Source organism: Nicotiana sylvestris, chromosome 4 (genome assembly GCF_000393655.2).
Source record: "Nicotiana sylvestris chromosome 4, ASM39365v2, whole genome shotgun sequence".
Lineage (NCBI taxonomy): Eukaryota > Viridiplantae > Streptophyta > Magnoliopsida > Solanales > Solanaceae > Nicotiana > Nicotiana sylvestris.
This window is the reverse complement of record NC_091060.1, coordinates 103716960-103789048: the sequence shown is the minus strand read 5'-3', so window position 1 is coordinate 103789048 and position 72089 is coordinate 103716960. Positions and strand designations below refer to the sequence as shown.

General features: G+C 38.9%; 4 protein-coding genes across 8 annotated transcripts; 1 reads left to right on the top strand and 3 right to left on the bottom strand.

Annotated features, from left to right (window-relative positions):
• Nucleotides 1-25411: 25411 nt before the first annotated feature.
• On the bottom strand, nucleotides 25412-25888 carry LOC138889938 (uncharacterized). Its single transcript, XM_070173285.1, has one exon. The coding sequence runs from the start codon at nucleotides 25886-25888 to the stop codon at nucleotides 25412-25414; it is 477 nt and encodes a 158-aa protein (XP_070029386.1).
• A 3331-nt stretch (nucleotides 25889-29219) lies between these two features.
• Nucleotides 29220-31167, top strand: LOC138889937 (uncharacterized). Its single transcript, XM_070173284.1, has 4 exons — nucleotides 29220-29396; nucleotides 30001-30207; nucleotides 30406-30505; nucleotides 30599-31167. Exons 1-4 carry the CDS (start codon nucleotides 29220-29222, stop codon nucleotides 31165-31167), a joined length of 1053 nt encoding a protein of 350 aa, XP_070029385.1.
• A 1588-nt stretch (nucleotides 31168-32755) lies between these two features.
• Nucleotides 32756-38658, bottom strand: LOC104222439 (uncharacterized). Of its 4 annotated transcripts, none has more exons than XM_070171610.1 (10): nucleotides 37898-38658; nucleotides 37445-37787; nucleotides 36196-37023; nucleotides 35463-35849; nucleotides 35179-35367; nucleotides 34368-34647; nucleotides 34122-34263; nucleotides 33908-34040; nucleotides 33165-33692; nucleotides 32756-33085 (listed from the first exon to the last, which is right to left on the bottom strand). In XM_070171610.1, the coding sequence occupies exons 3-8, from the start codon at nucleotides 36400-36402 to the stop codon at nucleotides 33950-33952; spliced, it is 1296 nt and encodes a 431-aa protein (XP_070027711.1). In that variant the 5' UTR covers nucleotides 36403-37023; nucleotides 37445-37787; nucleotides 37898-38658; the 3' UTR covers nucleotides 32756-33085; nucleotides 33165-33692; nucleotides 33908-33949. The 4 variants fall into 4 exon arrangements, with proteins under 4 accessions (XP_070027711.1, XP_070027712.1, XP_070027710.1 ...); XM_070171611.1 differs by having other exon boundaries at nucleotides 38579-38642; XM_070171609.1 differs by having other exon boundaries at nucleotides 37445-38658.
• Nucleotides 38659-38720: 62 nt separating this feature from the next.
• LOC138889157 (uncharacterized) lies at nucleotides 38721-49165 on the bottom strand. 2 transcript variants are annotated; one of them, XM_070172148.1, is made up of 7 exons: nucleotides 48771-49165; nucleotides 47910-48080; nucleotides 46548-46782; nucleotides 40089-40311; nucleotides 39808-39971; nucleotides 38971-39101; nucleotides 38721-38883 (listed from the first exon to the last, which is right to left on the bottom strand). In XM_070172148.1, exons 1-5 carry the CDS (start codon nucleotides 49137-49139, stop codon nucleotides 39830-39832), a joined length of 1140 nt encoding a protein of 379 aa, XP_070028249.1. In that variant the 5' UTR covers nucleotides 49140-49165; the 3' UTR covers nucleotides 38721-38883; nucleotides 38971-39101; nucleotides 39808-39829. The 2 variants fall into 2 exon arrangements, with proteins under 2 accessions (XP_070028249.1, XP_070028250.1); XM_070172149.1 differs by having other exon boundaries at nucleotides 46548-46789; nucleotides 48771-49079.
• Nucleotides 49166-72089: the final 22924 nt, after the last annotated feature.

Sequence of the window (72089 nt, the reverse complement as noted above, 5' to 3'; positions counted from 1 at the left end):
TAATAATAGCTACATTCAAAATATAACGAACCTAATCTGCACTCATCCTGAGTGACCCTATTTCACGAGACCATGTTGTCTTAGAACACATGAACCATCTCATACCCTCCTTGTGCGCACATTTGCATCTTCAACTAGTACATCCATTCCAAATATTCCTCTACGAATCCGAAGTTATTTCTCCCATTCCTCAAATGATATGTCGCAGATCGATGATACCATAGAACACTCCAAGTCCCTTTCATAATCCACTGCAAAAGCTCGATACTTAACTGCACCACGGGCTCGAAATCCTGAGGCACCTCACCTTAATTTTGTTGTTGAACCCACTATGACTATTGTTGATAGTCACCCACTCCGACTTGGTCCTGAACATAATTAACTCCAAGGCTCTGCTAGCAAAAGAACACCATCTCAAAGAAGCACCCGACTGAATTACTTTCTTTGTACATCACATCTACACGAAGCATAAACTCTGAGTCTTTCCAAAGCCTGAACATGAATTGATAATGCCAAATATAGCACAATCAACCCGCCAAATTTCTCGAAATCTTCCTGTTAAACATTTCATGAACACTCTGAATCACTAGCTATATTCACATATTCAACCTCTTGCTGGATAGCTAGTAGAATTCCTCGTAAAATCTTCATCAACACCACGCAACCACTAACCTGCCCACAGGAGATAACCCACCTATGGAAATTCCATGCCGACATCTTTCAATGACGTTTCACTATGTAAAATTACTATGAAATCAGTAAACCCTCCTGAGCCTGTGCTTATTCACCAGTTGTACAAGTCCGTTCAATACCCATTAACATCAGCTAAAAGTGTGACAATACATTCCATCCCGAAGTCATGTTGCATTCCTTTTCATATGAAGCAAACTCCTTTCTGTCGTATCCAATCTTCTCCAGTATAGTAGCCAACATTCCCAATTAAGCCCATGGACCTAGTCACTATCCATTTACGATTCCCAAATTGCCCTAAACTTCCCTCTATGCATGTGTCTATCCTACCAAAAAACCCATATGCTACTCTGCCACTCTCCCACTTTGGTCAGACCCTCTCCTTTAAGCAACTACTCGACTTCTGCTTCTCACACTTGGCCTTCTAGAAATTTAACCACTGCAAGACACCTTCCACATGTCCTTACTCAAATGTGCCTAGTTGTTGCCTTAAATCAAAATCCATCTATATAACACTTGAACCAATAGGTCGCTACCGACTCTAAACCTCTTCGAAGATCATCTTTCTTGATTCATCAACATTAGGAATACCAATTTGATTCTGAACCACTGCACACCGCGATATCTGACAGCCTCCTCACCGGCACCATTTCATAATACCCTGCCTCAAAGGCGAATTGAAGAAGACCATCACACCAACGAACTTAACACATTCAACAAGAACAATGATACCACATCACAGATAAAAATTCCACCATGCTCCAAAATACCAAGTTTCGTTACTCCATCAACCCAAACCCGAACATTCCTAGTCCGATTGCCTTTCCTCCACCGGAACTAAGGGATGAACCTCTAAGTCGTGAATTGGGAAATCCTTATATCAAGTCATTTACTGCCACGATCCATAAATAAGCACTCTAACATTACACCAACACGGTGTGATAACAACTTATGAACATCATGGAAATCCCGTGCATAGCCTCAAAACCATTAAAAATATAGTTGCTGAGCTTATATGACGAAACATCCTTCTACAAGAAGACGATAATAACTTGATCGAATGCGCAGTGAGAAACTTCCTGCTCCACGTCTCTAGTACCACTACAACTGCTCTATGCCCAATTGACACGAGTGCTCACATCGTACAAGAATAAATAGGAAAGAAATAAACGCATGAGCCTCGAAGGAATCAAATCGCACAATGAGGAATCAAGAAGAGAAGTGCTCCTAACAGCCATGTAGCCTCTCGAAGATAAGTACAAACGTCTCCGTATCGATCCGCAAGACTCTACTAGACTTGCTCATGACTCGAGAGACCTAAGTGAACCTAGTGCTCTGATACCAAGCTGTCACAACCCAAAATCCACTATAAGCCGTGATGGCTCCTAACGTCATCGTCAGGCAAGCCAACATTGATTGATCCACTTAATTACTCATTTTTATTACTTTTGAAATCATAATGTCCATTAATTAAATAATATGAAATAAAATCTACAAGGTGAAACAATGATAATTACGTGAACTACCATACTAAACATCTAGTAGGAACCCCCAAGACCCAGTGTCGCAAGTGCATGAGCGTCAACTAGGAAATATGATAACATACAACACCTATCTAGAATACAAATTAGACAGGAGAATGTAAATAACTCTGATAGGAACTCTGTATGCTACGGATTCATCCTTGGAATGCATCTCATCGTAAGTCCCCGCAATAGCCATGCCTCTGCACCCACAAGCCCACTAAACATATATGTACCCGTACAAAATATGCAACAAGGGTAGCATGAGCATGTAAATCAATGCGTACCGAGTAAGTATCTAGTCTAACCTCAAAAAAGTAGTGACGAGGGTCGACTTCGATACTTACTATGGGTAAACAATACAGTACCAAAATTATCATTAAGCATGAATTATATAAATATAGCTGAAAACTCGGTAACAAGAAATACATAAATAATTCTTTCACTAATGGTAAATCCCAAATTAATTTTCATCATTTAACAAATTAATCTCTCAAGTCAATGAAACAATATCAATTATAATTGGGCTTCAAGAATTCTTACGCACGAATAATGCCGAGGTCGTATGACTCGATCCAACATACAAATATATAAATTGTGTACTGCCGAGGGTCGAATGGCACGAACCATAGATGCATCTATACTTGCGACGCGAGTGAACATAGATTTCTCAAATTTATCATAATATTCCTCAATTCTTTTCAAAAATAAGAAATTCAAACTGAAAACTTTTAAATCCAAAATCCTCACTCAACTCTTTTCAAGGCAAATAATAAGCATAATCAAATAACGCTACCAACAAGGCATGGTCTAAACCTAAGACTACCTGGACATAAGCAAAATTAGTAGCTACGTACGGATTCTCGTCACCTCGTGCTTATGTAGGCCCCACAAATTGAAGCACATAATAATTCAATTCACCTACGGGGTTAAGTCTCTCTTACAAAGTTAGAAAAGAGACTTACCTCACTTCGAAGTTCCATAACCGGCTCCAAAGCTTTTTACCCAACAACTTAAACCGATGCTCATCGCTCCAAAACTAGTCAATCAATGTGCAAATCCATAAATATATACACAAATACTCATTATAATTCAATTTATAATAATTTCCAACTCCGCTCGAATAGTCGATAAAGTCACCCCCGGACCCACATGCCCGAATTTTAAAATTTTTTGAAGATAAACACTACCATAACATTACGAACTCAAATATATAATTTATTCCCAATTCCATGTCTAATTTCGTGGTCAAAATCCAAAAATACCAATTTCTAGGTTATTCTTCAAAATCCCAAATTTCTACAAATTTTCATGCTTGAATCCATATAAAATCCTTGTATTTAATTCACAATAGGTGGGGATAACTTAACTTGACATTGATGATGAAAACCTCCACTCGAAGCTCTCCAAGAATCGCCCCAAACCAAGAGAGAATGAAAGAAATAGGCCAAATCCCGTCTTAAAATAACTCACTGCCCAGCCCGGCCTTCGCACCTGCATCCTTTAGCCGCTTCTGTGCCTCCGCTTCTGTGGAGGATTCCTCGTAGGTGCGGCTCTCCCCCAAGGGAAGCTCCTTCGCTTCTGTGCCCATTCACCCGCAGGTGCACATCTGCTTATACGAAAAATCTTCCGCACCTGCGGATTCCTAGTCCCTCACTTCCTTTCCGCTTCAGCAACCACTAGGCCACTTCTGCGGGCTTGCACATGCGGCACTTTTCACGTAGGTATGATCTTATGTTGCCCAAATTCATACCACTGATTGGGATTGTGAAGCGGCCGATGCAATTATAATTACCCAATGTGAGTCGGGGTTAATTCCACGGAGAGCTTATATTGGATTAGGTATATATCTAGACTATGCATATGATGTGCCCAAAATGCACTTCCATATGTTTGGTTGTTTCTTTCTGCTTCTAATGATTAAGCTAGTATTTGCAAATGAAAAGCTAGAGAACGATATTTTTGGTGTTGTTGTTTTTCAAGTTTATAAAAGATCTAGGGTCGTGACTTCTACCTAGGTGGTTACCTATCGGATTGTGGGCTTTGGGTAAGTTTGATTGGTTGGGTGCGTAATATAGCAATCACACATAATTACCCACTCAATACCTCTCGGTAATTAGAGTGGTTTTGCCCAATTTAGTTTTCTCAAGTTCAAATGGGTAATTCATAAAATAAGTGATAGATGCTCAAGTCGAGTCTTACTATCTCTAGATTCAACCCTTTAATTGGGGCTATTAATTTCTTGAGTTCACCCCAATTCCTTGTTACCCAAGTTTTTCTAGACTTAGTCTCTTTTTCTCAAGTAGAGTCTGAGTCAATTAGGCATGAATCAATATTTGTAACCATTAATTCTTAAATTCAAGAAAGAACTAGCCTAAATATCACTCACCCAATCACAAACAAGCCCTAAATTAAACATCCACTAGGTACTCACAATAGGGTTGGGTTTCAACTCCAGCTAAGAAATTAGCTACTCATAGAGAAAATTGAAGAAACTAAAGATGAAAATAAGATTAAACTCATAATAGATGATAAAAGGAAGAAAATCCAACGTTTTTGATAAACTATTACAAAGTTACCTAAAGCAGTAAAGGAAAAATGGCTATCTATTTTCTGATGTTCAAACTTAACCTAATTTTGACAAAAAAGACTATTTATACACAATTGAAACTATCGGACAAAATTGCCCCTGCAGAGGTTCTGTGGCCACACAATTCTGTGTGTGGTCTGCACTTTGATGTTGGCTTGACAGGATAGACTTCTGCATCCGCACAATTCTAGGTTGCGGTCGCACTTCTTCAGATTCTGTGGACCACACATTTATGAGTGCGGCTGCATTCTTGAGCTCGAGCTTTGACATGAGAGACTTTTGCAGACCGCATATTTCTGAGTGCGTCCACACCTTTGATTCTGCAGCGGCACAATAATGGTGAGGTTCGCACTTCTTCATGGACCAAAATCACATCTCTCTGAACCTTATCTTATGCGGTCCGCACTTTGCAAAGAAAATCTATCAGAGGTCTCTTCATGCTCTGCGGCTGCACATAAAATTGTATGGTCCACATTTTGCTCTTTTTTGCTTTGTTTTAGTCCTTGTCCAAAATTACTCCTTTTTGAGTTGATTTTCATCTCTTTGGCTCATTTTCCAATAATCCTGCAAGTAAGCACATTTTATCAGTTCTCGGGAATACCTTTAAGCATTTTTGAGCTAAAACGAAAGTAAAAGGGTCAAATAAGTAGTCAAAATCCCTACTTATCAACTCCCCCAACTTAAGCTTTTGCTTGTCCTCAAGCAAATAAGGTAATTCCCACCTTAACAAGAAAAGATCTATTTCAGCTAGCCTAAGGTGAATCAAACACACATCAATTGGGACCAACAATTACCCACAATACTTATGAATTATCAACAAGGCAATGATTTGACTTTTCAAGTACAATAGTTCAAATATGACGCTAGAGCATCAATAGTTGACTTTACTCATCAAGGAAGCTTGCTCTTTTATGTAGGTCATTGTGAATCCCAAACTCCACCTGCTCTACTCTCCATTAGCATATCTCACTTAAGAATGTAGCACTCAATTCAAGAATTTGTGAAAAGTTTGCTCATCTCTCTAAAAAACAATGCCACAAGTACGGCTCTAAGTACTATATGCTTGCCCCTCATGTAAATCGCCACTAATGTAAGTTCACTCGGCTTGAAATCATGTAGGACTTTTTCGGAATGTAATGAAGGCTTATTGGACAGGGGTAGGGAATGTTGAAATAGAAACTGGTTGAAACTGGTTCATCTTTCCTTAAGTACTCTATTTTTCTCTTTTTGGCTCATGTTTTGCTGACTCTTTGAGTCATTATCTTTTTCCTCGGGGGAACTAGATAGACTTAACATCACTCTTTCTCGATCATGATGGTTATTTTTCTCCTTCTTTATTTTCTCCATGCTTTGTTTCATTGCTTTTCTTTGAATCCCTTCAACTCTTCACTTTATTCACTTTCTTTTTGTATTTTTCTTTTGTTCATTCTTTCTTTTTTTTGCCTTTCCTTTTTCTTCATTTCTCCTCTTTTTGTGCCTTTATACTACTTTTCAAACTCCTTGTCTCTCCCCCAAACTTATGTTTTAGCCAATTACTACTCAAGAGTGATAAGGAAAGCTAGGGTGCCAAGAGAGGGTCACTACAAAATGGGTAAAGGCTTGTAACGTGGCTATCAAATAAGAAAGGTCTTAGGCTCAAACGGGTGGACTAGGGATAGCAACATTGGTGGGACATGGACAATTTCAAGCGGGCCAAGGAGGGCCTACAATCACTTCTCAGGCCAAGCAAAACTTAGAATTTCCCCTAGAAACACATTCAGGACAAGTTCTAGATCATTCGCACGGGTACTTGGACTTGCAACAAAAATCTCACTTCTCGTACAATTGGATTGTTAAAGAGGATAGAGTCGAGGGCCCACAATAACCCTATTCAAGGTTGAAAATCACTAATGGTTCAACTAAACTACTCGATAACTGCTCAAGTCAATACAAGAGTCTAAAGGTCACTAATTATAGCTATTTCTTGCCAAGAACTTATTTTTAACCATAAGGTCGTAGTTAATTATGTTGGTACCAAGTGAAGCATACTTGACCCTTTTTATTCATTAATACTATTATTTTTACCTAAACATCAAAAATGGACTCAATCCCTTAAAAAGGTTGTCACATCATCCATCGTTGGGAAGAGCCACCGGTTCATACAAAAATCGCCTTTAGAAAGAACCGTGGCACTAAGAAAACCAAAGGCTTATTGCACACTTAAACATAAAAAGAATCTACCAAATCAAAAGGAAGCTATTAAAGTAAATATGAAGTTATACTACTAAGAAAAGAAAGCTGAAGAAGCTAATAAATAAACTACTGAAAGTAAGACAAATGAATATACAAACCGAGGGGAATAGAATATATACATCAAAAGAGAGGGAGGAATATATAAATAATGAAAGAGAGAATAAAAATAAAAGAAAAGGAGTATTAAAGTTATTACAGGACAATGTCATAACAAATCATCCAAAATAAACCACCCCCTGAATAAGAATAAGCATTGTCCTCTATGCTTAACAAAAATCAGAATAAGGAAGGGTAGAGAGTTAAGAGAACTCCCTATGTGGTCTCAATGTGTATGTGATCACCGGCATCCTCGAGCTCCGCCTACTGGATCTCATCATCCTCCGGTCGGGGAATAACAGGGTTAGTGAACATCTAAAGCATCTCCTCAGCAGTGTGGGCAGCAAGGTCTGGCTCCTCAGACTGGCCAACTACTGCCTCTGATGCCTCAGGTCCTGATGGTGCTGACTCCATCAGTAGATCAAGTGGTATATCTCCAGCGGATGCTATCTTGGCCACTTCTTTTCTCAATTTATTCACTGGCTTCTTTAAAGCCTGAGATTTTCGCATCTTCTTCACCTGTTTGCCCAACTCCTCAATGACTGTCCCATACGCCACCAATGTATCCATAATGTCCTTCTGATTATCCAAGATCTTTGACAATGTTTTCTCCATTAATAGAGGTACATGTGATGCTACTAGGGCATAAGACTGTGCTGCAGTAGCACTGGATATGTCAGACAGCTTTGAAGTAGCTGTCTGCATCCAGTTGTTGAGACTTACCAATGTCTGGGAGACTCGCAATGCAGTGAGTGAATATGTGGATGAGGCAGGCACCGGTACTGATGTAGATGGTCTAGAAGATGGCAGTGGTGGCATGTCAGCTGACTTGGTGGAAGGACCGACTATTGTGGAAGGCATAGAAGCTGTAGAAGGCTCAACAGGAGAATCTATAACCACCACTGTTGGCTCATCAAACTTGCCACCAATGGTAGTTGCTTTACCCTTGAATTTTGGGTTCCCCGGTCCTTGCAAAGAGTACTATGAGAAGGGCTTTTTGGCCCGCACCTGTATATCAAATCTCCTCGGCTCCACCCTGGCATCCTTAAAGTATTCAGTGAGGGTGTAAGGATATGGATATGAGCTTTCACTCTTTCGGACAACCACTAACATATTGACTGACATGATGACACCCACATTAATTGGTTACCCGACTATGATAGATGCCACCAGAACTGCTCAGGGAAGTGGAAGATTGTTCTTATTTTTGCTCGGGTTTATCCGGCTGCATACAAAGGTTTGCCACCCTTTTGCTTCAAAATTGAGGGTGTTCCGTGCAATGGGAACTTCCGCTGGGATCCACGGTGGTGGTGGTCCTAGAGCTGCTAAGATCTTTGTTACCCAAGTGCGAGATGCATCACCCATATCAAACTTCTCCATATACTGAACTACCTCTACCTCCTCAAATCCCATGTAGGTGTTCAGAGTGCAATGATCAAATTTTGCACCTTGGTCACTTTGGTACCTTTCTTGATGTGTGCCACATTGGCATAAAATTCACGTACTAAGTGCTCATTGGCATCCATAACACTTTGGGTGAACCACATCCACCCTTTGTGCTCCTTGAACTACCGGAGGACATTTGGATTGTATTTATCCAAATCCTTCAGTAAGAATTGCCGCTCAAGTGTGAGCGATCTCTGGGGCCACCATTCTCTATACCTCGTGAAGGTTGTCAAGATCAAAAATCTATCCTCCCATATCTCCTTCTTCTTGGACCTCTCTAGGCCACCCACTCTAGTGTCACCTACTCTACCATCATCCAGAACATTAACTTCATCATCAAGGGGGATAGGTGTTGCGGGGGAATGTGAGGAAAAGGGTTCAAAATCTTGGCTACCCTCTTTCGAACCCTCAGAAGAACTTGCAACGGAGGAGGATTCATCTCTCAATTGTAGTCTACACAGAACTTGTTTAGGTTGAGATAGGGCATCGGGTTGTGCTTGCACAACGTTGAACTCTGAGGTTTCCCTAGACGGGAGATATTCACTAGATTCTGAGGGTTCAGGGACTCTGTTGGCAGTTGCTTTCTTGTTTACTGCTCTTTGGACTGAGAGTGGGAGGTTGCCCTTAGCTCGGCCACAAGAGGGTTCACCCCTCCCTTTGGAAGTATTACCTTGACCTCATGATCGACCCATTGTCTTCAATACAAGGCATATAAGTCAGAGTTCCAATTAGTACAAACAGTTGCATTACGGTTGTAGAAAATAGTCTAGAGAAGAGACAGTGCGGACCGCACAATTTTGAGTGTGGCTGCAGGCTACCATGTGCGAACCGCACAATTTCAAAGTGCGGTCGCACATCTTAAAGTGCGGACCACACAATTTGAGTGCGGTCGCAAAATCCCAGATTGAGACTACTGGTTCTCTGATCTTTCAACAGTGCGGTCGCACATATTTTTTCGCGGACCGCACAATTATGAGTGTGGTCCGCACTTTTCATGCAACACATATTCCTTAATTTTAAGATTTGCGAATCGCATAAATTCGTGTACGGCCGCACTATTTGAAATCACGCACCACTGACTTTATGTTTTGAAATTTTTATACAATTGAGACATGGTTATTGCAATTAAACATGATTAATGATCAAGCCAGTCTCTAATGAACACATATGATATTGCCCACATAATTTTAAGAACACATAACTAACATTTGACATTTTAGGTCTAAAAATAACTCTTTCACAGAAGAACAAAAACTAATAGAAATTGAAAAATCTAAAGATGCGATGAACATACCAGTGATGAAGGATGTAGGTAAGAATCTATACTGATTGAAATGAATGAGGATTGTGAACTAATTGGATGTGCAATGTGCTTGCTTAGGGTTCAAGAACTCAGAGTGTGTAAAGTTGTGAATAGTGCAGAGGTTATATTTATAGGCTGACCAAGTCGCCCTAAACTTAAGTTGAGTGCAGCCGCACAATTTTGAGTGCGGTCCGCACTCTTTACATGGACTTTGTTGAAGCTTTGCGGTCCACACAAAAGTGAGTGCGACCGCAGAATTTGTGCGGACCTCATAGTTTTTTGTGCGACAATAGATTGGCTATGAATTTTGACAGACCAACTTCAAAGAGCTTGCAATTTTGTCCTCCATTTGTGCAACCACACACAGAATTGGGTGGCCGTAGAGTAATTTCTACTGTTGCAATCAGAATTGTGCGGTCCGCACAATTAATGTACGGTCCACACAATTAATGTACGGTCCACACAATTAATGTACGGTCCATACGTTTTCAACACTTAGCCAATTTTTATGACAGTCCCTGCAATGCACACCCATTCCTGCATACACTTCAAAACTAGTTAACATAAAACAAAGCCTATCTAATGAAAAAGAAAAGGAAAAAGGAAAATGCATATGGGTTGCCTCCCAAGAAGCGTCTGATTTAACGTCGTGACACGACGTAAATTACCAATCATTTGAAATGGAGAACCGCCATGACGTGGCTATCATCAATTTTTCCAAGATAGTACTTCACTCGGTGCCCATTGACTCTGGACGCTTCATCATTCTTATTTTTCAAGTCCAATGCACTGAATGGTGTCACACCAACCACTTCAAACAGGCCACTCCATTTTGACTTCAACTTGCTCGGAAACATCTGTAACTATGAATTTAACACTAACACACGATCACCTTTTTAAACTCCTTGTTTCAGATTTACTTTTCATGGAGGTACTTCATCTTCTCCTTTTATAGGGATGAACTTGTATATGCATGGTACCAGAATTCATCTAGCTCATTCAATTGTGTCATCCTTAAGTTGGCGGCGACATCCCATTCAAGATTAAGCTTCATCAATGCCCACACAGCCTTATGCTCAAGTTCCACCGAAAGATGACAAGCCTTCCCAAACACCAATCGATATGGAGACATCCCAATCGATGTTTTGTAAGCCATCCTATAAGCCCATAAAACATCATCAAGCTTTCTTGACCAATCCGTCCGGTTGGAATTCACTATCTTTGATAAAATACTATTGATCTCCCGGTCAGAAACTTCCACTTGCCCGCTTGCTTGAGGATGATAAGGAGTCAAAACTTTGTGAGTGAAACCATACTTTGTGGGTAAGGTATCGAAAGCCTTGTTGCAAAACTGCGAACCCAAATAACTTATGATAGCCCTTAGAGTACCAAATCTTGTGAAGATGTTCTTCTTCAAAAATGCCACCACATTTCGAGCTTCGTTGTCGGGTAAAGCCACGGCTTCAACCCATTTTGACACATAGTCCACAACTACCAAAATGTAAGTGTTCCCACAAGAGCTCACTGATAACTAGGGATTTTGATACATAGATACTCCTTCTTACTTATGCTTTGATTATAAATGCATACAAAATAGTGCCAAAAGGCTCATAAGTTGTGCTTGATTGCAGGTTTGATCAATAAAGTGACAAGATGTCAAAGAGTAGCTCAAAAGGAGTGAAACTTGCACAAGTACCAAAGACAAGACAAACTCAGGAAAAATAGGCCTAGTGCGGCCACACTACACTTTGTGCGGTCCGCACTAGGGAGGTTCAGAGAGCTGGTACTTTAGGCATTAAGGCAGTGCAACTACAGAAGGTTTTATGCAGTCCGCACTGAAGGTAATGCGGCCGCACTACCATTCTGTGTGGTCAGCAGAGCCAAGGTTCAGAAAGGATGAAGTTGTAGCTTTCAAGCCTGTGTGGTCCGCAGTCCAGTTTGTGCGGACCGCACTAGAAGCCTCCGTGGCCGCGGTCCATTCTGTGCGGTCTTCGGAGCCTGAGTTCAGAAAGCCAAGTTTTCAAGTTCAAGAGCCTAGTGCGACCGCATACCATTTTGTGCAGTCCGCACTAACCCCGCAGGGGCATTTTTTCAGCTTTTCTAGCTTAGTATAAATAGAATCTTTTTCCATTTTTAGGGCATCAGATATTTTAGAATAGCTGCTGCACTCGTGGGAACGTATCTTGTAGCCATTTTGGGCATTTTTACTTACTTTTTATCATTGAATCTTTGTATTTAGCTTAGCAATTAATTAATATGTGTTCATCTTCGTCTATTTCTCTATTTTTCTCTTCAAGTATGAGTAGTTATACCCATTAGCTAGGGTTGTGGCTCAACTCTAGTATGGGTAATTGATGGGTGTTGCAATTTAGGGCTAGATTTACTATGGGTATTTGCTATTTGGGTCAATTTCATGATTTAATTACTGAATTAGCGGTTGCAAATACTAGTTTGGGCTAACTTGACTTGGGCTCTTCTTGAGAAAGAGAGCCTAAGTCTCCAAAATTGATCCAACAAGGAATTGGGATAGACTCAAGAGAATTGATAGTCCCAATTGAAGGGTTAAACCTCGAGAGAGTAATACCCGACTTGAACCCTAGTTGCTTGAGCAAATATGCATACCCAATTGATCTTGAGAAAGTCAATTGGGCAAAATCATTCTTTCTGCCGAGAGGTGTTAGAGTGGGTAATATCGAGCAACGATTATAACATATTCCCAATCATGTCAATCGTGTCTTAGACGCAATTACCCGTCAATTGGCCACCTAGGTGAAAGTTACTACCCTCGTGCCTTTTAGAATATTTGAACAACTTGTAGCATTTTACTCTTAGCTTAATCTAGTTGCAATTTATAATTTGTAGTTTGATAATAGTAGAATTATAAAAGAAAACCCAAAAATGAATAGAAGTGCAATTTGGAACCAATACACAATCCCAACCTAATAGATACTCAACTCCATTTCTAGCTCTCTGTGGAAATTGATCCCGACCCAAAATCGGGTAAAAGCTATTGCGGCCCTCTCTCACTACTTTTTAGTGGTGCGGAGTAGGAAGCGATCATTTTTTTGCGCCGTTTCCGGGGAGTAACAGTTTTGGCTATCTATTTAGTTAGTTTTGTGTATTGTTCTTCTTTCCTTCTTTGTTACTTACTTGTTTGTGTCACTACTCAGGTACCAATATGGCTTTGAACAACGCTAATGACCTTCTTGGAAACGTGATTGCGGGGGAGGAGGTAGATGATGTTGAGCAAGATGAGGTGCCTCTTGTACCTCAAGGATAATGTAGAGGCCGCAATGCCAATACTAGTCTAAATGACAATATTCCAGACCCTCCTCTGCCATCCCAAAGAGTGGCTCCCAGAGTACTTCCGAACCAGGGTTATGCAAGTGCTATTGTCCCACCCAGAATCCAGGCGGGTAACTTTTAGATAACCAATGTGATGTTGACCTTACTTGAGCAGTGTGGGTACTTCACGGGCACTGTGGATCAAAATGCCTACAAACATCTCAAGGGATTCGTAGATACATGCTGGGGGAGCAAACAGACGAATGTGTCTGAGGATGCTCTTAGGTTGAGACTTTTCCCATTCTCACTTTGGGGGAAGGCATTAGATTGGCTCGATAGACTCCCCAACCATTCCACCACAACTTGGGATGAGTTGGAGGATAAATTCATTTCTAAATTCTTTCCACCAGGGCATATGGCGGCACTACAAGATGAGATATTGGCTTTCAAGCAAGAGCCCACGGAACCTTTGCATGAGATTTGGGAGAGATATAGAACGATGGTGAAGGAATGCGCCAATAATGATATGATCGACGTTATGATCCGACAAACTTTCTACCGGGGAATCAATGCAACAAATCAATGCATAGTGAACCAACTTGTCGGGGGCAACTTTATGAAGCTATCATATGATGAGGCATGTGATGTACTTGATGAGATGGTTGACACTTCTTCTGCATGGCAAAGTAGAGCCAATGTACCTCAAGGCGACCCTACGGTTATTCATTTGCACAAGGAATTACATGACCATGGGCAAGCTATAGCGGAGTTGACAACTACTATGAATCAATTGGCTAAGACACAGTTACAGCAAGTCCAAAATCCTCGCCAAGTGAATGCCATGGAGGGTGTTAATATGCTTTTCAACAAGAGAAGACAAAGAAGGCAACAAAACCAAGGGAATTCTGAGCAATTTGATGATGCATGTGATGGTTTTCAAAATGATGGTTATGATGACCAAAGTGAAGAGGTTCAATATGTAAACAACTATCAAGGCCAACGGGGCAACTCTTCCAACCAACAACAGTGGAGACCTCAAAGCAATTGGGGCAATCAACAACAAAACAATGGCAATTGGGGGAACAAAAACCAAAACAACAACTGAGGTAATCAGAACAACAATCAAGGAAACCAAGAGAATTGGAATGGTAATTACAATAATTGGGGTGGCAATAATAATCAAGGAGGATGAAACAATGGAAACCAAGGAAATCGGGAGCAAAGCTTTCAAAGGCCCCCAATGTACCAATAATCGAACAATCCACCACCATTTCCATCTCAAGGTCCTAGTTCTTCGGGTAATGATATGGGTAGAATTGAAATGATGTTCGAGCAGATGATGAAGAGCAATGCGGATTCTGATGCACAGTTAGCTTCTCACAACACCTCTATCCAAAACTTGGAGGTGCAATTAGGCCAAATCTCTCAGTCATTGAATACTCGCCCGAAGGGTGCTCTACCAAGTGATATGGTAGTGAACCCAAAGGGTGGGAACAATTATGTTATGGCAGTTACATTTAGTAGTGGAAGAAGCAGTGATGTGAATGCCTCTAAGAAAAAGCAAGTCGTGGATGATGATGTTGAGTTGCAAGATGACGAAGGCCCTTTGGTAGTTGAAGATGTGGTTGATGAAAATGTGAACTATGAAGTGAGGATTGATATTCAAGAAGTCGAGGTGGAAACTCAAAATGATGTGAACCCGTCTAGGGAACACATAATTGACATGCAGGAGCCGGTTGTGCCAAAAGCCAAGGCTCCTTTGCCAAGGCCACCTCCACCTTATCCTCAAAGGCTCGCAAAGCAGAAGAATGATAATTAGTTTAAAAAGTTCATTGATATGATGAAGAGCTTATCTATTAATGTGCCTTTGGTGGAGGCACTTGAACAAATGTCGGGCTATGCAAAATTCATGAAAGACTTGGTTACAAAGAAGTGTTCTATGGATTGTGAAACTATAAAGATGACTCACCAAGTTAGTGCTATAGTGCATTCAATGGCCCCAAAGCTTGAAGATCCCGGTGCTTTCACCATTCCTTGCACCATTGAGAGTGCGGATTTTGCCAAGGCTCTATGTGACTTGGAAGCTAGTATCAATTTGATTCTCTACTCGGTTTCAAAACTTTGGGTATCGGGCAACCTAGGCCAACCTCAATGAGACTTTAAATGGCAGATCGATCGATGAAGCGACCTTTGGGCATTATTGATGACATGCTTGTCCGAGTGGACAAATTCATATTGCCGGCCGACTTTGTGATTTTGGATTGTGAGGTGGACTATGAGGTTCCTATTATCTTGGGAAGGTCTTTCCTTGCAACGGGGAAGGCATTAGTTGATGTTGAAGCGGGTGAGCTTACTTTTCGAGTGGGAGATGAAAATGTCGTCTTTCATGTGTGCAAATCTATGAAGCAGCCCAATGGTACCGAGGTGTGCTCTTTTGTTGACCTCGTGACAGCAATGATAATTCCTGACACCAGTGCAATGATCAATGAGGAGGACCCATTGGAAGCCGTATTGTTAAATCTTGATGTCAATGAGGATGCAAGCCGAGTGGAGTGCGTGAATGCCTTACATGAAATGGGCTCTTATTCTTATGAGCCTAGAAAATTGTCTTTAAATCTTGAAAATTGGAAAACTCCACCAACAAAACCATCAATTGAGGAGCCATCGGTGTTGGAGTTGAAACCACTTCCTCCACACCTCAGGTATGAATACTTAGGCTCAAATTCTACTTTACCAGTTATTCTTTCTTCTTGACTAACTAACATGCAGGTTGAGGCCACTTTGGCGGTGCTTCAAAAGCGAAAAGGGGCAATTGGATGGACTTTGGCTGACATTCGGGGAATAAGCCCCGCATTCTGTATGCACAAAATTATCTTGGAGGATGATCCAAAGCCTTCATTGGAGCATCAAAAAAGATTGAACGAGGCAATGCAAGAAGTGGTGAAGAAAGAAGTGATCAAGTGGTTGGATGCCCGTGTTGTGTACCCCATTTCTGATAGCTCATGGACTTCTCCGGTGCAATGTGTACCGAAAAAGGGTGGTATGACTGTGGTAACAAATGACAACAATGAATTTATTCCCACTCAGACAGTTACTGGAAGGAGGGTATGTATGGACTATCGGAAGCTAAACAAGGTGACCCGAAAAGATCATTTCCCATTGCCATTCCTTGACCAAGTGCTGATCGTCTTGCGGGGAGTGCTTTTTATTGCTTTTTGGATGGATACTCGGGGTATAATCAAATCTTAATTTCCCTAGAGGACCAGGAGAAGACCACCTTTACCTGTCCATATGGAACCTTCGCTTTTTCTCGGATGCAGTTTGGGTTGTGTAATGCTCCGATGACCTTCCAACGATGCATGATGGCTATTTTTACCGACATGGTGGAAGATGTCTTGGAGGTCTTCATGGATAATTTCAGTATGGTTGGTGATTCCTTTGAAGAGTGTTTGAGAAATTTGGATAGAGTATTAGCCCAATGTGAAAACACCAATCTCGTGCTTAATTAGAAAAAATGTCACTTCATGGTGGAGGAAGGCATAGTGTTGGGCCACAAGATTTCAAAGCATATTGAAGTTGACAAATCCAAGATAGAGGTCATTTCGAGGCTTCCTCCCTCCATTTCCGTCAAGGGGGTGAGGAGATTTCTTGGGCACGCTGGGTTCTACCGGAGGTTTATAAAAGATTTTCAAAGGTGGTAAACCCCTTGTGCAAGCTACTAGAAAAGGATGCAAAGTTTATGTTCGATGAGGGATGTATGCAAGCATTTGAGCTTCTCAAGCTTAAGTTGACCACTACCCCATTCATTACCGCACCAAATTGGAGCTTGCCTTTCGAGCTCATGTGTGACACAAGTGATGTTGCGGTTGGGGCTGTCTTGTCTCAAAAGGTTAACAAGATGTTTCAACCGGTGTACTACACAAGCAAGACCATGAATGAGGCTCAAAGAAACTACACAGTTACCGAGAAAGAGTTGTTGGCTATAGTGTTTTCAATGGAAAAGTTTCGGCCATATCTTATGGGGGCCAAAGTCATAGTGCACACCAATCATGCAGCTCTTAGGTATTTGATGACAAAGAAAGACTCCAAGGCAAAATTGATGCGATGGGTGCTACTACTTCAAGAGTTTGATCTAGAAATTGTGGATCAGAAGGGTAATGAGAACCAAGTGGCGGATCACTTATCCCGTTTGGAGGAGGAGGGGAGGCCTTGTGATGGCCTTGATATCAATGATTCATTTCCCGACGAACAACTCCTTACGGTGTCAATGAATGATATGCCATGGTTTGCCGATGTTGCCAATTACCTTATGACCGGAGTAATCCCGTGTGAGCTCTCTTCTAACCAAAGGAAGAAGCTCAAGCGGGATAGTTTGGATTTCTATTGGTATGAGCCATACTTGTTCAAGATTTGCACGGATGGTGTGATTCGTAGATGTGTCCCGGAGGAAGAACAATTGAGTATCTTAGAGGCTTGCCCTTCTTCACCCTATGGTGGCCATCACGGTGGGGTGAGGACCGCCTCGAAAGTTCTTAGTTGTGGATTCTATTGGCCAACCATGTTCAAAGATGCGAGTGATTTTGTGAAGAGGTGTGACGAATGCCAAAGAGCGGGTGAAATTTCAAAAAGAGATGAGATGCCTCTTAATACCATTCTTGAAGTGGATATCTTTGATGTTTGAGGCATCGATTTCATGGGTCCATTTGTTAGCTCTTGTGGGAATACTTACATTCTCGTGGCAGTTGAATATGTCTCAAAATGGGTTGAAGCCGTGGCTTTGCCTAACAATGAAGCCCAGAGTGTTGTTGCATTTCTTAAGAAGAGCATTTTCACAAGGTTTGGCACTCCCCGTGCGATTATTAGTGATGAGGAATCTCATTTTTGCAATAAAGCTTTCGACACGTTGCTTTCTAAGTACGGTGTCAATCACAAAGTTTCTACCCCTATCACCCTCAAGCAAGTGGTCAAGTAGAAGTCTCCAACTGGGAAATCAAAAGCATATTGTCAAAGACGGTCAATGCAAATAGGACCGATTGGTCGAAGAAGTTGGATGACGCTCTATGGGCTTATCAGACGGCTTACAAAACTCTGATTGGTATGTCTCCGTATCGGTTGGTTTTTGGGAAAGCTTGCCATCTTCCGGTTGAGTTAGATCACAAGGCCATGTTGAGGAAGTTGAATCTTGAATGGGATGTTGCAGCCAATCTTTGTGTAGAGCAACTCAATGAACTCGATGAATTTAGATTCCATGCCTACTCCAGTTCGTCCTTGTATAAGGACAAGATGAAGTACCTTCATGGAAAATATGCTCGGGGAAAGGAGTTCAAAGTAGGTGATTTAGTTCTCTTGTTCAACTCCCGGTTACGTCTGTTTCCGGGAAAGCTCAAATCCAAATAGAGTGGACCGTTTGAAGTTGTGTTTGTGACCCCTTTTGGTGCTCTTGATTTGAAAAATAAAAATGGTGAAGTCTTCAGAGTTAACGGGCACCGGGTCAAGCATTATCTTGGCAAAATTAATGACAGCCACGTGGTGGCACTTCTTCACTTCAAATGATATGATGGTAACCTGCGTCGTGCCGTAACGTTAAATCAGGCGCTTCTTGGGAGGTAACTCGTGTTTTTCTTCTTGTTTTCTTTGATTTTCTTTGTAGTATAGGACTGATTTTTGGATTAACTAGTTGTGAGATGTTACAGGGTTGTGTTGATACAGTGTAAGACATGGTAGAAATATGCACAGGTCTCTAAAGTTGCTAGTGCGGCCGCACTAAATTTTGTGCGGTCCGCACTGGTGAAGGGTGAATCGAGACCTCTATAAAGTTTTCCAGTGCGGCCACACTACATTTTGTGCAGTCCGCATTAGACCTCTGTGGCCGCAGTCCATTCTGTGCGGACCGCAGAGCATTGCATTCTCAGGTTTGAACATAATTGTGCAGTGCGGACCACGGTCTATTTTATGCGGTCCACACTGGTTGGTGAGAATGGGCCCCAGGGGCTTTTCTATAAATAGACCCTGAGGGCTCTCTTTTACACTTTTCGCAAATTTGAATCTCAGAGAGTATAATTACTGTTCACTACCCTTACTTGCTCGTAATTACTTGTTAGAACTTATTTGCTTCAATTCATCTCATAATCTCGTACCATAATCCTCCTTTTACTTGTTTAATTTTGTCAATTTCATTTAATTTTCGTTTTTCTTAGCTTCTATTTCTTCTTCCTTTCATTTTTTCTTAACTGCTAAGTTAGGTTTGTTTAAATTTTGATTCATGTGGAAATAGTTAGCTTAATGGATTAGGTAATCACTTAGCAACACCTATTAGGTGCAAAAATTGGACTTAAAAGAAATATTTCATGAACCCTAGCTTAGCGCCACTTCTGGGCACTCTGTGCGGACCACAATCGTTTTTGTGCAGTTCGTTGTGCCCCAGTGCGGTCCGCAATACCATTTTGTGCGGACCGCACTAAAGAACTTTTGGTAAGCTGAACTTTGGGTAGTGCAGCCACACTACATTTTGTGCGGTCCGCACTGGCCCCTGTGCGGCCGCACTACCATTTTGCGTGGTCCGCACTGTCAAGATACAGTGGGTGGGTATTTTGAACCCTACCCTTGTGTAGACCGTGGTCAATTTTGTGTGGTCCGCACTGACCCCTGTGCGGCCGCACTCCATTTTGTGTGATCCGTACTAGGCTGTTTTCTACAACTGTCTACAATTCTTCATGCCTAATCTACAACTCATTTTGTAACACTGCTTTCAACTGCTGAAATGATATTAACGAGTTCACTTGATTGTACCTGCAGGCTATGGTTAAACAACGAGGAAAAGGCTCGAAACAACCCGGCAGAGGTGAATCCTCCCGGGGTGGAAAACAGAAAATGGTCAAACTCACTCCCCAAGTTAAGCAAAACATCAAGAGCATGAGGAAGGTCATAAAAGTGGATGACAGAGCCATTGACATGTCAGAGAGTAAGTACGAGCCTTCCCGGGAAGTCTCTTCGGATTCTCTACCTGAATACATCCCGTATCCGGAGAGGAATACATCCCGTATCCGGAGAGGGCCAGACACAGAGACATTCCTCCATCATCACCCACTGCCCAAGCACCAACTGATGTTTATTTAGGGTCATCTGAGGGCTTAGTAGCCAGTAGTGGGGAATACTCCACCTAAGTTTGGGAGGGTACAGAAGGAGGTGGGGAGGAAGTACAGGGAAATGAGGAGGTAGCTGAAGGAGGTGAGCCTTAGGTAGGAGGCACAGCTAGAACTAGGAAGCCCGAAGCTTGGGAGGATAGATTTGTGAGTGAGGTGGCATACCCTAAGTTTCGAGAGTGGTGGCCGGTGAGAAAATTGATTCCGGAGAGGAGCTTTATCGATAGAGACCTACTACCCCACAACCCCAACGTGCAGAGACAGTTTAGGACTAGAGTGGGTTGGGAGCATTTTATAGATAATTATGTGGACGCCAACGAACACTTGGTCATGGAATTTTATTGCAATGTAGCCCACATCAAAAAGGGCTCCAAAGTGACCAAGGTTCGAAACATGAAGGTGCTATTTGATGGGAAGTCGATAAATGAATATCTGGGCTTCAATGAGGAGGATGAGAGTCTGTATATGGCGAAGATGGAAATGGGTGAGGAGCTCTGTCAGTGGCTAGCACAATACCTGGCAATCCCAGGTACCGTCCCCGATTGGTTGACTGCTGGGGTCAAAATATTGAGAAGGACCTTAACTTTGAAGCGAGGGGATGGGAGACTTTTGTTTGCACCCAGTTGGACCCTACCACTCATGACAACACCCTTTCTCTCCACCAGGTTGTATTGGTTGCTTCGATTATGGCGGGGTACCCCATAAATATGGGGAATATGATGTCCCAGATTATCACTATTGTGGGCGCGGAGCATGACCGGAACTATCCTTTCCCAAGTTTCCTCACAATGTACTTCTGGGACCTGAATGTGGACAAAAGGCCCTATGACATCAAGCTCAAAGCGACAGCCCCATTTTCCTGGTATATCATAAAGGGGGATGACAACCCTAAGAGCAAGAACTACAAAGTACCAGCTACTGCTCCAACTGGCCAGTCCGAGGAGCCGGTTAAGGTAGTGGCTTCTGCTGAGCATACCTCCACATCTCCAGATATCCCTCCCGGTCAATCCACATCCTCAGCCATTCCTCCTGGCCCATCTATATCAGCAGGCCCGGAGATCCCATCTACCTGGGCACATCCTATTACTGCCCACCGTCTGAGTAAGGCACTTTTGAGTATCAACAACTGGATGCAGACTGCCTCATCCAAGTTGTCTATTTTGACTACCACTGTAGAGGCTCAGTCGGTTCTCCCCAACTTCACAGGTGCCATAGTCGATATAGGATGCGCTCAAGAAAATACTTGACAACCAAAATAAGATCCTCGATACTTAGGTTGCGCTCTCAAAGGCAGTCGATTCACATAGCAAGGCTCCTAAGGAGCTTGCTAAGGAGCATAAGAAGCTGCAAAAGACATGGGCCTCCAAGGAGTCCGTGAAGGTGCTGCGGGCAGATGTTGATAGACCGAAGGCAGACCAACTGCTTTTAGACTTGTTGCTTGATGACCCAGTGCCAGCAGCTCACTCACAGCCGGAGCAGACACAGAGGCTTCTGAAGAGGAGGAAGAGGCTTCCTAGAGCTGATTATGCTATCATCCAGTTGGCAGACCCACCCGAGACTTCCTCCAGTCAGCCACAAGATGTACCACTTCCAAAGCCTGTCGAGGTCCAGGCCCATGTCCCAGTAGTAGAGGAGCATACCACCGGAAACTAGTCTGAGGTTCCCGAGCACACAGAGGACCCAGGGACCACCCAAGATCCTATGCAGACAGATAGGGCTTAGGGAGTTTTCTATATCATTTTTCTCTATTTTTTTGGTACTTATTTAGACTAGTTGGCATTGGGAACAATGCCAACTTTCATTTGAGGAGGTAGGTCCTACTATTCATTTGATGGATGACTGTATATATATTGATACATTTTTATGCTTTCTTGACTTTTCATCTTTGGTATGTATATAATTTGATATTTAGTTACATTTATTGTACTTTTATTTTATTTTGGGTCTGTATATAAAGTTATATCACATTGTATATATTCATCCCATCCGTTGTATATTCAAATCCCCTCTTGTATATATTCATTCTATTTTCCGCAAAATGTTTTCGTTTTTAGCTTCTTTTTTATGTTCGTAGCTTTTTATTTTGTTTTAGACGTTTTCAACAAGCCTTTGGTTTTCTTAATGCCACGGTTCTTTCCAAAGGTGGAGTGTTGTATGAACCGGGTGGCTCTTTCCAATGATAGATGGCGTGACAACCTTCTTAAGGGTTTGAGTTCGTTTTTCTTTTTTGTTTTTAATAGATAGTAGTTAAGGGTGCCTCAAGCAAAGCTTCACTTGGGCCTAGCACATTTGCCTTTGATCTCATGGTCAAAAACAAATTGTTATGTTTAGGATGGTGAAAGTCGTGACCTTGAGACTCTTGTGTTGACCGATAATCATCAAGTGGTTTTTTGGGACCATTGTGTGATCAAATCATATCTAAGGTCGTTGTGGGCCCCCGACTCTATGTCTTTAGAAATCCCTTAGCTTGTGTGGTGAGTAATTAAATTGCAAGTCCAAGTCCCGAGCCATTGATCTAGAACTTGCCCTGAATGTTTGTTGAGGCAAAAATATAAGTGAATTTTGACTTGATGCATGATTATAGGCTTTCCCTGATCCAAATGATAGTTTGAACAATTCCATAGACTACCAATGATATGATCCCTAGTTAACCCTTTTGAGCCTTAGACCTTTTTTTTTCAAGAACCATGATACAAGCCTATACCCATTCTAAAAGATATCTTCTCTTGGCACCCGATCTCTCCTTTAACACATGGAAAAAGTATAAGTTTGGGGGGAGAGATGAGAATTGCAACAAAGTGGTAAAAGGGCACACAAATGAAGAAAAGAAAAGGCAATAAAAAAGAAAGAAAAGCAAAAAGACAAAAAAAAAAAAAGAATGTTCAAAGTGAAAAAGAATAAAAAGGATTCAAGAAAAAGCAAAGAATGAAAGGTGTGGAAAGTTGAGAAAGGAGAGAAAGGTTTGAAATGCGTAAGATAGAGTGACAGTATGTCTCTCTAACCCCTTAGAAAGAAGTGAAATGACTCAAAGAGTCAAGAGAAAGTGTGCCAAATGAATCAAATGAAGTGCTTAAGGGAAGATGGAACCTACTTAGACCAAAACATGTCCTACCCTGAACCAAAAGCCTTCACAATACCTCCACAAAAGCCCTATATGATCTTGAGTTGAATGAAGCTTACATTAGTGGATACTCACATAAGGGGAAAGCATATGGTACCTAGAGCCGAACTTGTGACTTTTTCTTGAGAGAGATGAGTGAATTTCCATCAGCCTCGTTTTGCGTTCCAATATTCTAAAGGTGAGCTTTGCTTAGGAAGAGTTGAGGATGTGTGAGTTTGGGTTCCACAATGACCAAAGTAATTGAGAGAGTTTTTTGATGTGTTGAGTCAACTCTTGAAGCTCTTGTGTCGCACTTGATCCATGGCTTTTCAAAGGTTAAATATTGTTAATGACTCATTTGTATTGAAGGCAATTGTTAGTCCCAATTGATGCTAGTGAGGTTGCTTTAGGACAGATGAAAATTTCTTGGATTTTCCCTTAAGGGGTGGGTCTTATTTTGTTTGCTTGAGGACAAGCAAAAACTTAAGTTTGGGGGAGTTGATAACTAGGGATTTTGACGCATTTTATACTTCTTCTTGCTTACGCTTTGATTATAAATTCATACAAAATAGTCCCAAAAGGCTCTTAAGTTGTTCTTGATTGCGGTTTAATAAATAAAGTGACAAGATTTCAAAGAACAGCTCAAAAGGAGTGAAACTTGCACAAGTACCAAAGACAAGACAAACTCAGGAAAAACAGGCCTAGTGCGGCCGCACTACAGTTTGTGCGGTCCGCACTAGGGAGGTTCAGAGATATGGTACTTTAGGCATTGAGGTAGTGCTGCCGCAGAATATTTTGTGCGGTTCGCACTGAAGACAATACGGCCGCACTACCATTTTGTGCAGTCCGTAGAGCCAAGGTTCAGAAAGGGTGAAGTTGGAGCTTTCTAGCTTGTACAGTCCGCGGTCCAGTTTGTGTGGACCGTACTAGAAGCCTCAGCGGCCACGGTCCATTCTGTGCGGTCCGCGGAGCCTGAGTTTAGAGAGCTAAGTTTTCAAGTTCAAGAGCCTAGTTCGGCCGCACACCATTTTGTGCGGTCCGCACTGACCCCGCAAGGGCATTTTTGTCTAGTTTTTCTAGCTTAGTTATAAATAGAATCTTTTTCCATTTTTAGGGCATCAGACATTTTAGAATAGTTGCTGCACTTGTGGGAACGTATCTTGTAGCCATTTTGGGCATTTTTACTTAACTTTTAACATTAAATCTTTGTATTTAGCTTAGCAATTAATTAATATGTATTCATCTTCGTCTATTTCTCTATTTTTCTCTTCAAACATGAGTAGCTACACACATTAGCTAGGGTTGTGGCTCAACCCTAATGTGGGTAATTGATGGGTGTTGCAATTTAGGGCTAGATTGACTATGGGTGTTTGCTATTTGGGTCAATTTCATGTTTTAATTACTGAATTAGTGGTTGCAAACACTAGTTGGTGCTAAGTTAACTTGGGCTCTTCTTAAGAAAGAGAGCCTAAGTCTCCGAAATTGATCCAACAAGGAATTGGGATGGACTCAAGAGAATTGATAGTCCCAATTGAAGGGTTAAACCTCGAGAGAGTAATACCCGACTTGAACCCTAGTTGCTTGAGCAAATATGCATACCCAATTGGTCTTGAGAAAGTCAATTGGGCAAAATCATTCTTTCTGCCGAGAGGTGTTAGAGTGGGTAAGATCGAGCAATGGTTATAACATATTCCCCAATCATTTCAATCGTGTCTTAGACGCAATTACCCGTCAATTGGCCACCTAGGTGAAAGTTACTCCCCTACTGCCTTTTAGAATATTTGAACAACTTGTAGCATTTTACTCTTAGCTTAATCTAGTTACAATTATAATTTGTAGTTTGATAATAGTAGAATTATAAAAGAAAACCCAAAAATGAATAGAAGTGCAATTTGGAACCAATACGCAATCCCAACCTAAATAGATACTCAACTCCCTTTCTAGCTCTCAGTGGAAATCGATCCCGACCCAAAATTGGGTAAAAGCTATTGCGACCCTCTCTCGCTACTTTTTAGTGGTGCAGAGTAGGCAGCGATCACTCTCAAACGGACCTATGAAATCAATATCCCACACATCAAAAATGTCAATCTCCAAGATGGTGGTGGGGGGCATCTCATTCTTCTTAGAAATCCCACCAGCCCTTTGACATTCATCACAGTGATTGACTAGATCACTAGCGTCCTTATAGAGAGTAGGCCAATAGAATCCATAACTCAACACTTTTGTTTCTATTCTAGCTCCACCATGGTGACCACCATACGGTGAAGAGTGGCAAGCCTCAAGAATTTCCACTTGTTCTTCATCCGGCACACATCGTCGAACCACATCATTGGTAAAAATCCTGAAAAGATATGGTTCATCCCAATAATAGTCAAGGTAATCCTTTTTGAGCTTCTTTCTTTGGTTTAAAGAGAACTCATTTTGTACAATGCCACTCATAAGATAATTTGCTAAGTCGGCGAACCATGGCATCCCGGTCATTGAAATAGCTAGAAGTTGCTCGCCAAGGAAGGAATCATTGATCTCTAGGCCATCATGTTGCCTCCCCTCCTCCTCCAATCAAGACAAGTGGTTCGCCACTTAATTTTCACTACTTTTGCGGTCTTGTATCTCTAGATCAAACTCTTGCAATAGAAGCACCAACCATATTAACCTTGCCTATGAATCTTTCTCGCTCATTAAGTACTGAAGCATCGCATGATCGGTGTGGACAATCACCTTTGTACCCATCAAGTACGGGCGGAACTTCTCCATAGAAAATACAATAGCAAGTTGATATTTTTTGGTCATTGTGTAATTGACTTGGGCATCAGATGGAAGATTTTGTTGATTCATTTCCCCAAAACTGCTCCAACCATTACATCACTTGTGTCACACATGATCTCAAAAGTCAAGCTCCAATCTGGTGCGGTGATAATATAAGTAGTTGTCAGTTTGAACTTGAGCAATTCAAATGCCTTCATACAATCCTTATTTAAATGGAATGGCGATAGAACCCCGCATGACCAAAGAAACGCCTTACCCTTTTCACGGATGCAGGGGAGGAAGTTTAGAAATCACCTCAATTTTGGCCTTGTCGACCTCAATACCATGCTTTGAAATTTTATGGCCAAGGACAATGCCTTCCTCGACCATGAAGTGACATTTATCCCAATTCAAAACCAAGTTCGTCTTTTTACATATTTTCAAGACCTTATCCAAATTGTTCAAGCAATCATCAAAAGAATTCACAACCATGAAAAATTCATCTATGAATACCTCAAGAATATCCTCCACCATGTCGGTGAAAATAGCCATCATACACCGTTGAAAAGTTGTCGGTACATTGCATAACCCAAATGGCATCCGCGAGAATGAAAAAGTACCATATGGACATGTGAAAGTGGTCTTTTCTTGATCCTCCGGGGCAATAAGAATTTGATTGTAGCCGTAATACCCATCGAGAAAACAATAGAATGTATTGCCAGCCAACCTATCAAGCATTTGATCAAGGAAGGGGGTGGGAAATGATCTTTCCATGTGACTTTGTTGATCTTGCGATAGTACATATACACTCTCCATCCGGTCACTGTTATTATAGTAATCAACTCGTTCTTGTCATTGGTAACCACAATCATGCCCCATTTCTTTGGGACACATTGCACCGGAGAAGTCCATAAACTATCAGAAATGGGGTAAACAACCTCGGCATCCAACCACTTTATGATATCCTTTTTTACCACCTCTTGTATTACTTCATTTATCCTCATTTGATGTTCAATGGAAGGCCTGTCACCCTCCTATCCATATCTGTAAAAAGATATTATGTTCCAACAACAACAACAACATTGAACCCAGCGTATTCCCATAAATGGGGTTTGGGGAGGGTAGTGTGTATGCAGACCTTACCCCTACCTTATAAAACTAGGGAGGCTATTTCCGATAAAAAAAATTCTGTTCCATATGATAGAATTTCACTATCTAAGAACACCCCTGCCTTACCTTATATATCGACTGCTCGGTATATTAAATGACACCCTCCCACGCCATATTTACTTAAATTAAACATTGATGGTGCCTTTAACTCCAGCACCAAAACTGCAGGTGTTGCGGGAGTGTTTCGAGACTATCAATGTCAATGGATCCGTGGTTTTACTACTCACCTCATTTTCTCATCCCCACTTGAAGAAGAACTCCGTGCTTTGTTGATAGGACAAATTGCTTTTCACTTCTATCCACTATAGATAGAAACAGATTCTCAGGTAAAACAAACGATGTTTGATACAAGTTCTGATCTCTACTTACCTCTTATTTTGGATTGCAGGTTTTTGATGACACAACTGCGACAACCGGAACTTAAGCATATATATCGCAAAGCAAACAATGTAGCAGATCTCCTAGCAAAACATGGCATGACCTTAGCTCCTTGTACTGTCCAACACCGTTGTCATCCACTACACTACGAAGAACCATCGCCTTATGCTTTATTTGCTTTCAATAAAGATTGTTGAAACACTTGTCTAAGAAGAACAGTCCCCTTATGTACAAACTCTATTACCTATCTTTTTTAGCTTTTAATAATATTTCCGATTTAGCAAAAAAAAGTGATATTTTTTCTTAAATAATTAGTTGAGTAAAAATCTCTTTAATTTTTTTTGTAATATTTGGTATCATAGAAAATTGATCAGCATTATTAGTATCACATTTAGCCCATAAAAATATAACTCTTCAAACTTGAGCAAATTGCGATATATTTAAAGACGGGTCGTTTTTTATAATATCGTAATTAGTCCAATAAAAATTGGGCTAATATATAAATGAACCCTCAAAATATTATAAGATATAGAATGATAAGTTTCTTTATTTTCTTATTTGATATTATCATAATACATAATAAAACTATTAGTTTAATTTGATAACTAAACAAATATTTTTTATAAGAATAAACAAGCAAATAGAAAAGGAAAATTTTCAAGAAGCACTATCTTTTAGTGGTAATTAGATATTTATAGATACCATTTGCTATATTACATCCTATAGATACGTTTTTATATGTATTTAATGTATTTAGATTACTGTATTTTTGAATACATTAGAAAAAAAAGGCGTCAATCGTGGAAATCAAGTTAATAAGATTATGTATTCAACTGTATTCAAGATCTTTATCATTGAATACAATAACATATTTTCCTTAAAAAAGGACCTTTCAACTGATTTAAAATGGAAACAAAATCAATCTCGTAAATAGTCTCCTAATATAACTCATCTAACACAATTATATCACCCATAATCTGTATTTCTCCCTCCATTGAAGATTTTCCATCCGAAAGTACTCAAAAACAGAAACAATCTGTGGATTTTCAATTCTCCCTTCTTTCTTTTCTTGTTCTTCTGTTACAGTTCGTAGAAATAAATTTTCAACCAAGAAAATTTGAGATTGATACAATTGTATACAGAAATATGTTCAAATTCGATTTTGCATATGACAACTTTTACAATTTTATTGCGACATTCTGGAAAGTGGAATAGTGAGAGTAACTACGTCGATTATTCGATTGAGGGAATACTGATAAAGGAGTATGCATTGTATAATGGTGTGGTCGCGTCAATTTCAAAGCAACTGGACATAGATTTGAGCTCAAAGTCCATTAAAATTCAATACAGAGTAGAAGGAAATTGCACGCCAATGGAAATACACAATGATATGGGTTTTAGGGTGTATGTAGAGTTGAAAAAATAGAACAAAGAATTCGGGATATATCATTTGTGCATAACAACAATTAACAAAGAAGTTGTATCCGGAGGTAGTTTAATTCAAGGCGACATTGTACAAATGGAAGAAGCTATTCAAAGGTATAATTTCGATATAGATGATACTCTTGCCCTTGATGTATTCAATTCAGGCAAACCAATTGGGGTGTTCGAACTGGACGATTTGATAATTTCAAAAACAAATCAAAGGGAGATTATGATTGGACAAGTATATAAGGATAAAGCTACATTGAAAGAGGTGATGTAGCATAAAGCTATATCAGAAAGGTTTCAATTCCGGGTTGATAGGTCTAATTCAATAAGGTTTGAGTGTTCTTAAGTATTCATTATTTTTTTGTTTATTGTATTTCTGGTTGGATTTGTAAAGTGTATGTAGGTGTATTTAGTTGTATTTGTGAATTTTTACTTGACCTATATTGGTGTGTGTTTTTAGTTATTATGTATTAATAATACATGTATTGGTGTGGAGCATTGCGCTAGTGCAGAAGAATTGAATGTAAAATCAAACTGTTTGTAGATGTATTTAGCTGTATGCAGATGTATTTAGCTGCAATCACGTATGTAGATGTATTTAGCTGTATGTAGTGGCTCTAACTATTTTTTATTAAGTGTATTAGTTGCATTTAAATGTATGCTTATAAGTATAGTTGTATTCAACCTTAAACATTGTATATATTTGTGTTGTATAATACTCTATATGTATATATATAGATGCAATAATATATTCAAATTTATATGAGTGTATTTTTTGTAAGTATTTATACTGATCATATGTGTAATAATAACTTCTTTGCAGCTATGCATTATTATGTATGTCTGATGATTGTTAATGGAGGTTTAAGGCTTCTAGCATTAACAAATCACAATTGTTCAAAGTGAGAGAGTTCAATGATAAACATACATGTCCGTTGAAGGATAAGGTGTATGAGCAACATCAGGCAAGTAACAGCCTTATAGGTGGTATGATTAGGCCCAAGCTTACAAATCATAAGAGGAAATATACCCCAAAGGATATAATTGATGATGTGAAAATAAATTTAGGTGTCGATGTTAGTTACATGTTGGCATAGCGGGCTAAAGAAAAGGCAATAAATTTTTTGAGGGGTGAACCGGCTGATTCATACAATAAATTACCAGGATACTTGTATACAATGGATATGACATATCCTGGTTCGCACATTAGAATGGTAAAATCCCTACAAAATGAGTTCAAGTATGTGTATATATCCTTGTATGCCTTTATAAAGGGGTTCAATCAATATAGACCCATTGTGGTTGTGGATGGAAGCCACTTAAAATTGTATTACACTGGGACTTTCGTCTCGGCCAGCACTTTGGATGGTGCAGGTGAGTATGATAGTTATAATAAGGTATTATAATAGTACTGCATATAAAATATTGAAATACATATTTAAAATATGTATGCAATTTTATTTACAGGTCATATACTTTCACTAGCATATGGTGTTATTGATTCAGAGAACGATGCTGCTTGGACGTGGTTCTTTGAGCAATTCAAGGAAGCATATGGTGAGAGGGAAAGCATGTGCATCGTTTCAGATAGGAACGAAAGTATCATCAAGTCTGTATCAAGAGTGTATTCAACTGTACCACATTTTGCTTGTATATGGCATCTTTGGAACAACGTATATAAGAAATTCAAAAGGAGTCATTCAAAGTTGAGCGAGATATACTTCTCAATGGAAAAAGCTTACACACAGGCTGAGTTTGACAGTCTAATGGAAAAGGTGGAGAAAGTAGATATTAGGGTGAAAGAAGACTTGGAGTTAGATGGATACGAAAAGTGGGCTAGCTTGTATGCACCTGTCAACAGGGGATGGACAATGACGTCAAATATTGCTGAGTCAATCAATGCCGCACTTATGTCAGCAAGGGAATTGCCAATATACGACCTCCTCGAAGAAGTTAGGAAAATGTTTGGACGTTTGAATTGCAACAATCGTAAAGAGGATCTACAGACCTACACAACGCTTGGTAAAAAATATTAGGAGATGCTTACCTTGAACGAGGCAATGTCTATCCGAATGACTGTAAGTTATCTTTTATTTATGTATTTGTTTCCTATATGTATCCATGGTACAAGGTATTTAACTGTATATATTTCAAGGTAGCAATGGAAGTTGTATCCTATATTCAGTCAAGACTACTCTTTAATATTCTGCCAGCATTCCTTTAGTATGTATTCATCTATACAATGCATTTATATGTATATACATGTATATCTTTGAATTCTGTATGTATAAATATAGTTGTATCTAATATAGTTGTATTTTAATACAATATATATTGTGATTCTTAAAACTAAATAAAATTCTAATACTATATATTAAAATCATATTCTTTTATATTCTTTGATATATATATATGATTTGTTTTTTAAAATGTAGGTTGTGCCATCGACTGAATATTTGCATACGGTGAACGATGAAGGAAGGCATTACACAGTATGCCTTTTAGAGAAAAAATGCAGTTGTGGGCGGTTCCAAGTCGACGAATTACCGTGCCCACACGCTTGGGCTGTACTGAAAAGCAAGTTTCTAATGCTAGAAGAATATTGCTCTGATTATTACAAACCAAAGTCTGTTATAATGACATATGAGGTGCCCGTGTATCCTTTGCCTGACCGGAAAGAATAGAATATACCAGCCCATGTAGCAGATGAAGTTGTATTACCACCCAAATGTAAAAGACCTCCTGGAAGACCAAAGAAGAAGCGTGATAAGCCGTTGATTGGATTGCTGTAGAAGAAAAATTAACATTCGTGTAGCATATGTGGGCAGGAAGTACATAATAAGCGTACTTGTAGAAATGCTCCATATATAAATTAGTTCACAATCTGACTTGTATTAATGAAAAATGATTTGTCATGTATTACGGTGTCATTTCAAATATATTTTGGATATATTTAGTCGGTGTATTAAATCTGAATACGTAATTAATGTACGACCATCATATCTTAATTATATATGAATATAGATGAATACAATCATTGAATACATATGATTACAATAAGTTGTATACACAGGGTATGATTGTATCATAAACAGAACTGATGATTTTTTTCGAATACATATCGTATATCAGAGATTGAATATGATTTATGAAAGTTAAATACATGTATTCGAATACACTTGAATATATATATTAATACAATCAGTTATACACGTATAAATGTCTAAATATGTATTGTACAAGGGTCTAAATAGACTTGAATATATTTGCATATAAATGAATACAGATGAATAAAAGCAGTTATATATAAAAAGATGTATTCAAAATACAACTGAATCCATATCAATGCAATATATTATATAAATATGAAGGTCTAAATACACCTGTTGAAAATATGTAAACATAACCTGGTGAATACATATAAATACAACTTAATAACTGACTATTACAATAGGTTAAATACATATAAATAGAAAATGTTGCATACATACTAATAAAAACTGATATAAACATACAAAAACCCAACAAGTTGAAGGACAGATTAATTCAGAAGCAAAAAAAAAAGTCAATACATCGATTGGATGCTTGAAATGATAATGTATAAAAACTGTTGATACGGTCACTACATTACCAACACCCTGTCCAACACACTATCTTTACCAACACTGTGTCCAAGAAAAAGAGTATTCACAAAAACTCCCATCGAAAACTACATTCACCTACGACTACTCTAACATTATTTTCACCGAAGTATCAGAATCGGTGATGTGCCTAAGAATCTTTGAAGGTGCTTCGCTCTCGCTTACGGCATCAGCGTCTATATTCCGCATAGCATAGTCCCAAAGGAGAGCACCATATCTTTGACGGAGCAAATTGACATCAAATTTTATTTGTGGAACCATCCCAAAGGTACTAAGAAACTCTGCGTATGCCGCGACATGCATCCCACAATCCCTGAAAGAATACACCAAAATAGTTACAAACAATTCATATTATTAGAAAAATGATACAAGGAAAAGGATTAAACACATACATGCTACCGGGATTTTGTTGAGATAGATCTGAAATGAAAACAACTTCAAAGGGATCAGTTGGTGCCTTGTCAGAGTATGCTGAGTCATGAGTCCAATCTATGCCTTGCTTATCTTTGTAAAAACCACTGCTCGATAGATACAGAGGTACAAGCTTAGCTAGCTTATCTATCTCTGAAGCCACATAAGAATCATGCAATGCTGATCTAATGGAGTCATACACTTTGATAGATCTATCCTTGAATGAGACAACTGCCAATACCCAATGCATTTTTTCTTCCAAGTTGACTGGTATCAAGACGTTGTCAACAGTGTCACGGTACATTAGCCATCAATCTGTAGCCCCTTATGTACTCACATACCATATTCTCTTCTTTGGCTACATTTGCATTACTATCTGTATCAGCATACCTGTCGGATATTTCAGTTATTCTTGTCTTGAATATACAATCAACAGTTGTATACGTGAAGTTGGGTATTGGGTTGTACTTTCCCTTCTTTCGTAAGTAGTAAAAGATGACATCAATATGCTACATTTAAAATGGAATACACCACGTTAGTACATTGAATGAAATTCAGAAAATATCAAATGCTGAAAACATAATTGAACACATGCAGTTGTATGTAATCTATCAACTGCTGAAAACAGATTAATAAAATTGTATGTTACATACATGATGCAGAATACATGTATGTATCTGATAGAAGTGTAGAGTTAACATACTGAATGTGGAAGGAGTCTTACATTGTCATTCCATACTTTGCCGTCAGATGAGAGGAGGTAAAACTAATTTTTTGAAGTGACTTGATCAACACCAAAATCCAACGGTATATGTAGTGTTGACTTGCTCCTTTTGTAATGGTCTTCCAAATCACTTCTACAATGAATTTCAAAATACAATATGTTTATTATTTAAATTATAAATATATTGAATAGACATACAAACTAAAAAACTTACTTTTGGTAATGTTTAGCGAGAAGACCTTCACGAACCCATTTCTCATACTCCTGAATGACTAATGTAGGATGTGGTCCCGAAATCAAATCATCTTCAAATGGGTGTTTCTTGTCGAATATGGGAGTCAACTTAACTGAGGTGCCTATTGTTCAGGAAAGTAATGAATACAAACATTTAATTTTGTATACAAGGGGAAAAAAGATCATATCTTTGTAATTCATTGTTTTTTTTAAATAATTTACTAACCTGCAGAGTCGAAGTTTGACTCATAAGGCAAAGAATACGATCTACTAGGATGCCGATTCCTATGTGAGGCTAATGGGGTTGCATCTGTTGGATTTTTTACTACATGATGTATCACAATTCTAGCTTCTGGAATTTGACTTGGAAGAAAATGGTCCGATAACTCAAACTGTGATACATGTACTTCTTTGGATACACATATAGGTGGTATGATACACAGCATCTCAAATGTATTATTCCCATCAACCATTGCTTCATCACAAACAGGATTAACATCTATATTCTGTTAATGTATACATATGTATATGAGTGTATTATGAAGGGTAAAATTAACATACTGTATTCTGCTATTCTGGTAATGTATACAGATGTATGTGAGGATTAACATCTGTATCATATTAATGTATAAATATATATGTGTTTCACTTACTGTATTCTGCTATTGTGAACTGCAGTTTCAAATATAGTAAATACTATAATCTTTTAATAAATATTGTATTGTGTAAAACTTAAATACAACTACACTTAGCTTATGTTGTATATAGCTGTATGGAACTTTAGGTTGTATGCATCTTGAAATTATAGTATACATTAACAGAATACAGCTTGAAATTAAGTATATATACAACTACATACATGTCTCAGTTTATATATATATATTTATATAAAATTAAATAGTTATGTATAACTTAATTAACATGTATTTTAAAATATGTATGGTGTCTTATAGATGATTAATGTGAATAAATAAGAATCATATAGTCTTATTATGTTCATATAAACATAAACTAACAGAGGTTTAAAAAATGTTAACCTCCAAATTCTCTCCTACAGTTACATCACTCTTTGGATGGCCTTTGGGATTATCTTGCACATCAACATCATGCGACTTTTGAATACCATCATCACGTGTCACTGTGGGTTGATTTGCTTTAATCTGGCCAGAAATGTTCTTGAAGTTTTCATTGATCAATGTTCTTAAAGACGTGAACTCGCCCGTCACCTAATCAAAATATAAAAAATTAGATAGGTGTTGGAAAAATATATAAATGTTAAATAACAAAACTGTATTATTTACTAATGGAATACAAAACTCACGTAGTCTTTAAATGAATTTAGATCATTCCTCAACGAAGATACTTCATCCGCTTTAGAATCTGCCGACTTCTTATCATGAAACACATTTTGATTGACTTCAGATATACCAGCATAAGGAGTCTTATGTTTAGTCCCTGCCTCTGAGCGATCTATAATCTGCTCTTTGCGCTTCTTGTGGGGCGGAGATGAAGAAGGTCCAACACTTGCATTATATTTCTTCTCAAGATGAAGATGCGGTGTAGGACTAAAGTCATCCGAATCATCCTGATCATCTGCATGCTTGTCTGAATGAGTATTGGTAGGGATGGTATGTACCTCAACGCCTTCTAGAGGAATTTGAATAACAGCAAGCTCTACATCGCTTGGTTGGATGTCTTTGTAAACAATCTGGAAATTGAAAATTGTATGTTATATCCAGCCTATATTTAAAGTTGATCACTGTATCAAAATGTATATTGTGTGCAACTGTAGGCTATAGCAAAAGGAAAGTATAATCTGTATGCAGATGAATGGTGTATTGCATATGGAAAATCTAGGTTGTATTTAGATGTATATTGTATGCATATATATGTTGTATGTATATAATAATGTATGTATCTGTATGAAACTGTTGGGTGTATGGAACTTGAAAATATAGTACATATTCATATGTATGTTATATGCAGAATAGACTATACTTAGCAAGTATTGTATGCAAAATTGAATTTCAGAAACTTATGAAATATTAATTTACCATGTTTCCCTGGTCTTTGAACATGCCATCCATCAGATAAGCATAAGTCGGTTGATTTACAGTGGTTCTCCAGTTGAGCAATCTGGGTACCCAATAACCAAGGCGCTTTGCAATTTTAGGGTCAACCTTTGAGCAGCACTCATAAAACCAAACTTGCATTGCGAGTGGCATACCAACAATCCTATAGTACTTCTTGTGATAATCCATTTTCTTACTAATAGATATAATAAGGCTGCTGAATGCAAGAGTACCCCATGGATAATCAGAGTATCGCCCACTCTCGACTAAGTCAAAATGTAGTCGTGGGATGGTTGTGGTTTTCTTCTCTGATGAGAATATCCATGTGTGTATGAGATACAACAATGATATCTTGATGGTATCCCCATCGTTGCCATCACCCCATTTCTTTTCATCAAAGCATGACAATAAAACTTCCTTTTTAACCAGCTTTGAACCACCAAAGTATGTCTGAACAATACGGTTGGGCACCTCTGTGTTGAACTTAAATTCACGTGGATCACCAACACATTTGAGACCAGTGACGAGGGCAAACTACCTGATTGAGAAGGAAATTGTTGTACCATTTAGGTGTATTGAAAATACGTCATCAATACTTCCTTCTAACTGCTTAACCATGAAGCACCTGAAGAGCTGATGTTGTACCTCACACTGATCCATATCAAGGAGACTTCCAAAACAAGTAGAACTTAATAGTTTATACTGTTTTGGAGTAAGCTTTTCTTTGAGATCGGATACTATGTTTGTATTTGTATATGAACAAATATGCGGTGATAATCTTGGTGGGTGTTTCACAAACAGTTTATTTTCCTGCATACAAACAAGAATTTAAAAAAGGTTTCATATCATCTTCAATACATTAACTCACTGAGTATTATGAATACATACAAATACAACAAGGTACAGTTAAATATTGAAATACACATTAACACCATTTAGTACAAAAATGTGAATATATACATACAACATGCAAGGAAAAATTTAATAAGTACTGAAATACAGAGAATGTAAATTTGAATACATCTAAATACATTTAAATACAATATATAATATTCAAGTAAGCATAACTCAGTTATTGACAGTGTGAATGTGCAAATGAGTTCTGGATTGTTTTAATACTAATGAATACAACTAGATACATACGAATACAACATCATACATATAAATTCACGTGAATAATTATGAATACATACAAGTTTCTTTGAATGCATATTGATACAATAACAATTACCTTTTCGTGTCGTGTATCTGATGTTTTTTTTTTTTTTTTGCATCGACTTCCTTAACCTTGACACATGAATAATCATTCATAGGTTTTTTCCTCTTTTTTTGCAGTTGGATTTTTTGTTTCTTTTGAAGATTTCTCAACTTGGACTTCTTTCGATTTGTCATTGTGTAATTTAGTTCTTCTCTGTGAAGCTGTAGTTACTGATACACTTGCAAAATCCGACTCCGCTCGAGTTATTTGCAACGAGAAAAAAGGCCCATCAAAATTGAGAATTTTGGTGGGTATACCTCTGGTTATCATCTTGTGTGGCGTTGAGTCCGACATTGGAGAGAAAAACAAAAGCTTCCTGGTAAGTAAATAATAACAATGGTTATTGTTTCAGAAACAAACTAAAATTTGTATCAAAATCAGAGAAACTAAATAATTGTATCAAAATCTAAGAATCTAAATACTTACCCCAAGAACTTGTATCGGAAATAAAACAGTGATTTTAGAGAGAAAAGAAATGGGGAGTGATAATGGCAGAGACCTAGCGAATTTAGGTGGGAGAAGAAGTATGAATCGTGGGTTTGTGGGAGAAGAGAGTAAAGTGTATGCAAAAAAAGAGAGAACGTGGTTAGTAAGATTTACGGTGATTATGTGTGAGAAAAGACAAAAAAGGAGAGAGAAAAATATTATTTAACATATATGGTGCCTTAAATGTAGGATATAACTATAATTAGATATTTTGCTATAAAGGATAAAAGGTATTTATAGGATGTAATATTTTAAAATGGTATTTATTTAAAATAAATAGGGTACTAAGTTTTTCTACAGGGTGTAAAATATCATTGTGGCTCATTGTTTAGCCCGAACCAACTCTCTCCCGGAATTCTTTGAGCCAATCCATTTACCTATTTTAACATGTCTTAATTTGCCCGTCTGACACTTCTAATCAACACCTAAGGTGCTAATATGGTACCAATAGTGATGGACTAAGCTAGGAAGAACATCAACGTTGATTAATTAATCAAAACGGTGCTAAAAATGATGGCATGAATCCACAGGGACGCCGGCTGCAAACTACGGCGATGGTCCTTGTAATTATAGAATCATGCAACATTATGGCAATATCCAAAAAGAACAACAAATTACTACCATTTCATGTTGGGTTTTCAATCACCTTAGTGGATGTGGGCAATTTCAAGATGACTTTTATATAACAACAACATAAGAAAAAGCAACCCCCCATCCCACCCTCCCCCACCCCCACCCCACCCCACCCCCACCCCCACCCCCCAAAAAAAACAACCAAAGAAGCTTTCCTCATTGCCCAAGAGCAAAACAGAAGACCATACACTAGTAACAAGAATCTATTCTAGTGTTACTCCAAAGATAGCTCAGAAGTCTCTTCTTTAGTGATTTGGACAAGAACCATTTTTTCACTATTTGCTTTTTCCTTCCTGATACATGAAGAAAACTGAATTAGTGTATATTGAACAGAAAAACATGCAAAGATGAACCACAGAGAGGATTAGGTCTATACTCACTGAGAAGTTGGATATTCCAATACTGCTCACTTCATCTGGTCAAATCTTCTGGCAAAATTTGTGTAATCTTATATTCTTTAGTATGATGTTCTGCTTAAGCATCAAGATCATCATTCTTCAAGTTCTAGAGCCTACATCAATTCACGCACGCATAGATCAAAACACTAAGCACTAGAGGAATTGACTAACATTATATTCATTTAATTTTCTGTGGTTCCTTTTCAGGCTGTCCATTTTTCGTTGTCTTTTCTTCACGAGAACTTAATTAATCTTTTCAGTGTGGTAATGAAATGAGGTCCTTCTGGTTAATATACTTCTATTCGCTCAACATCATGTACAACCATTCCTATAATCGCTCAGAATCTAAAATGAATTACAACAGAAACACTAAGTTCGTTGAGAAACCTACCTAAGCTGGGAACATACTAGTATTATGTTGATAGCTTTTCGCTGTAGATTACAATGAGTAAACGATGCTGAAATACTCCTATAGTTCATAGAATCTTTTCTACAGGCGTTCTGAGAGCTTTTTTCAGTTTTCTTTTTTCTCAGAATGCCTATAGAAAAGATTCTATGAAGTTTTTCAGTTTTCACTTGTGATGCTTTTGGATGTAACTACTTCATGCTGATTTTAAATCAATAATACTTAACACTTCAAAAAAAAGAAGTTAACAATCTTTTGTTGCTTAAATTGTAAATTAAACCCAAAGCAAATGAGCTAAACCTTTGGCATTTTACTGCCTTTGTTATCCAGAAGATACTTCATATGTTGCTTCATCAAAGCTGAAGAATTATCAAGTAAATGGACCAAATAAGATAGTAAGGAAGAAAACTCACAGAATGCTTTCTTCTGGAAATTTCAACCGTTGGAGTGAGAGCTGTTTTGCGAATTAAGAATCCGACTCTCTTTCAGCAAAGTGATGAAGTTGGATAAAACTAGTAAGTCATTACGTGCATCTCTCTCATCAAGCCATTGCTCCTCAATATGGATGCGGACATCCCTTTTAGTGCATTCCATTATCAAAAATAGATAGAATTAGAAAGCGGTAAAAGGGCCTGGATACTGAATAACACTTTTGCTGTTACCGACGGAAAAGAAAGGAAAATGAAGATATTACCTCTTCAGAGAAAGAACTTCATAATTTCTGCGCAGATAATCAGCATACTTTATAAGGGCATCCTGTGCATACTGCTTCCCCACCGATCTTACTGCAGCAGCATTAAGCAAATTCTCCAGTGTGCCGTGCTTTTTCAAAAGTTTCAAAGCAGTCTTTCGACCAAAACCAGGAACAACATGCTGGATTCCAGGAACACCATCAACCTCGTCACCCAGTATACACCCTTTTCCAGAAAACCACAAGATTTAGTAGCCAACATAATAACAGCAGATACTCAAGAACGAATTGAACATGGAAAAATGCTAAAGCCTTCTAAGAAAAAAATGATAGCATGAAACACATGAAGCTAAATGGAGAAAAAAAAAGCTTCCGCCTCTTCCTTTTACCAAGAGAATATCTGCATCTTGATGCCCCCTTTCTTCACAACACTAAAGTAGTTTCCATGATGTTCCTGGTCTACTTGTGTCCTAGGACCGGCAAGATTGGCATATATTACCATGTTTGCAAGAAGTTAAACCGTGGAATGAACCTTCTGTTTCAACTCTCAATATTATCTCAACAGTCTAACCACTGCCTTATTGTCAGATGACAAGGGCCACAAACAATGTTTCCTCAATACCAATGGAAAGGGACTTATGGCAAAGCATACAGAACGGTAAACACAGATCTTATAATAAGATACTGAGAGAGGTGGACATTGAGTCTGAAACGGAGGAACAAATTTGAAGGACATGCACTGTTAGATATGTACATAATGTAGTCTTGTCCCACATTGGAATAGGAGTAGTATGTCCTTGTATAGTATAGCTATAAATAAGGACCTCTTGTATTGTATTGAACACACAATATCAATATATCATATTTTCTCCCGTGCCTTCTCACATGGTATCAGAGCTATCGTGAGAGATTTATCGCTGTGCATAAATTCCAGCGATTCCGGGAAGTGAAATCAGTCACCGGAACCCTTTTTTCCGGGGACTTTTCAAAGTTGTTTTGCGTCTGCTTTGTCTCGGTTAGTGTTGTGCAAAATCCAACACTACCACAAGAGTAGTCACTGTCCGGCGACCAAACCCCAGTGAAAATCTCCGATGGTAGTATAGCGGTCGGAAGAAAATTTTCCGGCAAAGTTCTGACGTCGCGTGGGCCAGCTTGCGGCCATTTTTTGGTGACGATTCTTCAGGATAGATTGTTCCCCTTGCAATTCCGAGCCTACCCATCCAGGTTACACCAAATTCCGACCACTTTTATATTTTTCCGGCGTGAACAGTGATTTAAGAAGTGGACTTCCGGCCATTTTTTGAAAAAATTTCTTCAGAACAGTTGGGTCGTCTGGTAACTCCGATCCTACCCCTACTGTGTTTATTTCATTCCGACCACTTTGAATTTTTCTGGCTGCTACGGTAATATTCCGAGAGCTACAGTATTTCTGGAGTGAACAGTGTTTTCCGGCGCAGAACAGTGTTCTGTTTTCCTGTTGTAAACAGTATTTTCTCAGCGATTTCTTCAGTTTTCCCAAAGGAGTTACTAATTTTCACTATTTCAAGTTAACCCTACTACTATTAATTGCAGCGACATGGGAACTGATACTTCGAATAGTCGGATGGTTTATTTAGTGGATTATTTTGAGTTTCTTCAGTACAAAGCAGATAAGCAGACATCTTCTGAGATAGCTTCCGTAGTTCAAACAGGTAATAGCGTGACTTGTGTCTCTCAATCTTCATCCTGTGAGTCTTGGATTATTGATTCAGGTGCATCGGATCATATTTTTGGTAACAAATCTCTTTTCACTACTATTTCGTATTCTCAATCTCTTCCAAGAGTCACAATGGCCAATGGGTCTCAACCCATGACAACTGCAATAGGTCAAGTAAGCCCAATTTCTTCCTTACCTTTAGATTCAGTTCTTTATGTCCCTAATAGTCCTTTTAATCTCATAGTTGTTAGTCGCCTAGCCAAATCACTTAAATGTGCCGTTTTATTTCTTGATGATCATGTTTTTATACAGGAACGCAGTACAAGGCGGATCATTGGTACCGGGCGTGAATCAAATGAACTTTATTACCTTATCCTTGCTAAATCACATGGACTCACATCTTGTCTTCCTTCAACAACTTGTCCTGTTACTGATTCACCACATTTATTACATAAACGGTTGGGACATCCTAGTTTGTCAAAACTTCAGAAAATGGTACCTGGTTTATCTCACTTGTCAGCTCTAGAGTGTGAGTCTTATCAGCTCGGTAAGTATACTCGCTCTCATTTTCCTCGACGTATTGATAATCGAGTAGAGTCGCCTTTTACTTTAGTCCATTCAGATGTTTGGGGTCCTAGTCGGGTCAGTTCTACCTTAGGATTCCGCTACTTTGTTAGTTTCATTGATGACTATTCTAGGTGCACCTGGATATTTTTGATAAAAAATCGAACTGAGTTGTTTTCTAATTTCCAAACCTTTCACGCTGAAATTCAAAATCAATTTGGGGTTTCTATTCGCACATTTCGTAGTGATAATGCCCGAGAGTATTTGTCTTTCCCATTTCAGCAGTTTATGAAATCTCATGGGATTATTCATCAAACATCTTGTCCGTACACATCTCAACAAAGTGGGGTAGCTGAAAGAAAGAATAGACATCTTATTGAAAATGCTCGTACCCTACTCATACAATCTCATGCTCCGTTGCGTTTTTGGGGGGATGCAGTTCTTACATCTTGCTATCTTATTAATCGTATGCCATCTTCAGCTATCCAGAACCAAGTTCCATTCTCTGTTATGTTTCCCCACTTACCTTTGTTCTCTCTTCCACCCCATGTCTTTGGAAGCACTTGTTTTGTCCATAACCTAACTCCAGGAACAGATAAGTTAGCTCCCCGTGCTCTTAAGTGCGTATTTCTTGGTTTCTCGAGAACACAAAAGGGGTATTGATGCTATTCTCCTGACCTCCAGCGGTACCTTATGTTCGCTGATGTTACCTTCTTTGAAACTCAATCATACTTCACAGGTCCAGGTAATCACTTAGATATTTCTGAGGTACTACCAGTCTCTTCTTTTGGAGATTCAGTCACTATCTCCCATCCATCTTCCTCTACATCTCCATCTCCACCACCTATAGCTCCCGTTCCACCATCTATAGCTCCAGTTCCACCACCTATAGGTCTAATTCCTCCACATAATCCAGTTCAACCTTCTGCAGCTCCGCCACTTTTGACTTATCATCGTCGTCCACATCCAGCATCAGGCCCAAATGATTCACGTCCTGCATCAGATTCTGCACCTACTGCGGACTTGTCTCCTCTTAATCAACCAATTGCACTCCACAAAGGTGTACGGTCCACACTTAATCCTAATCCCCACTATGTTGGTCTAAGTTATCATCGTCTGTCGTCACCTCATTATGTTTTTATATCTTCTTTGCCCACTGTTTCTATTCCTAAGTCTACAGGTGAGGCACTATCTCATCCTGGATGGCGACAGGCTATGATTGACGAGATGTCTGCTTTACATGCGAGTGGCACTTGGGAGCTTGTTCCTCTTCCTACAGGTAAGTCTACTATTGGTTGTCGTTGGGTTTATGCAGTCAAAGTCGACCCGGATGGCCAGGTTGATCGGCTTAAGGCTCGTCTTGTTGCAAAAGGATATACTCAGATTGGTGGGCTTGATTATAGTGATACTTTCTCTCCCGTGGCTAAAGTAGCATCTGTTCGTCTTTTTTTGTCCATGGCTCTTGTACGTCATTGGCCTCTTTATCAGTTAGACATTAAGAATGCTTTTCTCCACAGTGATCTTGACGAGGAAGTTTATATGGAGCAACCACCTAGTTTTGTTGCTCAGGGGGAGTTTAGTAGTTGTGTATGCAGATTGCACAGGTCACTATATGGTTTGAAACAGTCCCCTCGAGCCTGGTTTGGTAAGTTCAGCACAATTATTCAGGAGTTCGGCATGACTCGTAGTGAGGCTGATCACTCTGTGTTTTATCAGCATTCTGCTCCGAATCTGTGTATTTATCTGGTGGTTTATGTTGATGATATTGTTATTACTGGCAACGATCAGGATGGTATTACTAATCTGAAGCAACATCTCTTTCAGCACTTTCAAACTAAGGATCCGGGCAGACTGAAGTATTTTCTAGGTATTGAAGTCGCTCAGTCTAGCTCAGGTATTGTTATTTCACAGCGGAAGTATGCCTTAGACATTCTTGAGGAGACTGGAATGACGGGTTGCAGACCTATTGACTCTCCTATGGATCCGAATGCTAAGCTTCTGCCTGGACAGGGGGAGCCTCTTAGAGACCCTATGAGATATAGGAGGTTGGTTGGAAAATTGAATTACCTCACAGTGACTAGACCTGACATTTCTTTTCCGGTGAGTGTTGTAAGTCAGTTTATGGATTCTCCCTATGATAGTCACTGGGATGCAGTTGTTCGTATTCTTCGGTATATAAAGTCAGCTCCAGGCAAAGGATTACTATTCGAGGATCGAGGCCACGAGCAAATTGTTGGGTACACAGATGCTGATTGGGCAGGATCACCTTCTGATAGACGATTAACATCTGGATATTGTGTTCTAGTAGGAGGTAATCTGGTCTCGTGGAAGAGCAAGAAACAAAATGTAGTTGCTCGATCTAGCGCCGAAGCGGAATATCGGGTCATGGCTATGGCAACGTGTGAGTTAGTTTGGGTCAAGTAGTTGCTCAAGGAGTTAAAGTTCGGAGAAATCAGCAGGATGGAACTAGTGTGTGATAACCAATCTGCTCTTCATATTGCGTCAAATCCGGTGTTCCATGAGAGGACTAAACACATTGAGATCGACTGTCACTTTGTCAGAGGAAAAATACTTTCAGGAGATATTGTTACAAAGTTTGTAAAGTTGAATGATTAACTAGCAGATATTTTCACTAAGTCTTTTACCGGTTCTCGTATTAGTTACATGTGTAACAAGCTCGGTACATATGATGTGTATGCACTGGATTGAGGGGGAGTGTTAGATATGTACATAATGTAGTCTTGTCCCACATTGAAATAGGAGTAGTATGTCCTTGTATAGTATAGCTATAAATAAGGACATCTTGTATTGTATTGAACACACAATATCAATATATCATATTTTCTCCCGTGCCTTCTCACATGCACTATCAACAAAAGAAACTTTAGCATAACCGTTGGAATGAAAAGATTGTCTCACCATTAAGTTATCCTGATTTAAGTAAGCTAATTAGCACAATAATTGGAAAACATAGCTCCCCACGCCAAACAAGAAACAGACAAAATGAAATTCTTGCTTGGGATGTGGTAGTCCATAATTGCAAGTGTATTATCTAACGAATCCTGAAATTTTATGCCGAATTAATCATGGAAAGTCATAAAATTTTATCACATTTTATCTGTCACTTTCTCGTTCTTATATAGAATAAGTACCTGAACCACATAGCTTAAAATGCCATACTCACAAATAAAATAAAAGAGCCAATTGCACTATTAGTTGTCATACAGAACATCCTTTTCTAGTGAAAGAAGCACAATTCACAAACCATACTATGCTCAACTTACAAACAGAATACATGAGTTGCTTATTTCAATGACATACGAAGCAAGCAAGAGCAACATACAAAATAAACTAACTTTTGAGGACCATCTTGGAGTAAGACTTGTCAGAAGTAAGCACTAAAAGAGGGCCATGTCTTTTTTTTTTTTTTTGGAAAGAAAGAGGGCTATATATCCGTCTAGTTTCTAGCAAATCAAATCGTGAATACAACCTTGGAGCCAAACAGAAGCCACTCACATTATTCTTAGTCATCAATAAAATTATAAAGAATTTTTTTTTGAAAGTAAGATAAAAGAGCAGAATAACGAGTTCGGCTGTGTCCAACGTATTCAACGGAAGAAAAAAAATTTAGTAGATGTCGTAAAAATTTGTAGAACAAGATGTCTTACCCAGATAAAATTCCCACACTGACCATCCATTTTACCCCTCTACCTGGAAAGACCCACTCCTTAACTTTCACTTCTCCCAATTAGCTAAACCTCAATCACGGGCTAGCAGGGTTGGATATGAATCCTCTATATCTGGTCTGCTCTATTCAGGACCATTCCATTTCACTACTCAATAATTTGCCTTCTAAAATAAAATAGGGGTTCTCTTAAACTAGAGGTTCTCTAAATCTCACCAAAATCCTGCCCAACAAGAAAGTAGAATAATGACTTTTAATTTGCAGGTATAAATAAGATATTATTAGCTTCAACAAGTACATGAACTAGTAACTCGTATACAAGTCACTAATAACTCAAACATTAGTAGTTTAGTTGGTTGGCTACCTGAATTTTCACCTTGTTGGTGAGGGTTCCATTCCCCACCTTGTAATCCCCTCCCCCATTTCCCCTTCCCCTATCCCCTTTAAGAAAAAGCAAGTCACTTAAGATTAATATGAAAGTATGAAACAACACCTAAAAGGAGTGTGACATACTTACTCAGGCTCAAATCAGACCTTGGATCACAATTGTACTGTGCCACATAGTGTTTTAGGGTGTAAAAAGACCATCTATTAAACTCTGGTACTGGCATGACAATTTGAACATCATCAGATATCAGCTGTTTGAAGTCTTTGTCAGGAGAGGCAACGACGACTCGGTGTCCCCTTTGTAGAACTTGTTCAACAAGTGTGGCTATAACATCGTCTGCTTCATGTGATTCAATCTTAACTACCTGCATACTACACCTAGTCAAAAGCTAGTAATCAACTCTTTTTTTTTTGTTTTTTGATGAAGTAAAGCTAGTAATCAACTCTTATCTGCCTTCTCATTATGCAAAACCAAGGCAAAAGAGTAGTTCATTACACTGATTGCAATGCCTTTTTGCCAAGTGCATTACAAATTACAATGTGGAAGAATTCATAGAAACAAAACATGACAGTTAAAAATGCCATGTCAAATGCAACTAGTAATAATGCAAGATAACTAAGTCCCGAAGGGCTCCAAGTTGAAATTATAGACGAAACAGATAAAAGTATATCTATCTACAGGATATAGATGGACTAACATTTGGCAAATTGAAGTTGAGTACATACTCTATTTGCTAAAAAACTGGTACAGAAACGGAAAAATATATGAGCAACCCAGAGAAGAAAGCTTCCAAATAAGAATGCAGAGCACCAAAAAAGCTTCTGAACAAGACTCTGCAGCCCAAAAAAATAACTACAAGTTTACAATTATAATTACAGCAATCATTATCAAACCTGAGGTAGGCGACACACAAGGTACCAGGAAAAAACTAGGATTTAAAAATATCGTAAGGGAAGTAGTGGATCTGTACACTTGCCTTCTCATTTGTTATTTTTCTTTGTTTTTAGGAATGAGCTTGCTTCTATATGTGTTCCCACCCAAACTTACAGCTGAAATGACATTAGATGGCCGCAGAAAGTGTTCTCTTGAGGGCAAACTTGCTCGTACTGATTATTCCATTAGCATTTATCGGTTTATTTAAGTGGTCCAAGATTCTTTCTTTCTCCATTTAACTTTACTAGACATGAATCTCCAGAGTTGTAGCTTGCTACATTTCATCATAACCAACTCACATCTCGGGAAACAAAATTTTACTGACAGAGAGAAAAAATAAAATCTATATCATAGTTCATGCTTCTTAGTATCTCCAGTTAGAAATAAACATTATACTAGTTAATATCAGTTTACCTTGTCTATGCACAAAAGAAATTTTTTTTCTCAAATTGTTAGTAAAAGATAACTGTCAGCTTCAGACTACTAAAGAAACCATATTCCAAGGATGCATCAATAAAACAAAAACTACATGTGTTGATCAAGAAAATGTTCACTCACAGGAACATTGCAGTTGCGAAGAACATCCAAGACAAGTCGATGTGACGTTTCAACCATACTCCTTGGAGATTTTCCTGCACCTGGAAACTGATGCCAATGTTTCCTTCTTTTTGCTTTATAAGAAGGTAACAACTGTCTTCTATACTCATTACCTCTTTCCCCGTCAACAACCTGTTACACAGTCACCCATTTCAAACAATGTGTAGTTCATGATGCTTTTAAATACCGTCTACACCTTCCAAGATACACTTTTTTGTACAATAAGATGAATCAACATGCATGTATTCCACTTTTATTTCTTTATGTCAACTCTTCTCTTTCTATGTTCCTAACCCAATTGCTAGGATTTCTCTATCCTTATTATATTTTTGAAATTCCTGAATTCTAAGACAGTTTTTTCTTTTTTTCATTTCAAATTATTAGCTATTCATTTACATGAAGAATTAAAAGTTTTATCCACCTAACTCACTCTTGGAGTTAATAGTGTTAGTGTAATCTTTGGCCTATCCCTCCATGTTGTACTTATAGCAAACATCTCACACACACATGTACTTATCTGTGACTGTGTATAGATACTCACTTTCAATTTATGTCAACTTGGGCACAGAATTTAAGAAATAAATGAAAGACTTTTGAAATTTATGGTGCACAGCATTTGTGTGACTATAATAATTTTGAAACTCGTGTTATTAAACATAGCATAACAATTGCATGGCTATAAAGGCTTGTCAGGGCGAAATGATAAATTTAAGTTAAATTGTTTTCAAATTTAAAAAAGAGTAACAGACCAAAAAGAAAATAGGCTCAAATAAATTGAAATAGATAAGTAGATAGATACAGAGAGAGAGGCAGAGAGCTTACAGCAATGACAGGATCAGTGAGGCTAACTTGAGAGAAGAAAAGGGAAATCCAATGAGCAAAAGAAAGCAAAGAAGGGGTACTTCCTTTGTAACAAAGAGGATTAACATCCAAGAAAAACACCCTCTTTTTTCTTGTAATATTCTTGTAATCGTTTTTCCCAAAAGATTCATTCCCTGCTTCCAAAATTGGGTCTTTTACAACTGGACTATGAGAAGAAGAACAACAACAGAAATGGGGCCGTAGTTTTAGTAATTTTCTGCGCTGTAAAGGTCTATGTTGTGGGGAAACAAGAATTGCGTGGTGGGTAGAGTTTGGAATTGGGAGAAAATAGCGAGGATTGATGATAAAGGTAGCTTTATGAATCTCCATATTTGCTAGTAATTGTTTTTGTAGACGAAAGCTTAAATGGAGTTGTAGTTATCTCATCTAGTCATAAGGTATTAATGGAAACTTTAGGGATTAAAAATGTTAAAAGTTATAGTTGAGGTCTATAAGCTTAACACTCCATAGTTTAGGGACCAAAACATCTAATAGCTTCTTTGGACTGACTAGGATTTCAATTGCTCTTGGTCCATGCAAATATGAGTAAAGATGACAATTAAGACAAAATACAGTCTCAGTCATTGGTAAATTTTAAATTTGGTCCTTGTATATGGTTAGCCCGATTTTACTGATTTATCGGGACCAGCGTGAGGGATCGAAGATCGATCCCGTAATAGATCAAACCAAGGCACTAGTATAAGATATCGAGTTCGGATTCGAGGTACCGACAAGATCGAGGCCGGTAGTGATCGAGATCAAATGAGATATACATCGAGCAAGATCGAAGGTAGCATAATAACAGAGAAAGTGAGATATCCATGACTGGTCGAAGATCATGGCGTAAATCGGAACAGATCAAGGACAGTTAATTAGCTAATTATGAGATTTTCTTCTGTAATTAGGGTTAAACCATAATTAGGATTCCTCTACTATATAAAGAAGAGCCCCAATCATTTGCAAGGGACACACATTCTGGCATATCAAAGCAATATAATACTTTCTCTTTAGTTTATATTCTTGTTCATCAGCTTGTTATATTTTTAACTATTCTTGCACCAATAAGGTCGAAGGTATTCAAGCTTGAGGGCTTAATTCCATTCAAATACTGGTTTGCTTTATCCTATTGTCAATTTCCATTATTAATCTTCATACTCATCAATTGGTATTATGTGAAAACATGTATCTTTAAAACCACATTATAAGTTTAATTGTTATCCAATTTTTAGGGTAAACAGTTTGACGCCCATCGTGGGGCTAAGGTAATAGTATTTCCCTGATATTAATTCTCATAACACACACTACTTTACGCTTGTTCTCGTAAGTATCTTTGATTTCAGGAATCAACATGTCAAACTCTCAAGTAGCACCCACTCACACGGACAACGACCTTGGTCTTCATGGTGAGAACTGAAACATAGTCGCCCCGGGAAACGGAGTACGTCCAGCTAACCCCGATGGACTGCCGGCCGTAGACCCGGTCGATGTCAGCTCCTATATTGCCATTAATGGGACTTTGGGTGTCGACCTTGAAAATAGCATCCGCAGAGATGCTCGAGCAGCCGATCAGAATGCACAGAGCGATAAAAAAGGCGGAATTAGCCTTCGAATGATATTTGAGATATTGCAGACTCAACAAGCTGCGATAACATAACTCCAAAATCAGAATCGAGCACCAAGCAGAATAGACCTCGAAACATCACAAAAAGTTATTCATAAAGCAGAACCTATACCGGAGAAATCGAACGCCAATGAATCGGGGATTGACCCCGCCATCATGAAGATGCTTGAAGAGCTCACTAAACAGATCGAACCAGGTGAAAAGAAAATCAAGTCTAATGACAAAAAGGTAGAAATATACAACTTACGAGTTGACCAAATACCAGGGGCACCCCCGATTCTAAAGGGTTTGGATTTGAAGAAGTTTGTGCAGAAGCATTTCCCTCCAAGTGCGGCTCGGAAGCCTATCCCGAAGAAATTCTGCATGCCAGAAATTCCCAAATACAATGGAACCACCGACCCTAATGAACATGTCACTTCTTATAGGTGCGCAATAAAGGGGAATGACTTAGAAGATGATGAGATTGAATTTGTTCTATTGAAAAAGTTTGGAGAAACTTTATCGAATGGGGCAATGATATGGTACCATAATTTGCCGCCCAATTCCATCAATTCCTTCGTCATGCTTGCAGATTCGTTCAGGAAGGCACACACCGGAGCAATAAAGGTTGCAACTAGGAAATCAGACCTCTTCAAAGTGAAACAAAAGGACAACGAAATGTTGAGGGAATTCGTATCTCGGTTTCATATGGAACGCATGGACGTGTCCCCGATCACATATGATTTTGTTGTTCAGGTTTTACTAAAGGTTTCAACGAATGAAATTCAATAGCGTCACGACAACTAATGCAGAATTTAACAGAATATCCAGTTGTGACCTGGGCCGATGTACATAATCGATACTAGTCAATGACTAGGGTTGAGGATGATCAATTAGGAACCCCTTCCGGTTGTGTCTACCTGAATAGGCCCATCGGCAGAATTCAAAGGGACATCGATAGAGAATCCCGATCGAACAGAGATCGATATCAACCATATAGCACAGATCGTCGAAACAATGGCCCAGGGCGTAATTCCGTTCGAAGTGATCGAAGGAATGATCAAGGACAGAACTCCCGAGGGCTCATGAGTAAAAATGGCTTCGATAAATATGTCAAACCCACAGAAGCACTACGACTGTTAAAATACAACTTCACCATCGATGCATCGGGAATTGTATCGGCCATTGGGCGAATCAAGGATACTAGCTGGCCCAGACCCATACAGACCGATCCAGCTTAAAAGAATCCTAATCAAGTATGCAAATACCATGGTACCCATGGTCATAGGACCGAAGACTATAGACAATTAAGGGAGGAGGTAGCTCGTCTATTCAACGAGGGTCACCTTCAAGAATTCTTAAGTGATCGAGCCAAAAATCACTTCAAAAATAGAGATTTGAACAGGCACAACGAGCAGGAAGAACCACAACATGTGATTCACATGATCGTTGGAGGAGTTGATATTCCTCAGGGACCTGTATTTAAAATTACCAAGGTGACAATCACAAGGGAAAAGCAAACTCGGGATTACTTACTAGAAGAAACTTTGTCTTTCAACGATGAGTATGCAGAAGGGATCAAACAACCTCACAGCGATGCATTGGTAATATCTATACTTATGAATAAAATTCAAGTCAAATGTGTGTTGATTGATCCAGATAGCTCGAAAAACATTATTCCATCAAGGGTCGTAGAGCAACTCGGCCTCCAAGATCAAATCATGTCCGCGACTCGGGAACATAATGGCTTCAACATGGCAAGTGAAACCACCAAAGGGGAAATTATGTTGCCATTAAATGTGGCCGGGACTATCTAAGAAACAAAGTTCCATGTGATCAAAGGCGACATGAGGTACAACGAGCTGCTCGGAAGGCCTTGGATTCATAACATGAGGGCAGTACCCTCGACGGTTCATCAAGTCCTGAAGTTCCCAACATCAGAAGGAATCAAAACGGTGTACAGCGAACAACCCGCTGCCAAAGAAATGTTCGCAATCGATGAAGTAATATCGATATCGGTGCTTTCATCAACAAAGGGATCGGAGTCAAAAGGAAAGCAAGAATTCAAATAGCAACCATAGTCACCGGCCTCGGCCCGATCGGAGGAGCAGGAAACTTTCGAGGATGATGATTACATGATGCCTCGAACCTTCATGATCCTCGATAATTCTGATGCAACAAAGTCAACAGTCAAAGAGTTGGAACAAATCATACTGATCAAGCATTTTCCCAATCAAAAGGTATACCTGGGCACGGGGTTAACCCCCAAGCTTAGGAAAAAACTCGTTCAATTCCTTTTAGATAACATGGATTGTTTTGTTTGGTCCCACCTAGATATGACAGGGATCCCACCGGAGATCACTACACATCGACTAAGCTTAGATCCGAAGTTCCACCCCGTAAAACAAAGAGAAGGCTCCAATCTGAGGTAAAACAAGCATTCATTAAAGACGAGGTAACAAAACTTCTCAATATAGGATCCATTCGGGAGGTAAAATATCCCAAATGGTTAACAAACATAGTTGTAGTCCCTAGAAAGGGAAATAAACTTAGAATGTGCGTAGACTACAAAGATTTAAACAAAGCGTGCCCTAAAGATTCCTTTCCTTTGCCGAATATCTATCGCGTGATCGATGCCACGACCGGCCACGAGATCCTTAGCTTTCTCGACGCCTACTCCGGGTACAATCAAATACAAATGAACCCGGAGGATCAGGAAAAGACTTCGTTCATTACTAAGTACGGTACTTATTGTTATAACGTGATACCTTTTGGACTAAAAAATACCAGTACTACCTATCAACGCCTAGTAAATCGAATGTTCGAAGAATAAATAGGTAAATCGATGGAGGTTTATATTGACGATATGTTAGTTAAGTCCCTGCGAGCAGAGGACCATTTAAAATATTTGCAGGAGACCTTTGACATACTAAGAAAGTACAACATGAAACTCAATCCGGAGAAATGTGCATTCGGAGTCGGTTAAGTCAAGTTCCTCGGCTTTATGGTATCAAATCGGGGGATCAAAATCAACCCCGATAAAATCAAGGCAATCGAAGACATCACAGTTGTTGATAATGTCAAGACTGTACAAAGGTTAACGGGACGCATAGCCGCCCTAGGGTGATTTATCTCGAGGTCCTGAGATAGAAGTTACCGGTTCTTCTCAATTCTTAAGAAGAAGAGCAATTTCGCATGGACCCCAGAATGTCAACAAGCCTTAGAGGAACTCAAACGATACCTGTCGAGCCTACCATTGTTTCACACCCCGAAAGCGGACGAGCAACTCTACTTATTCTTAGCGGTCTCGGAGATAGCGGTAAGTGGGGTCTTAGTTCGAGAATAGAAAGGTACGCAATTTCATGTTTACTATGTTAGTCGTACCCTAGGTGAGGTTGAGACTCGGTACCCACACTTAGAAAAACTGGCGCTTGCTTTAATAAGCGCCTCTAGGAAATTAAAACCATATTTTCAATGTCACCCAATTTGTGTGGTGACTACCTATCCCCTTCGCAATATTTTGCATAAGCCCGAACTCTCGGGTCGATTGGCCAAATGGGCCGTCGAAATCAGCGGGTACGATATCGAGTATCAACCCCGAACGAACATCACATCTCAAATCTTGGCAGACTTCGTGGGTGACTTTACGCCAGCCCTCATACCAAAGGTCGAAAAGGAACTATTATTAAAATCGGGTACATCATTGGGGGTTGACCCTCTTAACATATGGCGCTTCGAACGTGAAGGGGTCCGGGCTAGGCATCGTTTTAGAGCCACCCACATATAGTACAATTAGACAGTCTATCAAAACTTCTAAATTAACTAACAACGAGGCCGAGTACGAGGCCATGATCACAGGTCTCGAGCTAGCTAAGAGCTTGGGAGCAGAGGTCATTGAGGCCAAGTGTGTCTCCCAACTTGTGGTAAATCAAGTCAACAGAACTTTCGAGGTTCGAGAAGACCGAATGCAAAGGTACTTGGATAAACTACAGGTCTCTCTGCATCAATTTAAAGAATGGACCCTACAACATGTACATCGAGAAAAAAATAACGAGGTCGATGCCCTTGCAAATCTAGTATCATCCATTGAATATGACAAACTTAGCTTGGGAACTATCGTACAACTTTTAAGGCCAGTAATCGAAGAGGGTCACGTTGAAATAAACTCCACAAGTCTAACCTGGGATTGGAGGAATAAGTACATCGAATATCTAAAGAACAAGAAGCTTCCATCGGATCCTAAGGAATCGAGGACTCTACGCATGAAGGCCACACGGTTCACATTGGTCGAGGATGGAACACTGTATAGGAGAATGTTCGATGGACTATTGGTGAAATGCTTGGGACTAGGAGACGTCGACTACGTTCTATGGGAAATTCACGAGGGCACTTGTGAAAATTATTTCGGTGCCAAGTCATTGGTTCACAAAGTCATCAGAGCAGGATACTACTGGGCCAATATGGAAAAAGATACAAAATAATTCATTCGAAAGTGCAACAAATGCCAAAGGTATGCGTCAATGATTCACCAACCCAGAGAGCAACTTCACTCAGTCCTATCCTCATGGCCGTTCATGAAATGGGGAATGGATATCGTCAGCCCTCTACCAGCGGCCCCAGGTAAAGCTAAATTCATTTTGTTTATGACTGGTTATTTTTCTAAGTGGGGAGAAAGTCAGAGAAAAAGAAGTCATAGACTTCATCTGGGACCACATTATATGTAGATTCGGGATGCCTACCGAGATCGTATGCGACAATGGAAAACAATTCATCTGTAGCAAAGTGACAAAGTTTCTCGAAGACCACAAAATAAAAAGGATCCTATCGACACTGTATCATCCTAGTGGGAACGGACAGGCCGAATCAACAAACAAGACCATCATACAAAATCTAAAGAAATATTGAACGTTGTTAAAGGAAAATGGAGAGAAATATTGCCCGAGGTCCTTTAGGCATATCGAACAACGTCGAAATCCAGTACGGGGGCAACACCATTCTCTTTAGTCTATGGTGTCGAAGCTCTGATCCTGATCGAAGTCGGGGAACCTAGCTTCAGATTTCGGTATAAAACGAAAGAGTCAAATCATGAGGCTATGAATACGAGCCTCGAATTGCTAGATGAAAGACGGGAAACCGCCTTCGTTCGAATGGCCGCACAGAAATAGCCGATCGAAAGGTATTGCAATCGAAGAGCCAATCTTCGACACTTTAAAATTGGGGACTTAGTTCTGAGAAAGGTCACCCTCATTACTCGAGACCCAAACAAAGGAAAACTTGGCCCAAACTGGGAGGGACCGTATCAGGTCCTCGATATCGTCAGAAAAAAATCCTACAAACTTGGCACGATGGACGACATACAATTACCAAATCACTCCTTAAACGATATTACTGTTAAAGTATGACCTTCTCCATTTTCATTTATATTTTATTCTAACCAATTGCAGGTGTTCAATCGGAGACATCGAATGATTCTTCATCACGAAGTCATTAGGTCTGAAAGCACGCATTGCACTCTTTTTTACTTAGACTGGTTTTTGTCCCAAATGGGTTTTTCCGGTGAGGTTTTTAATGAGGCAACCATTGTTCATCCTAACTTAGAGCAATTCAACCGTATCTGAGGCTTCTTTACAACCAACCTCGAATATTGGGGGGGGGGGAGCATCACCTTCGGATGTCAACTTTGTTACAAGAAAGATACTTCGTGTCAACTGGGTCTCAATAGGTTAAATTTTGTAAGGGACAAACAGTCAAACGAACCGTGCCCATGTAGATTACTCGAGCCCTAAAAGCAAACATGTACACATGTATAATCTATTGAGAAAAGTATTTTTCCTTGTCGAATATTTCATGCCTTAGAGAAATTTTTACTTTACAATTTCATACTTTTGGTCTATTGTAGAAACAGGCTTAAGGGCCGATCACAACTGAAGTTCAAACAACTTAACCTATACTCGGGGACTATCGTCCGAAAAATCAGCGTAATCGAATTATTAAAGTCTCAAGATCATGAGACCGTAAAAAGGCAACCCTTATTTTTATAGGCCATGGCCACCCTACTCGGGGACTGACACTTCGAATAAGTTTGAAGTATAATTGAGAAACAAGCCCAAGAGGCAAATCTCAAGTTAAAGGCTAAGGCCAAACTAACACGGTTCGGAGACGTCCGAATTTCGTAATAAAAACATGCCTTCTAATATCTTCACAAAACCGGTTAAAAAGGCTACCCTCGGAAAAATTATAAAGGGTTTCGATAACATCAACCCTCAAAAACCCTAAAGCGGTACTAGATTGTTCGAACTCTCGAACAAGCTTATTTCATGGTAAGGCGTAATAAATTTTTATATGATTAACTTTTTTAAGCCGAAAAGGGAAAAGAGCCATTCTTTTAAGGCCATATCGGCCTAATTTAAGAGCCTAAGGGCTGTTTCATTTTTGAGTTCGAGAAGTCATCCTCATCAACTAAAACCTAACGTACATCCTACTTTGAGTTAAAGCAAATACTCACTCGATTATAAAGACTACACTATCCCGACTTCGATCAAATTGCCCAAGCCTCGTACTTATGAAAGTTTTCAAGGCCTGAACAAAACAAAATTTTCACAAGGCAGAAATTGAAATAAAGACAAGTCAAAGAGAAAAGAGATCTTTTATATATATGAAAATATTTACAGATCAGGACCCTTTACAAAAATTCAAAAAAGAAAAATCCTAAGTGCCTAATTTTCCTCGGGAGCTACATCTTCGTCATCGAGATCTTCTCCACTTTTGGATGCACTCACGCTCCCGAAATCATCATTATCGAAAGAGACCAATTCTCTGGCTTCGGCTTCAAGTTCTTTTGCATTTTTTATCTCTGTAGTAAGATCAAAGCCACGGCTCGCTCGATCTTGAGCGGCTTCGGCGTCAGATCGATAGACGGCCATGACTGCCTCAACATCGGCCTTAGCTGTCTTAGCCTTAGATTTTGCCACGACAAGCTCTATGGCCAACCGAGCCTGGAGCTCCTCAATTTCCTTGGCTTGTGCCAAGTTCCTCTCTTTCAGGTTTTGAAGTTATATTTCAGCCAAGGATAACTGGGCTCGATCAGTCTCTTTCTCTGAGACAAGGCGGTCCATATTTTTCTTCCACGCTATGATTTCCTCCTTCACTGCATCTACCTCTCCATGGAGTTGCCCGATCGTCTCGTACAATTGATGGACCTATGAAATCGAACTGTTAGCCACCACTCCCGAACGGAGGCCATGAGCTTCTAAGACTTTATTTACTTGCCCGGTTAGTTGGCTCTGTTATTTTAGAGCCGTGGCCAGTTCAGCTCGGAGGCCTTGATTTCTTCTTATTTCCACCTAATAAGGAGTTCAAGGGCACTCTTTTCCTCGGTACGCCCTTGACTATCGATCTCGTACCGGCTCAGTTCTGCTCGAGATTTGGAAAATACCTCCTGATAAAGCACCAAAGCCTACATACAAAATAAAAAGAAATTAGACAAGAATGGAAAAAAGCACAAATATGATGTCAACAAGGGGAATCAAAGTTTACCCGATTTAGAACCTGCTGTGCATCATTGAAGATACTCGGCGCTCCACCCGAATCTTTCCTCGATGTCTCCAAGTTGCTCGAGCCAGTGATGTACTCGATCCTAGTAAAACAACCACGGAAAAGGTCTTCCCCTCTGAGGGTGCCTTATAAGTGAGGGGTCTTCATGTACCGAGCCTCCCGAACTTCCTCTTTTGATAATAAAGGAAGCGAAGGGGAGTCTCCAATTTGTATTGCCCCAAGTGGATCACTTGGGGCACTCTCTCTATTTCGAGGACCCTCAGGATAAACAAGACTCTACTAGACACGGTCTGTAGACAACCCTAGGACAGAATTGTTCTTATACCACTTTTGTCACGACCCAAACCAATGGGTCGCGATGGGTGCCTGAGTCCTACCTGTCAAACACCCCTAAGCATGCGTCTAAGACATGAACCTGAATAACATCTGCTGAATTACGAAAATAACACACATGAAGGAAACCTGCCAACAAGGCATATGTACGTATCAATGCAGAATACAGTGGGCGAGCCAACAAGGTTGCTATAGACAACTATACATCCAAAACTGAAAGCCGACAAGGCCACATACAACCCAACTAGACATACTATCTATAGACCTCTAATAGAAACATAACTGTACAAAGATGGTACTGAGCCACGTCATACCCATATATATATATATATATATATACACACACACACACACACAAACGTATCGTACCAAAATCAAAAGCAGCTCTGAATCAAGTGGAACACGCCAACTTTCACTGATCAGGGATCTTAAGAAGGGGGACCGTCACCTTGCCTACCTGCACCTGCGGGCATAAAACACAGGCCCCATGAAATAGGGCGTCAGTACGAAAAATGTACTGAGTATGTAAGGCATGAAAATTAGTACGTAAAAGACATAGATAAAACATGGAATAAAGAAACACATCTTTAAATCTGAATAACTTTGTAAATTCTGAAACAATTATAATGTCATACGTGTGCGTATAAATGTGATGTCATGAATAGGTATGGGTGTACATAATATCATCAAGCCACTGAGGACATTCCATCATATCGTCTCGGCCACTGTGGTCAACATCATCAACATATACCAGTTGATCAGGTGGTGGTGCGTATATAATGCCGTAACCTTTTCCCATATCCCATATACATATATTTACATATATACGTGTATATAACGCCATCTGATCATGTGTCAATGCACATGTATAAATGGGTGAAATGCATGAAAAATACGTAATAATCTCAATATTCCTTCCGGATAAACTTTTTCAACTGCGTATTATTCTGAGACGCATGAACAGAAGATAATAATAATTCTCATAGGGAATCAAGAATATAGACACCCCTACTATTTCTATGAATCGAGTAATTTATGGAAATTGTGTGTTTGCTCATTCCTTCTGTATAATTTGGACAATGCCAAAAGAAAGAAGGGATGACCTAAACATACCTGGAGTAAGGAAAACTCTGTATAATATTCTTGGAGATTGCACCGTACTCTTTTGTAACAACAAAATTTTGATGGAATTATGCTGAAATACTTTCAACGAAACTAAGCTTCCGCTTCTTTGATTTTGAACGAAATTGTGCTTTTGGATTCTTTGAAATTTTGAACAAAAATTGCTTCTGATCTATGAAACTTTCTTTTAAACGAAATCTTGCTTCTGCTTCAAATGTTTTGAACAAAAATGGCATATGAACAAGACTTGGACGTACTACTATTTTTATCCAAATGAACCAAACTCTTTAAAGTTAATCAATCCTTTAAAAATGACTCATTCTTAGAAGTCCTTTAATTATTTACACGTTTCTTTAGTGTACTAAGCATATATGACTAATGAGTCATATGCTTGAATAGTGTCCTACTGCAATGTGAGGAGTGGGGTGAAGATTATTAATCTTTACCCGCTTATTAGTTAACTGGGTAATGTCCCGTTACCAGGTAATTAACCAATTACCTGCATAATTTAAAAATTACCCCAAATTACTTAAAATTCTACTTATTTTTTTTTAATATACTTTATACATTATACTACAGTAGTCATATGATACCTTGCACGGTACTAGGTCATAATTATCGGGTATTATCGCTCGGCACATATTTTATCCCAAATTGTCCACTTTCAACGAAACTCGTTTTCTTTAATTCGTGTACCCCTTTATCCTTCATAACACCTATTTATCGCTTGTTATAAATAGCATAAATACGTTAACGTCAAGATGATCTCATCCCCGAGTCTATGTCAACTAACTAAAGATGAAACTTTTAACGTACGAAAACGCGAGATGTAACATCCTTCCCCCCTTAGAAACATTCGTCCTCGAATGTTCAACTCTCGTGATCTATATAACTTTGGCAGGGTCGCCTCTGTAACAACACCACTACCAACTCTTCCCGTAGAAGCTTAATAACCCAATGCCACATAGGACCATAATTATGAATAATGGTAATGGCCTCACATGACCAACGACAACAACCAACACAAGAATTTATACACGTACCTTATGATTATGATGTCTCAGTCGGACCCTTCTCTAGAGGAGGAAATAAGTAGGGATATCTAGTCTTCATGTTTTCCTCGGCCTCCCAAGTCATTTCTTCCATATTGTTGTTCCTCCAAAATACTTTCACAAAGGCTATCTCCTTATTCCGCAGCTTACGGATTTGTCGGTCTAAGATGGCAACCGAAATTTCCTCATATGACAAATTCTCTGTAATCTGTATATCATCCATGGGCACCACTCGGGTAGGATCGCCAATGTACTTCCGTAACATAGATACGTGAAAAACCGAATGGACAGACCCCAATTCCGAGGGCAGCTCTAACTCATAAGCTACTTAGCCCACTCTCCAAATGATCCTATAAGGCCCAATATACCGTGGGCTAAGTTTGCCTTTCTTGCCAAATCTCAGCATACCTATCATAGGTGACAACTTTAAGAATACATAGTCATCAACCCCGAACTCTAAATCTCGTCGCCGCATGTCACGCCCCGAACCTGGGCTTGGACGTAACACGAAACTCGGTGCCTGACTACATGTGACCGAGCGAACCAACTGACTTGCTAAATCAACATGTGGTATCATAACATACTGAATGCGAAAGATAAACTAACACATACTGATATACTGAAAGTCTGGATGATATAAATCAAAGTGCAGAAATACTACTACAATTCTGAAACATATTTGTAGCCAACATACCTTAATATGAAAAGTCTGAGACTCTGTCTAACTGTTACTCTAGTCTATGAAACCTCTATTCGAGTACTGAAAACACTGAATGTATGTGAATACTGAAGACTGTAGTAATGATAATGCCCCGAAAGGACTGGGGATCACCAAATAGCTGGTATGAGAATCCTAGCGCTTTGAATCGTCAACCTGTAAATCATTACCTGCATCGTGAGATGCAGGCCCCGGGTAAAAGGGACGTCAGTACATTTGAATTGTACTGGTATGTAAGACAACTGAAATAAAGAATTATAAATGCTAAAACTGAAACTAAGCTGATAACTGAGAATTGATAATTAATACTGAAATGATAACTATTGAAATAGAAACTGAAACGATAACTGATAGCTGATAACTGATAAATGAAATGATAACTGAACCGATAACTGATAATTGATTACTAAAATGATAACTGATAACTGATAACTGATAACTGAACTGATAACTGGTAACTAAAATGAACAAAGGAAGTAAGGATATGAATACTCCCTCTTCTGAATGATGAACAACCTATTTATCTGAATAAATAAACTGCGGCCTCAGGCCCAATAAATATATGTGCACAATTGCGGCCTCGGGCCCAAGTATACGTATACATAACTGCGACCTCAGGTCCAAAATGCATAAAGCATAAACTGCGGCCTCAGGCCCAAAGATGCATAAAGCATTAACTGCGTCCTCAGGTCCAAATACAGGTGTTCGACATTCAGGGATTTAAAATTATGAATTGAGAATCATACTGCAATACATAATAGTGAAATACTGAATTCCGCTGAGTTACATTATACTAGAATACTGGATCACACTGAGTTACATTATACTAGAATACTGAATCATACTGAGTTATATAATACTGGAATACTGAATAGGACTAGAATGAGACATGTATTCTTGAATTGGTTGTGAACACTGAAACTTCAACTATTTATGACATGTTGAATAAGCTATACTGAAACTTAGGGGCATCAAACCCAAGTCTATATTGAATACGAACTGAGCTCATAACGTTCAGAATGAAAGTCATGAAGCTAGAGAATAGAAGTACTACAACTATTCAAGGAACTAGGCTTAACTATATTTCTGAGGCAATTGATACGTCGTAAAAGAAACGTAGTGTAGGGAGAATCATTAAAATTCCCAAACATAGAGAGTTAGCCTCACATACCTTAACTTCCTACTCTTGAGCATAATACAACATTCGTCAACCCTTTCAACTTTAATCTATATCAATACAAGTCAAAGGGATTCCAAATTAGCAACAATAGTCATGTTTTGGTCACTTAGGCATTTTATCAAACACTCGGTGGCATAAAGCTTCATAGCCCTTATTAATGATGTTTCTACACCCAATAACCCATTTTCTTGCTCTTAGATAAATTCTAAAGTCTCAAATGGTTATAAACAATATTATTCTTTATCACCTATAAGGTAATCAACACCCATAACCAACAATAACCTATCAACAACCTAAACCTATCACCGTTCATGCTTTTCTATCAAACCCATCAACTCATATCTCATGAAATAGAGTCTATAATCATTAATTCAATAATAGAATCAACTAGAGGGTGAAGATATTACCTTTTGGACGTTCAATCTTCTTGAATTCGAGTTCTAGGGTTTTTTCTCTCAACAATGGTGTCCCAAATCGAATACTAATGATATAGAGGGTTTACCCATGTTAATAAGATGTTGGAAAATTAAAATTAACTTAGAATCACCATTAGAACTTACCTTGGATGGTGGAGGGACCCTTGAGGAGTTAGGTTTTTGAGAGTTTTGCTTTGTAGAGCAAGTTTTTATGTTTTGGGGCTGTGGGGGACGAAATAGGGCTAAAAAAATGACTTCCCAAGTTGTCCACCGTGTCCCGGTTGGCGCGGCCGTGGTCCCGACCATGGTAAATTGTTGGAACACTGCCTCGCCACCGCGGTCGTGGTAAAATGCGGCAGGACCGTGGTGGTTGCATACCATTCTGTAAAACGGGAATAACCTTTTGCAAAGAGCTCCGTTTAGGTTCCATAATATATCGTTGGAAAACTATTTCAAAGGTCTACAACTTTCATGCTTTGTGATTTTATAGATTCCTTACACAGTTTCACTAAAACCTATTGGAAGACAGACCTTCTGCAAACTTAGTCGATTTTGCCAAATCTTATGCACCTCACTTTCCATCTTGATTTTGAAACAATTATTTTCACCCATAATCATCCTGATGGGACTTCACGTGTTCAAAATATATCCTTACTACTCCTTTTTCTCATTCATACCTAAGTCGAATTTTTACGGGGTGTTACATTATCTCTCCCTTGGGATCATTCGTCCTCGAATGATTGTCCTGACTGTGACTTCTGCTAACTCCGGATCTTAAACGGGTCTGGTGCAACCATGAACTTTCATCAACACTTGCATACTAAACATAATGAATACATGATTACTGAACTGTTGAGATACTGAACTGAACTTCATTGACTGAATATTGATCTGCCATGAATACGTGAATACTAAACTAACATGGATATCTGAATATTGAAGTGACACGAATATTTGAGAATTGAACTAACATCAATATCAAAGTACTAAGCTGGTATGAATATCTAAGTATTGGACTGACATGAGTAGCTGAGTATTGAACGGACTTGAATATCTGAGTACTGAACTGACATGAGTATCTGAGTACTGAACTGACATGAATATCTGAGTACTGAACTAACATGAGTATTTGAGTGCTGGAAACTTGAATGTTATAACATTACACGCGAAATACTGGTTTTACCACCACTAATTCTGGTGGCAACTCCAACTCATAAGCTAATTGATCGATCCTTCGCAAGATTCTATATGGCCCAATATAGTCGGGACTATGTTTTCCCTTCTTCTCAAATCTCATAATGCCTTTCATAGGCGAAACTTTCAAAAACACCCAATTATCAACTTGAAACTCTAGGTCTCTATGCCGCACGCTCGAATAGAACATTTTGGCGGCTCTGAGTTTTCTTCAAACGCTCTTGAATCAACTTAACTTTCTTTATAGTCTGATAGACCAAATAAGGTCCTAACAACTCCACTTCTCCTTCCCCCACACATAGCTACGTACGGTGCCATCTTGACACTAGAATGGTAGGTTATTATTAGCAAGGACAATAAGAGGTATGTGATCATCCCAATTACTTTTAACATCAAGGAAATATCCTCAATTGTTTGAACAATGCGCTCTGTCTGGCCATCTTTTTGAGGATGAAAAACGTGTGCCTAATCATTTCTGAAAGAACTTCTAAAAGTTCATTTTAAACTGAGTACCATAGTCCTAAATGACGGACCATGGAGTCCAATGTAATTAGACGATTTCCTGAATGTATAACTTGGTATAATCTTCTGTTGAATCTGTAGTCTTTACTGGCAAGAAATGTGCTGACTTGGTAAGTCGATTTACAATCATCCAATCAAATTATGCTTTTAAAATGAGAAAGATAATCCCATTTATAAATTTCATATATACCATATCCATACAAAATATGTGTATTCTGTGATAAAACACTAGGCTTTCTGCTGCTCGACTTTCACTTTCTGACAATTAAGACAATTGGCCGCAAGTCTCGACGTTCTTTTTCATGTAGTTCACACAATCAATCTCCTTGGTCATAATGCATATTTCGGGGACCTGGATGGAAATAATACCAGGAATTATAGGCTTTTAACATGATCTTCCCTTTTTAAGTTCATCTATGTCTAGAACACACAATCTTGGTACCTCAAAGTACCATCATCTCCCCCTTATTCGAAAGCCATCATCTTATACTTGTGAATCTCCTCTTTCAGCTACAACAAGTAGGGATCATCAATCTATTTCTCCTTCACTTCGTCTACTAAGGGGGAACAAGTCATATTCTAGACAACAACTCTGTCATCTTTTAGAGTTCGAAGTCGAACTCCTATCTTGGCTGGTGAACTTCTTTTACCAGAGTTCTCTTATCTACCTCAATTATGAGTTATACTTCCCACACTTTATCTTCTTAAGAACTTCCTGAAAAAACTTATAGAATTGTTGTGAGCTAAGTCTTTAACCAGTACTCCGAAGACTAGAGTCTCGTGCAATGGCACTACCCTCGTGATACATAACTGGGCATGATTCTATAGCTTTCTATGATCATTTTATCATCAATAACTAAACTCGGTGATCATTCTACTCACTTTGTTTTTCTTACACTTGCTAGACATAATCCGTGTGGTAATTATACAATTTTCCCTCATTACCGAACTAATTTTCTTTTTCATATTCCATGCTACTATTCAAGTTTCAGATCTCCAACTGGACTTACTGAAAATTTTCACATCACCCCTTAGACCACAGGTCTTATACTTGTGGATCCTTCTCTTTTTGCTGGGATCCAAATAACTTTCCTTATTCTCTGCAATTCTTCGCACTCTACGTCAATGATGACTTATCTTCCAACTTACTTCTGAGAAATCTTTCTTACTAGGAAAAAACTAAATTATTCACTTAACGGAAAACTAATGTATTCGCAACTATCATATACAATCTTAATAATTTAACTCTGCTCACACTGTCAATCCTGGAGAAACCACATTACGATAATTCCTAAAGGCTATTCTTCTATAGTTTGTGCTCTCACTGCTAGCTAATATTTTTTTCCACTGCTACTGTACTTCGAGTTTAACTTAAACTCTTTGGGTTCTAACACACGTTCGGTATTTCAAACTGTCATCCACTCACTACAGTTAACCTGGCTAAGTGAATCAAATTGTACCCCTACTAGCTCTACTGAAAGTGCTATTTCACTGTATCAACTCAAAACTTACTTACTATTCTTTTACTAACCACCTGCTAGCATTATATTTTCTTCTCCTGCTTTGAATAACTAAAGTGAAGCATAAGGTTACTCCTAACTTCCCTCATCATCTGACCATATTCTTTTGCCGCACACTATCATTCTTTTCGAACTATGTACATGGATCACACTTAGGGAAATTCATCTGTCTTAAACAAAATTAGAATATGTAACCCCAAACTTTCTATATAATACAAAATCATATCATACTATAAATATCCGGGGTAATCATTTAGTCACATAACCTAAGGGGGAATTGCCATATCTTTTATCTTACACCAATAGCTGCTTCTTATAGTAACTTACTAACGTGGTACTTCTAGTTCTGATTTGAATATATATGAACAACTTAAAATCATTCCCTGAAATTCACTATTGGATGCTCTTAGTTGTTACGCCCCGCAATATTACGTCGATATTACGTTCGGCAGTATTATATTAAGACAATGTAATGCCAGCAATATTACATTACGTTGATGTTACGCTTCGCAGTAATAAGTTACGATGATGTTGCACCCTGCAGTAATGTACGTTGAATTTGTCGTAAAGTAATTGACATCAGTCAAAGGAAAATATTATTTGGGGACTATAAGAATTATAAGTGATTAGTAAATTCATGAAGGTGAAAGGGGGAGCAAGTCTAAGAAAATGAATTTTGTCAAAGTTTGGCATTTTGGGATAAAATACGGCCCGAGCTAAAATACTCGTCATTTATGGACTAGTGTCATACAAGGTACTACATGACCATGATAATAGGGTGTATAAGGTATGTGTAAAGAGAGTAGTATTTTAAGTAAATAATTCTCAATTATGCGGGTAATACCGGGTAACAGGACATTACCCGATTAACTAATAAGTGGATAAAAATAAAATTTATTAAAAATTATGCCCCCACGTGGCCTAAAGCCACAATGGCTAAACATGACTCATAAGTCATTATGCCATGTGGCTATGTAAGATCACATTAATAATGTAACCTAGCAATCCTACCTAATTAGGATAATAACTTATATCACTCATTCTTGTCAATGGATGAAGGAATTCAAATAAGGACGTTTCCTTACAAACTTAAGAAAACCAGAAACATTTTGCTTTCAAATTTTCAAAGAAACCACATTAGCGTCATTTCGTATCTTTGGGTTTGAAACAAAAAAAAAATCTGTTAGTTAGCCAAAAACTATTGAAAGAAAATACAATTCGTTACTTTGAAGCCAAGAGCTATTGAAACAGAATAATTTTGTTCCTCAAGTTCAAACGCAGAATCTTAAATCTGTTTTTTGGGTCTAAATTCAATCCACGAAGGTTTTCAACGGGATAATTATATGGATTTGTTCCTATTCCAGGTATGTTAAGGCTATCCCTTCTTTCTTTTGGCATGATCCCTACGATATGAACGAAACGTGCAAATGCACAAATTCCAAAAGTGACTCTACTCATAGGAGTAATAGAAATATCTATGTTCTTTAATTTCCAGGTGTCATAATATTTTATCATTTGTTCATGGGTCTCAGAAAAATACGAAAGTTGAAAGGATGTTACATTATGATATTGCTCAAGGGGCAAAATGGTCTTATGACATTCTGAATAATTTTATTGACGTACATTTCATGCATTGCATCCACGTGCATTGACCCATGACCAGATGGCGTTATATACGCGTATATATGTAAATATATATATATGGGATATGGGAAAAGGTAATGGCGTTATATACGCACCACCACCTGATCAGCTGGTATATGATGATAATGTTGACCACAGTGGCTGAAATATGATTCAAACGACATTATATACGCATATATGGGTATGTATTCAAATGGTGTTATATACGCATATATATGTATGTATTCAAACAGCATTATATACGCGTATATATGCATGTATATATATGTATATGGGATATGGAAAAGGTTATGGCATTATATACGCACCACCACCTGATCAGCTAGTATACGATGATGATTTTGCCCACAGTGGCTGATATGATATGATGGGATGCCCTGAGAGGCTGATGATGTTATGAAACATGTACCTATGCACGACATGACATTCATACGCATATGCATGACGCTAAAAGTAATTTATGATTTATAAAGTTATTCAGACTTACAGGATGAGTCATGTACTCTATATTTCTTCCATGTCTCTTATGTACTTATTTATATGCCTTACATACTCGGTACATTATTTATACTGATGTCCCTTTTGTCTGGGGACACTGCGTTTCATGCCCGTAGGTCCCGATAGATAGGTCGAGAGCCCTCCAAGTAGGCTATCAGCTCAGCGGAAGATGTTGGTGCGCTCCATTTGCTTCGGAGTTACTTGTTTGGTTAGTATGATTTAGACGTGTATTGTTTGATATGGCGGGACTCTATCCCGGACATTATGATACTTATGTATTCTTAGAGGCTTGTAGACGTATGTCGTGTATGTGAAAAATTGTACAGCCTTGTCATCCTATGTTTTGAGTTTATAAAAGATCATGTTGCCCTATTAAGCATGTATGTCACGTGTATATGATGACGTATTAAGAAGATACGTTACGTTGGTACTCGGTTGAGTAAGGTACCGTGTGCCCGTCGCGGCCCATCGGTTTGGGTCGTGACAAAAGTGGTATTAGAGCAGTTCTTTCCTAGGGAAGTCTACAAGCCGTGTCTAGTAGAGTCTTGTTTATGGGTGTGTCGTGCACCACACTTATAAGCAAGAGGCTACAGGGCATTTAGGACTATCATTCTTTCTTCTTACTCTAGATCGTGTAGTAGAGCTCACTTATATGAATTCAAATCCCGAGCTTCTATTCGTAATAAGATGATGCCTACATTCTGAAAGACGATCGATATGAGATATAGCGGTGGGATTGTTGATTTAGAGGAACTCGATTTTGCATCTTGCTAATGATAAATAAATGTGAGGTCTTTAGCAAATCATGGGTGTACTGAAAGGTGTAAGCCTCTTGATTAGGAACCTTAAGGTAAGAATATTTATCCACCTTTATGGTGAAAGACAATGCTTTCAAGAAGTAAAAGAAGCAAGGTGAAGAAGCGTACAAGGCGCCCAGTTAATGAAGATTGTCAGTATTACAGTTCCGGCAGAAAAATATAAGCATTAAGAGTTACCCTCAAGAGTAACAGAGGTATGTACAATTAGCCGTACCTATATCAGTTATGCCCTATGGGGGCTAACAGGTGTAGTTAAGAAAAAGGACGGAACATCAGGACCTGGCTGAGGTTAGAGTAAACCAAAATGGTGAGTGGATTGTTTGTGTTGTTGATATTTCCGAAGGGTATTACAAATGTTCCAATAGATCTTCTTGTGAGATACCTAGATGGTGCACCCTAGAATAGTACAACTAGATATGAGTGCTACAAAGACATGCACTATAAGTCTTGAAGGGATAAATATTACCTTAGTGTGGCTCACGTCTCTAGTAAAACGAGAACGTTAAGCAACTTGAAGAGCCACTGGATGGGGAAAAGGAAAATTAAAAGCGAAAGAATGTCGTATTGAAGTTTTCACAAGAAAAGGGATATGCAGAAATATTAGCAGAATAATGAGAAGCGAGATAAGGAAGCATTATGAATAAAGTGTGATACATAGATGAAATCGGTACAGTGTTACAGAACATATAGTCAAATGAAGGAAGAGATGGTGATAGGCCTTAAGACACAAAAGAGTATAGGCCATAAGGTTATATCCTCATTCCGAAAAATAAGTTCGTGAATCCAACACGACTAATAGAGGGGAGAGTTAATCCCTAAAGTAACAGAGATCAGTATGGACTGATAAACAAGATAAACTAAATATGAATTAGGGACTGAATAATTGGAAAGTACTCGACATCATGGGAATTTCAGATTTTGTCTCGCCAATAGTAGAATGGACAACAATAGAAGATTCATGAGAAATTCAGAGAATGGCCATCCAGGGAGACACTTCCTTAAAGCAAGCAATGTGAGCAAAGTTAAGCTTAAGAGACTGTATGTGCCAGTTAAGCTAAGTGCCACCCTCGCGAGTAAGGGAATTTGTCATCTTTGGTACAGAAGGATTGCCGCAAGGCGAGTAAGGATCATTGGTGTTGTGAAACAACGCCAAAGATGAAGAGGTAAAACATCTATAGGTAAATTCTCGTGGCTTCAACTCTTAGTACACCCCTAAAGGGGGGGAATATTGAGTAATGTTGCATTAAGCCAGAATTAAGTGGTTCTAGTGACTATAGAATGGTAAAGGAAGAATGCAATAATTGAAAGAGGAATGAGATAGCACTTATCCAAATCTTACAGATATGCTACGGTTCAAGAATATTGTGCAAGCACGATGTCAAGGAGATGAAGTAAAGGTTCCTGCCTGAGCTATTTTAATAAATAAGGAGCCAGTGCGAGACGTAAGTTAAAACAAAATAAATAACCCAAGAAAGATTACAAGGAATATTAATATGAGAATGGGAGAATGAGTAGTTTGCAATTGGTCAGGAAGATCCTAGTTATGGCTAACCAGGAGGTTACACACGAGTCATCAGATTGTGTAAGATAAACATAGTAAAACCCAACATGGAGAATTCAACGTCAAAGAATATCATTATAATACTTGAGATATATTCAAACAAGAGTCGGGGTATTTAAAGATATCGTATGAGTGTTACGGGGATAAAAGAAAGTGTCACTGGGAAGGCAGTCAAAATACCAGTTCAGAAGCAACCATACAAGCATAAGGGCATGAAGCTAAGTAACTACGGATAATTATAAGCAAGGAAGGACATCAAAAGGTCCATAATAAGCTCACAGCTTTACGAGAGTCAAGGGTTCTCCCTATGTACTACAACGAAAGACTAACTGAAGATATAAGAAATAAGGCTTCAATCTAAGCACAACGACCTAAAGAGGAGATGGTCGTGTAACAACAGTCTCACAACAACATTGTAAGCACTCAAAAGGAAAGTGGCACCTACTGTGGTAAATGAACAGGAAATAAAGTTAAAAATAATATTCAAGATCATATGAGTTATATGAAACTCTGGCAAATATGGTCACTAAGATAAGCTAAGTATGGATGCAACAAGGGGCAGAAAGACCGGGAAAAGTAATAGCTTACGTTGAAAGAAATCTGAGATGGAATGAAAGGAATTATTCGATCAATGATCCAGAGTTAGTACGTTATGGATACACTCAAGATTTTGGAGTATTATCCAGGCAGCATATTTGTTGATAATCATACAGCCATAGAAGACTCCGATATAAGTTAAAAGAAAGAATTGAGCACAGGGCATAAACAGAGGATTGAATTGTTAGAAGATTGTATCTTGGATATTCCATAACGCCCATGAAAGGCTAAGGTAATAACTGATACCATGAGCCAAAGGTCGGAAGATAGCTTAAGCCTATGTAAAGGTTGATCAGAAGGAAGAGGGAACTAAGGAATTACATCACCGAAATAAATCAGGAGTCTGATTATTGGACCTAGAAAAAATATAGAAGTTGTGCTGGAGAACATGATAGAATCACTCTTAATATCAGATGTTCAAGAGAAATAACACAACAATCATAATCTATAATGGCCCTACAAGGAAGCCAGTTAGAAGAAGTACCAGCCTCATAAGAGGTCAGTACGAAGCTCCCATCGGATTATGTATGTACCATAGGTGCGAGTATTATAATAGAGCTTCAAGCTATGGACGTGAATTACACCTAGGTGGAAGGGAGGTCAGAAAAGAGATAGAAGATATGATACGATATTTTAAGGTAAGTAAGGTAAAGGTGAACAACGTACGAGATACCTAAAGGAAGAAGATTGTGAATAGTCCATACTTCGGATAGAAGGCTATAAGCACGAGGATTCAATAATCGAAAATGATAGCGGCATTATCAGCAACATGTCTTCCAACTTATGGTTTCTAAGTACTGAGAGATCTAGTTAAGAGAATAGAGAAGAGTTGGAGACGATGTGATGTATCGCTTGACATTCCAAAATAGCATAAGGAAATCTATGGTGCAAGCAAGTTGAAGGAAAGTTGCGAGTATTATACATGGATATTTATAGGTCGCAAGCTAAAGT

What these genes read in the sequence shown, in the direction of transcription:
- LOC104222439 (XM_070171609.1), bottom strand. Translation starts at nt 36,402, where the DNA reads ATGGATTATCACAAGAAGTACTATAGGATTGTTGGTATGCCACTCGCA. An exon ending in TAAATTCATTTAAAGACTAC is followed by an intron (nt 35,368 to 35,462) that starts GTGAGTTTTGTA and finishes TATTTTGATTAG; the next exon opens with GTGACGGGCGAGTTCACGTC. An exon ending in CTGTAGGAGAGAATTTGGAG is followed by an intron (nt 34,648 to 35,178) that starts GTTAACATTTTT and finishes ATACATTAACAG; the next exon opens with AATATAGATGTTAATCCTGT.
- LOC138889938 (XM_070173285.1), bottom strand. Translation starts at nt 25,888, where the DNA reads ATGACCGGGATGCCATGGTTCGCCGACTTAGCAAATTATCTTATGAGT.
- LOC138889157 (XM_070172148.1), bottom strand. Translation starts at nt 49,139, where the DNA reads ATGGAGATTCATAAAGCTACCTTTATCATCAATCCTCGCTATTTTCTC. An exon ending in TTCGCAACTGCAATGTTCCT is followed by an intron (nt 46,783 to 47,909) that starts GTGAGTGAACAT and finishes TGTAGTATGCAG; the next exon opens with GTAGTTAAGATTGAATCACA. An exon ending in GAAGTTCTTTCTCTGAAGAG is followed by an intron (nt 39,972 to 40,088) that starts GTAATATCTTCA and finishes ATGCACTAAAAG; the next exon opens with GGATGTCCGCATCCATATTG.
- LOC138889937 (XM_070173284.1), top strand. Translation starts at nt 29,220, where the DNA reads ATGGAAGAAGCTATTCAAAGGTATAATTTCGATATAGATGATACTCTT. An exon ending in AAATAAATTTAGGTGTCGAT is followed by an intron (nt 30,208 to 30,405) that starts GTTAGTTACATG and finishes GCCTTTATAAAG; the next exon opens with GGGTTCAATCAATATAGACC. An exon ending in CAGCACTTTGGATGGTGCAG is followed by an intron (nt 30,506 to 30,598) that starts GTGAGTATGATA and finishes TTTTATTTACAG; the next exon opens with GTCATATACTTTCACTAGCA.